The sequence below is a fragment of the Podarcis erhardii genome (genome assembly GCF_964252035.2).
Source record: "Podarcis erhardii genome assembly, chromosome: 6".
NCBI classification, from domain to species: domain Eukaryota; kingdom Metazoa; phylum Chordata; class Lepidosauria; order Squamata; family Lacertidae; genus Podarcis; species Podarcis erhardii.
In genome coordinates this window covers 45,136,257-45,207,177 of record NC_138510.1, presented here as the reverse complement: position 1 = coordinate 45,207,177, position 70,921 = coordinate 45,136,257, and the positions used below count along the sequence as shown (strand labels likewise).

The 70,921-nt window shown below is 42.4% G+C and overlaps 3 protein-coding genes and 1 long non-coding RNA gene across 12 annotated transcripts in view; 1 reads left to right on the top strand and 3 right to left on the bottom strand.

Annotated features, from left to right (window-relative positions):
- The window catches only part of FANCE (FA complementation group E), a 15,010-nt gene extending 6,285 nt beyond the window's left edge, over positions 1-8,725 (top strand). For all 3 annotated transcript variants that reach the window (XM_081865393.1, XM_081865392.1, XM_081865394.1), the window contains 5 exons: positions 2,399-2,522; positions 3,057-3,132; positions 5,661-5,727; positions 6,131-6,256; positions 7,244-8,725. In XM_081865393.1, coding sequence (XP_081721519.1) covers positions 2,399-2,522; positions 3,057-3,132; positions 5,661-5,727; positions 6,131-6,256; positions 7,244-7,360 — 510 coding nt within the window. In that variant the 3' untranslated portion in view covers positions 7,361-8,725. The remainder of the gene's footprint in view (positions 1-2,398; positions 2,523-3,056; positions 3,133-5,660; positions 5,728-6,130; positions 6,257-7,243) is intronic.
- On the bottom strand, positions 6,777-18,088 carry LOC309343660 (uncharacterized protein). 4 transcript variants are annotated; one of them, XM_081865410.1, is made up of 8 exons: positions 16,956-18,088; positions 14,720-15,115; positions 14,030-14,440; positions 13,334-13,382; positions 12,066-12,169; positions 10,829-10,884; positions 9,653-9,771; positions 6,777-7,167 (listed from the first exon to the last, which is right to left on the bottom strand). In XM_081865410.1, exons 1-8 carry the CDS (start codon positions 17,011-17,013, stop codon positions 7,149-7,151), a joined length of 1,212 nt encoding a protein of 403 aa, XP_081721536.1. In that variant the 5' UTR covers positions 17,014-18,088; the 3' UTR covers positions 6,777-7,148. The 4 variants fall into 4 exon arrangements, with proteins under 4 accessions (XP_081721536.1, XP_081721535.1, XP_081721534.1 ...); XM_081865409.1 differs by lacking the exon at positions 6,777-7,167 and having other exon boundaries at positions 9,414-9,771; positions 10,829-10,881; positions 16,956-18,081; XM_081865408.1 differs by lacking the exon at positions 6,777-7,167 and having other exon boundaries at positions 9,414-9,771; positions 16,956-18,078.
- Positions 18,089-19,662: 1,574 nt separating this feature from the next.
- LOC309344209 (triggering receptor expressed on myeloid cells 2-like) lies at positions 19,663-30,929 on the bottom strand. 3 transcript variants are annotated; one of them, XM_081866460.1, is made up of 5 exons: positions 30,805-30,929; positions 27,918-28,262; positions 26,287-26,341; positions 20,920-21,086; positions 19,663-19,976 (listed from the first exon to the last, which is right to left on the bottom strand). In XM_081866460.1, the coding sequence occupies exons 1-5, from the start codon at positions 30,845-30,847 to the stop codon at positions 19,972-19,974; spliced, it is 615 nt and encodes a 204-aa protein (XP_081722586.1). In that variant the 5' UTR covers positions 30,848-30,929; the 3' UTR covers positions 19,663-19,971. The 3 variants fall into 3 exon arrangements, with proteins under 3 accessions (XP_081722586.1, XP_081722587.1, XP_081722585.1); XM_081866461.1 differs by having other exon boundaries at positions 27,918-28,259; XM_081866459.1 differs by lacking the exon at positions 19,663-19,976 and having other exon boundaries at positions 19,983-21,086.
- A 6,739-nt stretch (positions 30,930-37,668) lies between these two features.
- On the bottom strand, positions 37,669-68,064 carry LOC309344211. 2 transcript variants are annotated; one of them, XR_014157654.1, is made up of 5 exons: positions 67,055-68,064; positions 63,390-64,517; positions 58,213-58,297; positions 39,654-39,787; positions 37,669-38,263 (listed from the first exon to the last, which is right to left on the bottom strand). It is a non-coding gene; the product is annotated as an uncharacterized lncRNA (long non-coding RNA). The 2 variants fall into 2 exon arrangements; XR_014157655.1 differs by lacking the exon at positions 39,654-39,787.
- Between the last annotated feature and the right edge of the window lie 2,857 nt (positions 68,065-70,921).

Below are 70,921 nucleotides of genomic sequence, written 5' to 3'. Positions count from 1 at the left end.
AGGCCTACTACCCTGAAAAATGGTTTAAAAAAAAACAACAAAAACTTTCTTGCTCATATATATTTATATATATATATATATATATATATATATAATAGCAACTTTGTATTAATGTAATATTTTTATATGTAACTGTATTTTTGTAAAATTTTAAGTTGTCTGTTGTTGCTTTAGTTTTCTGTGCGTTGCTTAGAGATATTTTTAATATCTTAAGTGGCATAGAAAGTAAACAATCCATCAGACACAGAATTATGGGGTTGGAAATGACCTTTATCCAATCGTCTGCTCAATGTAGGATCTGCAGTGTAGGATGCATAATAAAACATCGCCTAGTTTTATCTTCTCCTTTAACGGGGGCTATGGATTTTAATGGAGTAGTACTATATAAAGCACATACATTTCCTGCCCCGTCCTAAGTCAAAGCAGTAAGGTATATAACAGTCTCAAGTTTTTTATATTCTCTGGCAGATTTGCATGTGGGGGAGGAATTGAGTGGGGAAAAATCTGGAAGAAAGAGCTGAGCAGCCACCACCCCAATTCCTTTTTTCTTCTTGATTGCAGCCTTTCACAGCTACCTTTCATGGTTTTAAAAGAAATAAATAAACCAGGAGACTGCTACACTTGTGTCTCCTGTGGAAATATCTTAGCTTGGTGCTAAAGAATATTGCATTCCTCTCTCGGCAGCCTATTATCCCTGCTCCACATACGTGTTGTTTCTTGTCCTAAATATGCACCTATGAGTTTAAATGTAAGCATTCATGCTCATTTTTTTGAGAAATTAAATTAGCCAGTTAATTCAAGTGTTTACAGCAGATTAAGTCAGGAATAGGCAACAGAGATCTGTGCATCAGGATTGAAATGCTGGAGAAATGTGAGGACTAGGGGAGCCAACCACTGAACCTAACAGAAGTGGTTTGAGGAGCAGAAAAAGGTCAGGTTGGGTGGGTGGAGGGAAGCCAGCTAATCCGATGATGGATGCAGGCAGCCTTTTATACAGACAGTTTTCCTAGGATGCTGATATGGGCTGTGAAACCTGTGTGTCTCTGTTTAGGTAAGTTTTTAATGTCTGATGTTTTATTGTCTTTTTAATTCGGTTGGGAGCTGCCCAGAGTGGCTGGGGAAACCCAGTCAGATGGGCAGGTTGTAAATAATAAATTATTATTACAGTCATACCCTGGAAGTTGAACAGAATCTGTTCCAGAAGTCTGTTCAACTTCTGAAACATTCGACTTCCAAAGCATGGCTTCAGATTGGCTGGAGGAAGCTCTTGCAGCCAACTGGAAGCCCTGTCAGACCTCGGCTTCCAAAAGAACATTCGAAAACCAAAACACTCACTTCTGGTTATTGATTGTTCAGGAGCCGGAATGTTCCACTCCCAAGGTGTTCAGGAGCCAAGGTATGACTGTGTTGTTGTTGTTGCTGCCATATTCTGTGTTTTAAAAAGAGCAGTTCATTTAGTAAGTAAGGCGCAAAGCAAACCTACCCTACAGTTGGGAGAAGCAGGATGGAGTGGCATGGCAGATTCACTGTTACGATCACATTAGAAGCCTACTGCTTGTGTTGTCTAGAGCTGGCACAGCTCTGCAGGGACCTGCATCCTGTGGATACAAAGCTGTCAGTGCTCCATGCTGAAAAGTCCCCTTTGGGGGCTTTTTGTTGACAGTAGCCTTTTACCCACTAGCACAGAGCCCTCAGAGTGGCCTGTAGAAAGGTGACTATGTGCCATCCTAACTCCTTCCCCCAGCCTTTAACTTTGGGGAGCTAGGACTGCACTCCCAAGTGAAATTTTTTGGCAAAAAACCATAACAATATTATTCCAAAATTGGGGCTTACAAACATAGTTTTCATTTTTTAATGAGTGGCAACCACCCTGAAATTTTATGCTACTCCGAATGCAGATGCCATAGTTTCCTATGAGGATATGAACGTTACTGAAACTACTTTGAGCTGAGTGCAGTACTGGAGATTGCTATAGACCAGTTAGGCATTCTATTCGCAAATATCAATAGCTAGAGGATTGCAATTATTTTTGGTGCTACCAGGGCTGGCCCACCCTTGTGGCAAGGCATGGTGACTGCCTGGGTGCTATTGATCGGTAGATGATGGGACAATGATCACTAGTTATACCTATTATCCATAACTTGAGTTCTCTATCCTTCAGTGGAATAGCGGAAACACAGCTCCTGTAGATGTGTTTTGCATTTTGAGTTTCTCATCTCATATGACACGTTGCCATCCAATTTTAAATGCAAAACAACCTGAAGAAGGTTGTCTGTTTTCCCCATCAGCCTTTTTCACTCTTTGTTAAAACAGAATTATAGCTGCCTCTGTATCCCCAAAGTATGCAAGGTTGCTGCTGATCCAACAGTATTATCTCCCTGCTGCTTCTGGTCTGTAGGTTCTCTCCTTGACTCAGCCACCTTCCTGGCCTCTCACAACTGCCCTGATGATGTTCTGCTCCAAATATTCTCGCCCAGTCTGTTGTACCTTGATTTCTTCAGTTATACAGGCTCCAGCGAAAGGTGAGCTTATTTTACCTGAGCTTCTGTTTGTAGAGGTAGCATAAATCCTTCTCTCTAATAGAAATCTCGAGTGGTTGAGCGGTGGCATGATTAGAGAGGAAAATGGGACCTCTAAGAAACAGGGTGGTACTGACATGTTCTGGTAAGCAGAACATGAAAAGGGGTGCAGGGCTCAAGAGCCTATTGAGGGCTGAGCAGGCTCCAGGAGATACAGAATGTTGAGTATCAGATGGAAAGGGCTGGAGGGAGAGAATTGACCTGCTTTTACATCTTACTGCTTGCGACAGGAGTGGGGAACCCATAGCCCACAGGTTCTAGGCAGGCTGGCACTACATTTATTTTACTTTTTTAAGAATCAGAACTACTGGCAGTAAAGTACAAGACACTTGTGAATCACCAGCCTCTGGCATTTAAGAAATGAGCAGATAAGAATGTCCACAATTTAGCTAAATCATCAGATTTCTGAAAACAAAGTTCTCATTAGCCCCTTAAAAATATATAAAATGCAAATTTTTGGTATCTTTGCTTTTGAAGGCCTTGAGCAGATGAAGCTGGTGTGCAAACTAATTGAAGAGTGTTTGGAGCCTGAGTATGTGAGGCTGGTATTCAGGTAAATTCTCCTAGTGTAAAATGAAATGTAATATAGGAATTGCATGAAAGAGGATTTGATTTCCAATGACGGGAATGAGTGTCAAGGTGTTCTAGAATTCTCAGTTGCTACCTTCCGATATATGAAACTATATACTGGGGAAGTTTCTGTGTCTCCCTAATGAACATAAGTTGCAGAGCAACATTGCAAACCTAAGCACTTGCTGCATGTCACACGATCTCTTTTTTTATTTCTGCTTTTTCATTATAAAGTCCCTCCATACTATCACACATATGACAATGAATAAATAAGTCACAAGTTTTCTTACTCCTATTCAAAAGAATTGACTAAAACAGAGGAATTTGTTGGACTCCAACTCCCATCAGCCCCAGCTAGCATGGCCAGCAGCCACAAATGATGGGAGTTGTAGTCCAACATCTGGTGGGCCATCCTGTGTCTTCCCTGTGGACCTTTTACTTTTATATGTTTTCTAGGACTAAGATTAAAGAAACCTGAGTTGATTAATAAGATGTTTTAAAATCAATGAATAGTCATAAATTTGCATATGACTAAAATAATAGTTGAGCAGGGGAGAAGTATACAGTGGTACCTCGGGTTAAGAACTTAATTCGTTCCAGAGGTCCATTCTTAACCTGAAACTGTTCTTAACCTGAGATACCACTTTAGCTAATGGGGCCTCCCACTGCCGCCGCTGTGTGATTTCTGTTCTCATCCTGAAGCAAAGTTCTTAACTCAAGGTACTATTTCTGGGTTAGCGGAGTCTGTAACCCGAGGAGCACTGTACTTTTGTTTGTTAGATGGTACATGCATGTCACAGTAGGAGCAATCTTAGAGGCATTTCTGTCCTTTGCGAAAGTTAAGGTGTTGCACCTAAGATGCTGCCTGCCATCTGCAGTTTTCATTACTTACATTAAAAATAACTTTTATTAAAAGTTTGTTCAAAACAAAACAAATTCCTTCCAGTAGCACCTTAAAGACCAACTAAGTCAGTTCTTGGTATGAGCTTTCGTGTGCATGCACACTTCTTCAGATATCTTCAGATATTCTTCTTGGTATCTGAAGAAGTGTGCATGCACACGAAAGCTCATACCAAGAACTGACTTAGTTGGTCTTTAAGGTGCTACTGGAAGGAATTTGTTTTGTTTTGACTATGGCAGACCAACACGGCTACCTATCTGTAACTAAAAGTTTGTTGTTCATTTAATTAGAGATGCCCTTGGAGCTGTTTTTTATCCATTAATCAAAGGTTGCAGCCCTAATGTTACACATCTTCTCTAACCACTGCTCCATAGAAGAGACTTGAAATCTTTGGTTACATTATGCTCAGATTAAAGAAGTTTTTAAAAAATGACAAAAAGTTAGGGTTCCAGGTGGAGAAATCGAAGTTAGAAACAGAATTGTTAGAACCAAAGACCAAGGTACTATCTAGAATGTATAACTTGCTGCTAAAATGGAATACACAAGACGAAATGGTTAAATCGGCTATGATAAAATGGGCACAGGACATTGGGCATAACATTATGTTTGAGGACTGGGAAAGGTTGTGGACCACTGGGCTGAACTTCACTGCATGTAATGCTCTGAAGGAAAATGTAATGAAAATGATATATAGATGGTACATGACCCCAGTTAAACTTGCCAAAATATACCATTCGTCTGACAATAAATGTTGGAAATGTAAAGAAAATGAAGGAACATTCTTTCACCTCTGGTGGACATGCCCTAAGGTGAAGGCCTTCTGGGAAATGATATATAATGAGTTGAAAAAGGTATTTAAGTATACCTTCACTAAGAAACCAGAGGCCTTCCTTCTGGGTATTGTCGGCCAGAGGGTGATAAAGAAGGACAGAACTTTTTTCCTGTATGCAACAACGGCAGCAAGGATTCTCATCGCAAAAAATTGGAAAACTCAAGATTTACCCACACTGGAAGAGTGGCAGATGCAGCTGATGGACTATATGCAACTGGCCGAGATGACTGGCAGAATCCGAGATCTGGGAGAAGAAAAGATGGAGGAAGACTGGGAGAAATTCAAGATGTATCTACAAAAACATTGTAATTTGTTTGAATGTTAAGAAGGATGCTAGATTATAAAAAATTGGCCACCACTAAACTAGATTTAAATTTGATGCTAAGTGAGATTAAAGAAAATATAAAAATTTTATTGGAAAAAGTGCTAGATTATATTTGAATGTGTGGACATGTCACTGTAAACAAGTTGATAATTTGTTTGGAAAATTTTTTTTTTTTTAACGACGTAAATGGGAGAGGGGGACGTGAGGGAGTCCAAAGAAGCGAAGAATTTGTTGTGATAGAAGCAAGATTGTTTTATGTGTGCATTTTATATCTAAAAAAACCTTAATAAATATTTATAAAAAAAAATGAAATCTTTTCAGTACTGCAATATTGTTATTAACCACATGACAATTAACACTTTCTTTAGTCAGGGAATAGCCTTAGTGAGTGGCATAAAGACTACCCCTCATATAATTTTGTTATCTTTCTCCCTCCTCTGCCTTTCTTTGCAGCCATATTATAGAAATGCCGTGGTCAGAAGATCTCCTCGTAGCTGTGCATTCTTTGCTGGGAAGACAGGTGACTATGAATATAAGTCTTCCTGTGCTTCCATATAGAGTTTACTAGCTAGGTAGCAATAGAGACTAGAATCTGTTCTCTCCAAACTAGCATTTTGCCATTTCTCTGCTGCCTGCACTTTTGTCCTTTGTCTTGACAGCATGGTGTGCACCTTTGCTGAATATGATTGAAGTAAATGCCAGCATCTCAAACTGTAGTGCAAAGCTAGTTGTGATACTAGTTTCTTTTAGTGTCTAAGGAAGCCTCTGTCTGAGCAACATTTTACTGTCCTAGTGCTAATTCATTCTTGTCCAGTATGGCTTGCACCGAGTCTATCTGAACAACTAAAATGTACGCAAGGGCAATTAAAATTTAGGCTGCCTCTCTCACCCCTTCCCCCTTGTTTATCTTCTTCACTTTTCAGGTAGTGTTGTCCACTGAGCTCTTCAACATGTTGGTCTTGAATCTTTGCCAGATGGCTCAAGAATTTGCCACATCAATGCATTATGCAAATCTGGTTCTGACAGTGTTGACGAAATACCAAAGCAGTGTGAGTTACTTGCAACAGGCGCTTGAAAAGAAATGAAAAATGGCAGCTTGCTTTCTTAAATATTTCTATGGAGCTTTCCTATTCTATTGCGATAGTGTGTACTGTAGTGTTTCTTTCACTTACCTTCCAGCATACATTTGAATTTCCTCTTGAGATTGTGAACCTAATTATTAGAAGTGCTGAGCAGCCTCTGTTCCTATAGCAGAACACAGATGCTCCTTCAGCCTGATAATGAAGTTTGGGCATTTGGCTGAGTTTACAAGAATTAGTCTTACAGTATTATTATATGTTTCTCTGCGTGAAAAGTATGGTTATTTTACTGTATGTGGACAGGGTGGTGACGGGGGTTGGGGCAGAGAGAGAAGGGTGGGCGATCCTCCATATGTTTTCTTTGCTGAGTAGAAAACCTGGTTGAAAAAGCTGGTAAGACAGAACCGACATAGATAATTTTGGTGCTAAGATATAGTAGCAAAATAGCAATCCCCACTCCCAGGTTCTTAGAGAGTATGGCACCACAAGGTGTGACTTTCTTTTTATTAATGCATGATGGGAATATCCATGTTGGGTTTGGTCAATTAACATGCTTTGAGTTCAATGATATGCAAATAATCATAGACCACAGTCAGTATACCAATCTGAAATTAAAGGTACAAGTTTATATAAACCCTCCAGATGTACAGTAGCTATCCACATGAAATCGATGCCTATATGAAATATGTTTGAATGTTGCCAGAGTAGTGAGGTCCTCAGACCATTGTGGAATAGATAGTGATTGTCCATTCTTCCATGCTCAAAGTCTAAGTCTCTTAAGCCACCATAAGGGCTTGCAAAATCCTCTTTTGTCCTTCCAACTTGTGTGTTTACTGTAGACAATCTAGGCAACTGGGGCAGGTCATGAGAGTGGGATCAACCTGCATAAATGTAGCAAAAGGGTTATGAGTTTTTACCAGCATGCGCTAAGCAGCTACATTTTGTCCTCCTTTTTAGATTACATTGGCCCATCAGCATCGCTTATCCTGTGCCTTGGACCTCAACAGAACAATCTTGAAGAAGTCTCTTCAGGCTGCACTGAAGCGAGTGCCTTCAAATAAAGAGGAAAGCTGAATTCCTTTCCTATGTGGAATAATGCTAGAAGGCGACCTTTCTTTAGTATTGGTAACCATAAGATGGAGAAGACTAAAGACCCATTGAGAGGCTGGGGAATCAAAGAGGACCTGTGTCTTTTCAAATGTTAACTCTTTCTCTTGTCTTTCAATAAGAGCCAGCTGGATTTGTCTGAACAAACGGTGTGCACATTGTCTGGAGTATATCTGGAGTGCACCTGATTGTCAAGCAATTTTGCATCATTAGTTGTGAGAAGTGAAACTTCTTTCATTGCCATTAACACTGGAAGCTCATGCAAATAGGGAGCTTTATATATCTTTGTCACTTTCCTGTGGCAAGGATGTGCCTCCTGAGAACAACAACTGCTGGAACTGCCGGGGTTGGAGATAAAGATGCCTCTAGGGTAGCCGTAGTATGAAATAACTACCCCCCCCCCAATAAAAAATAAACACTCCATAATCTGGCTATTTGTGTGAATTCTGCAGTGACAGATAAAAATCAGTTAACTAATTTGTTATCTTTCAGCATGAAAAGCCCACAAGGAGTTGGTCCATGGTATAGTCAGTGCAGCTGTAGTCGTCTAAGTAGCAACTTAAATTGCCTGGTTAAAAAAACTGAACACACCTGAAAGCTGGTATTTATGAACTACATCACTTTTCCAACAAGTTCTGTTGGTTCATGAACCGTTTCACACCACTCAGGGGGGAAAACCATGTCTGGAGGCAAAGGCTGGCTGATGCTCTAACTGCAGCATGGATTTTAGATGTGACCCATGCAACCATTTCCCTCATTCTATGGGGCACCAGCCCACCCAAAAATCAGCTGTGACCAAAAAAGAGGAGTAGAAAAGTATATGAGGAGACCTTAATGCCTTTGTATGTTTTCTCATGTAATTCAATCAACATAAAGCACTAGACTACTATATTTACTACAGTTTTAAGTATAAGATAAAAGGTTATTTGGGCATTTGCCCAACAGTTATTGCTTAGGGCCAAAGTAGTTGCAGCAGAGGTAAGTTCTGTATTGTTAAGCACAAAGCTTCCTTTGTCATGTTCAAAGGGCATGATGGGGATGCAACTTGAGCTTAGCAAGACAATTAACAACAGCAGCAACAACAACAACAATAATGATATTAGGGTACAGGGTACTAAACCTCCCTGCCATGGGTCTCCCCATGGCTCTTCACAAGTGCCGTTAACATCTTCAAATACTTCCAGTGTTGGAGATAAAACTGGACCTGTTTACTCTTCTTCCCCCAAGTGAAAAAAAGGATGCTTGTGTGTTTAAATATACAGAATGTGCTTCGATTAGGTTTGACCTTAGATGTTCACAACTTAAAAGCTAAGTACAAACATTTAACTAGAATATCTCCTGTCCCTTCCCAGGTTTGTAAGCTGTTGTCCAATTGTTGAGAAAAAATGGTCCAATGCTTTCTTATACAAAGAGCACTTATTCATATATGCACTACATGCTATAACTCCTGTTACATTTTTAACAACAGGATTTTAAACCATCCATAACATGAATGAGAACTGGACTTGGGAGCCTGGTATGATGGGAAAGCAAAAGCACATTACAGTGGTACCTCGGGTTACGAACTTAATTCATTCCGGAGGTCCATTCTTAACCCGAAATTGTTCTTAAACTGAAACTGTTTTTAACCTTAGGCGTGCTTTCGCTAATGGCGCCATGCCGCTGCTGTGTGATTTCCGTTCTCATCCTGGGGCAAAGTTTGCAACCCGGAGCAACTGCTTCCGGGTTAGCAGAGTTTGTAACCTGAAGTGTTTGTAACCCGAGGTACTACTGTAGCTTGATTTTTGCATCCATGCTATTCACTGCTAGAGATGGTGGCTGCTTTCCTGTGCACAGACTGGTTCAAGCAAATGTGTCTCCATCTCATAGGGTCAAAGCTACTTTCATGGGAGTACCTGCCCATGTGAACTGACATGCATACAAGTTCCGGATAGGCTGATCTAAAAGCTGGTAGCAGGTCCACTATCAGGTCTTACAATAATGAATATTAGTTCAACATTCCTAAGAAGTTAAAGGGGCATTTGGAAAATAGCTTTTAATTTTAATTCTCAGACAAATGCAACTTCCACCTTTGTTTCAGAATTGAATTTCACAATTGGAGATCTAGAATTTATACATCTAGTTTGTCTTTAGTCCTTGGTATGTGGAACCTGTGAACCAAAGATGATATTTGCATACTTCACAGATCCTGAAGAGATCACACCAGGAGAGCACTCTCCTGGAGAGGAAAGTTCACTGGGGTTTTTGTTGAAACTTGACCTTAATGGGAACTTCATGTTGACATATGTCACATCCTCTGTCATTGGCTTCTTCAATATGGCGTATACCGCGTTTGTTTCTTTGTCCAAAGGATTGTCGGTAGCAGTGCTTTCATGTATCTGAGCATGGATAAGAAACAAAAAGGCTTGTTTTTTTTGGAAATAGACTCTTAAATGCCAGCCTTATTTCACCTCCAAGACCAGATTCCCATTTTTGGTATTGTGTCTGCATCTGTTAAGGGTTTCTATCTTTTTTAAAATGTGTAAATACAATCTGGCTCTGACAGACTTCTTTCAAATAAGACAAACTGAACTACTGCTAGGATAAATAGTAATTTTTGTAGTAATACGTTTATAGCCCAGCAGTATAGGCATTTAAGCAGAAAATGGTTAATAGAATAATCCTATAATCACATTTCCACTAAGTGGGAGGGGGACATAGTTAAATCTGTAGAATACCCATGGCATCTCTGCCCTGGTCTAGAGTCATGCTATATCTGTGAGTGTAACTGAACTGGGAGTGAGGGTGGGTGGGAATAGGAATTGGCTTGGTGTCTGGGTGGTGAACAATGCAATTTAAAAGCAAATAAAACCTTTAAGGAAAGCAAAAACACATAATTGCATTTAAAAATAGTCCCACCAGCAGCAAACCATATATAAAAGTATCAAAAATCACCTAAATGCCTGGAAAAACAAATGCATCTTTACTTGGTAAAAAAACATAATGTTGGTGCCAAGGGAGCCTGAATTAAATGCATTTCCCATAGACCATATAAAATACCCAGTACTGAGAATGAATTATAGTTGTATATTACTAAAGTTTTTAACATGGCATTCACAGCCAAGGTTACTGCCTGGTTTGCAACTTAGTGCTGGGTCTAGAGTCATGCTATATTTGGGCAATTGTATATTTTCAGGAAATGGAATGACAACATGGATTCTTTCTTATCCCCCAGAAAGAGGTGGAAGCTGTAGTCCAGATGCCAAATGTGGCCCAGGATCCCTATAGATCTGATTGCAAAACCTGAGTTGAATGTGATAATCTAGCAAAGCAAAGCATATTTGAAGGTGGTTTTTTTTTCTATGGGAAATGATAATGCTCATGATTACTATATTTCCACAGTGGAGAAACTGCCCATGGTCAGATTTTCTCCTAACTTGTGAAATGGTCTCTTACCTGGAATGTTATTATTCTACAGTTTGGGTTATCACCAAAATTCAGGTCATCTGCTGCTATTAAGAAGAGAGTCTCATTTTAGTATATAAATGTGCCTGTCTGTGCGCCACTTCACATGTTAAATTTTTAACTGAACACTAAGACGTAAGTGTACACCTTAAAAATGTGAAGATGGCGAAATGTAGGGATACATTCATCAGACAACTGACTAGTTGCATCTCTTTGTTGAATGTACATTCATTGGCTGCCTCTGCATAATATGTGAGATGGTTCTGTTTATACAGTCATCCCTCGTGTTGTGTTCCTCTCTGGTTATGGACTTTCAGCTTACAAATGCAGGAAACCTAGAAGTGTTTACTTCCGGGTTCACCACATGCACAGAAGCGATCTGCGTGCTTCACGCACATGCAGAAGTGCTCAATCACGCCGCGCACATGCGCAGAAGAGGTGCTCTAGTTGTGGACTTTTCAGGGTGCGAACAGCACCCCGAAATGGATTAAGTCCGCAACTAGAGGTACCACTGTATTTACTGATTGCCAACAGTGTGACATGGATTCAGTGCATTGGCTTTCTCTGAGCTATGAAGAAATGGCATCGTTGAAAGTCGTTTTGTCAAACCTTTTTGCTTAAAAGGTGACTGTGGGAAGTGTAAAAGCTATTGAGTCACATGAAGTAAGGTGTTGTACTGGATGAACATAGCTGTCAACTTTTCCCTTTTCTTGCGAGGAATCCTATTCGGAATAAGAGAATTTCCCTTAAAAGAAGGAAAACGTTGACAGCTATGTGGATGAATGGTTTGAGATGGGTGGTGATGTGCATCCCCCATGCATCCAAAGCCCATCATGCCACAGAGTGGGATAATGTCAGATGTTTTGCCACTTGGTGCATTTATGCATTGCACAAGCACGTAACTCATAGAGGGAGTGATGAGATGTAGTCAGTTGATGTTTGCGAATTTCTGTTGAGCAGAGCCTCAGATTCGCTTACTGTTTTGTATATTGTAGAGACTTTTCAGCCTTCATTTAGAAAGGCAAATATTGACATGAAAGCACAAAGTCTGTTCAGATGAAGCCATTTAGGTGTGCAATCTTGACCATCTTCGATGCTACAATACTGTACAATACTGTATTCAAATCCAATCCATCCATTTAGATGCCTGTCAGGTGCTATTACAGTTATGCATGTAATGAAATCTTTAAAATGGCTGGGCTACATGAAAAACAAAAGAAAATCATACCTCTTGTTTTCTTCTTGATGAGCATTGTGACAACTAATATGAGGGCTGCAATAATTGTTATGCCAACCGCAATGGAAACCAGGACTAAGACAATGTGATAAAGTCTGAAACAATCCATAGTGCATTAGTTAAACCTGCTTATTAATTACTTACATTTTAAACCCCACCTTTCCTCAAGATGGTGAAAATTGTCCCCTGCCCCTATTTAATCCTCACAATAGCATTGTGAGTTACGGTAAGTTAGACTGAGGGATAATAATAATAATAATAATAATAATAATAATAATAATAATTTATTTGTACCCCGCCCATCTGGCTGGGTTTCCCCAGCCACTCTTGGCAGCTTCCATAGAAATCAAAAATACATCACAGATTAAAAACTTCCCTGAACAGGGCTGCCTTAAGATGTCTTCTGAATGTCAGGTAGTTATTTATCGCTTTGACATCTGATGGGAGGGCGTTCCACAGGGCAGGCGCCACTACCGAGAAGGCCCTCTGCCTGGTTCCCTGTAGCTTTGCTTCTCGCAATGAGGGAACCGCCAGAAGGCCCTCGGCGCTGGACCTCAGCGTCCGGGCAGAACGATGGGGGTGGAGACGCTCCTTCAGGTATACTGGGCCGAGGCCGTTTAGGGCTTTAAAGGTCAACACCAGCACTTTGAATTGTGCTCGGAAACGTATTGGGAGCCAATGTAGGTCTTTCAAGACCGGTGTTATGTGGTCTCGGCGGCCGCCCCCAGTCACCAGTCTAGCTGCCGCATTCTGGATTAGTTGTAGTTTGCGAGTCACCTTCAAAGGTAGCCCCACGTAGAGTGCATTGCAGTCGTCCAAGCGGGAGATAACTAGAGCATATACTGACTGGCCTAAGGTCATCCTATGGGCTTTGCTAACAGGTACCTAATATATTTGTTAGACTGTCATTTACATATACTGTACACAATAAAGTTTGTTTAGCTTTCAAAGTCAGACAGAAGTATGCAAAGAGCTCAAGGTTTTGTAGCACAGTTGTGCAGCAGAGAAAAGGCACATGCAGACTGCATGTTAGATGCAGATAATCATACCATGGTTTTTTGTAGAGGATATAAAATTCTGGAAGTGCCATAATATAATTATTTGAATGGAAAAGTCAAATCCTGTAATTGCCTCTGTTCACATAATTTTTTTGGACCCAACTGCAATACAGTATAGAGCAGTGGGAGGAATAGATACTGTAGCAAACACAAATCCCTAATCCAGTTGCCTTTAAATTAAAAATAATATAATGTTGGTACCTTTGTTCATTTTCACTGGTTTCTGTCACAGTCCCATAATTTTGCTGCCCTGAAAATAAAGGAAGAGAAATAAAACTTTTGTCTTTATTGTAACTCTTCCAAGGTGCATTCAGGTTTTGCTAACTTGCCTTCTTTTGCCCCTTATTCTCTTTAGTAAAATGTGAACGATTTATACGATCTGAAGAGAAGCCAGAGTATTGTCCCTTATTATCATGATAATTAATACGTTAACAAACGACACAGGCCTCCTATATTGATCTTTGAAACACTGTCTTTGCAGCTTCCTTTTACAAACACTGATGCTGTTACCATTTGTCTCAACTAAAGAGCCATTGCTTTCTTATTCCAGTTGTGGATGTGTTGCTGTGGTGGTGTATCTCAAACTCTATGCAGCTCTTACTGATGGGGAACCTGCACGTGCAGATCCAAACTAGATGGGATGATCACATATTTGGGTGCTTCCACAGATAAAAAAACAATCTACTTGGAGATTTAAAAAAGTGTCAAGTAAGGGCAAAGGCTATGCTAGAATGCATTTTTCCTTGACAGGCATTTTTTATTTCTGGAAGAATAATCAAATGTGAACTCAGTTATATGCAAACTAAACTGCTACATTCCAAGGAGGACTATACCATGTGATCTAGATCAGTCCTGAACTACCACAGGAACTAGATCCAGTTACCTCCATGTGCTCACCTTTTTGAACAATGACTTTGATTTTTCTTAAAGGGGTGATGTTCAGGCCATCAAGAACCCCAAACCAGTATATCCCCGAATCTTCTACTTGGAGAGCTGTTGTGAAAAAAGCAGCGCAGCCATTTCCCAGATCCTGTAGTGCAAATTTCTGGCTTGGTTCAGAAGTGAGATACTGCCATCCTCGGCCTGAGAGGCTAGAAGGCTCTGTAGGGTTACATTCTTTCAGCAGATCTCCTTTGCACCAGACTCCCTCTTGTTGCAAATATTGCGGTGAGCAGAAGCCCTCTATGCTGAGGGACTCTCCTTGCACCTTCATCACCACTTCTAGTCTCTTTCCTGGCTTACTAGAGCTTTTGAGGAATGGAACATCGGGTGTTGGAGGTGAGAAAGTATTGGTAGGTGCAAGAAGGCCTAGGAGAATAACAGTGAAAGTACGTCTTGTAAAACAGTGTTGACTTTCCACGTGCCCATTATCCCAGTACTGTAATGTCCACCCTTGCTGTCAGTGGCTCTCTTGAGGTCATTCTCAGCACTGCAACCTACCTTCTTAAATGGTCAATGCTGGGGATTAAATTTGACACTATGGTACAATCCCAGAAAAGCTATATCACGTGATCCCCGCACCCTCGTGTGTCTTGATCATCCTTGATCTACCACAGGAACTAGTTCTAGTTACCTACATGTGCTTACCTTTTCGAACATTGACTTTGATTTTTCTTAATGGGGCAATATTTAAGCCATCAGTGATCCCAAACAAGTATATCCCTGAATCTTCTACTTGGAGAGCTGACATGAGAAAAGAAAAACAGCCATTTTTCAGATCCTGTAGTAAAACCCTCTGGTTTGGCTCAGTAGTCAGATATTTCCACCCTGGGCCTGAGAGGCTAGGAGACTCTGTAGGGTTACATTCCTTCAGCAGATCTCCTTTGCACCAGACTTTCTTTTGTTGTGAACAGAAGCCCTTTATGCTGAGGGACTCTCCTTGCACCTTCATCTCTTCTTCCAGTCTTCCGGGCTTGCTAGACTTTTTGAAGAATGGAATTCCATGTGTTGAAGGTGAGAAAGTATTGGCAGACACCAGAAGACCTAGGAGAATAACAGTAAAAATGCACTTTGTAAAATAATGTTGATCTTTCATTTGTCTATTTAGTTCAATGCTGTGCTGCCTACAATGGCTCTCGGCCCAGTATATCTGAAGGAGCATCTCCACCCCCATTGTTTAGCCTGGACACTGAGATCCAGCTCCGATGGCCTTCTAGTGGTTCCCTCACTGCAAGAAGTGAAGCTACAGAGAACCAGGCAGAGGGCCTTCTAAGTAGTGGTGCCTGCCCTGTGGAATGCCCTCCCATCAGATGTCAAGGAAATAAACAACTATCTGACTTCTAGAAGACATCTGAAGGCAGCCCTGTTTAGGCAAGTTTTTAAGGTTTGTTGTTTTATTGTAATTTTAATATTTTGTTGGAAGCCGCCCAGAATGGTTGGGGAAACCCAGCCAGATGGGTGGGGTATGAATGAATGAATAAATAAATAAATAAATTATTATTATTATTATTATTATTATTATTATTATTATTATTATTATCCCACCACTGCAGCCTAACTTTTTAAAACAAACTGGAAATATTGGGGATTGAACTGGAGACTATCTTCATGCAAAGTATGCTGTGCTACATAGCTGGTTCTCAGGTGAGTCAATTAAATTCATCTGGAGATGCAGATTCTGCCTACAAATTATGCTCTACCACAGAGTTAAGGACTTACTCTCTTAGGTAAGTAGATTAGAAAAAACCCTGTAGTTGGTGATCATGTGGAGACACCAGAGCTTGATCCTGAGACTGCATGCAAAGCATGTATTCTAGCACTGAGGTACCAGCAACCCTTCATCATGTTAATCTGTTGCAGAAAGCAACAATGGAGTCTTGTGGTACCAGAAGACCCTTTGCCTTTGTTTTCCTTGAAGCACCACTACAGCCTTCCTTTCAATCACATTACATGTCCAGACTCTTTCGCTGACATTATAGTATGAACTGAAATAGATAATCGGGATTATTTTGGTTCATAAAGGAAGGATTTATGTATAAGCTATAGTTTAGGGCCCCACTCTCTTGGGCCCTCAAAAAATTTTTAAAGAAAAAAAACCTAGATGTGCATTTCCAAAATATAAGATAAAAAACAAATAAAACCTACATACAGTTAGAGCTTAATAATTATTTCACTATTAATATACTTCTTAATTGTATTTTATTTCAACAATTTGTTGTTGTTATTGTTGTTTAGTTGTTTAGTTGTGTCCGACTCTTCGTGACCCCATGGACCAGAGCACGCCAGGCACTTCTGTTTTCCACATTTCAACAATTACTTTTATAAAATACCTATTTTGTTATGTGCAAATGGCTTTAGAGACCTATTAGGTCCATAAATTACCATATAGCATATATTCAACACAAAAAACTGTGACAATTTGTTGTTGATAAAGGACAGCTGTTGATATAATAATAATAATAATAATAATAATAATAATAATAATAATAATAATTTATTTATACCCCGTCCATCTGGCTGAGTTTCCCCAGCCACTCCGGGCGGCTTCCAATCAAGTGTTAAAAACAATACAGCATTAAATATTAAAAACTTCCCTAAAGGGCCCCATTACCTTCAGTAGCTTAGGGCCTCATCAAACCTAAATCCAGCCCTGCCCACAAGAGAATTATGATCTGGCTAACATTCATAGTCTTTCATTTTGTGAATCACTGGGACTGTATAAATGACAATGAATGTTTTCTCTATTTAAAAAATGGGAACAAAACTTGTTTCTTGCTTTCAAACAGTAACTACAAAAACAAACAACATATTACTTTTAATTCAACACCATACTAGTGTGTTCTGTACTGATGGCCATGAAAGGCTGTCTCCCTCTGTGGCTTACCTGTCAGCATCAGCCTTAGCAGAAGACCTGGAAGTCCCTCCATCTTGTAGCCGAACATAGTTTAGGTTGCTGAGCAGTGAATGAGTCAATTTGCACTTGCAGGAAGGAAGCAAATGCCCTTTGTCATTGCCTGTTCCTTTTCTTGTCCCAGATCAGCAGAGTTGGTTTGGCGCTGTGGGAAGATCTTCTAAACATGTTTTAATTTTAGTGCTGAAGAGTTGCCCAACTTGGGTTGTGGGCAGTTGCTGTCCAGATGCATCGCACCAGACAAGACAGTGGACTAAGCAGCGACTGATAAAGCCAGTTCTGCTTTCTGCAGCTTCCCATCTCAATATGATGTGACCGCATCTCAATTTGCATGCATGTGGAGGCTTAGATGTAGGAGTTGTAGTAACAGAGCTCCTCATTTGGATTCCCTTAAATGGGGCATGAACCACAACATTAAGAAAAGAGTAATTTTGTGGCATGTTATGTTAGAATAAAGCCTTAAGAAAAATTGTTGTGCTGGCTATTTTGTAATGATTTATTAAAGCTGTGTTTTATCCCCACAACCATTCTTTATCTGTATTTATTTATGGATCCAAGAATATTACAGGCCTGTGTAGGTTGCGGCATTTTAAAAGTATGTTGATTGTTGGATGTTCTTTCATCACTTCACCAAGTTTTGAAGTGAGCAAAACAACAGCATCTATGAACATTGTTGGTGCCCAGCATGATTTTTTAAAATTAGCTTTTATTGGGGGTTTTTTGTGTTACAAGAGGACAGATAAACAGGGAACAGTATATCTATTGTCTCCACTTTCAATTCATAGTCTTTTTCACAGTTTGTTTACATTTGGTGAGAGACATTTTTGTCATAGATATATTGCAGTTGGGGAAAAGGGGAGTGTGGAGAGAGATGGGGATATTGTTATTTTGTTCTATTGTAGGGGGGTTTGTGTCAGCATCACATGGGTAGGTTCATTATGTATTTATTTGTGTTTATTGATATTGTGAGAGGTTAGGGGTTCTGGGTGGCCCTGTGGGTTAAACCACAGAGCCTAGGGCTTGCCGATCAGAAGGTTGGCGGTTCGAATCCCCACAACGACGTGAGCTCCCGTTGCTCGGTCCCAGCTCCTGCCAACCTAGCAGTTTGAAAGCATGTCAAAGTGCAAGTATATAAATAGGTACCACTCCAGTGGAAAGGTAAATGGCGTTTCTCTGCGCTGCTCTGGTTCGCCAGAAGCGGCTTAGCCATGCTGGCCACATGACCCGGAAGCTGAACGCCAGCTCCCTCGGCCAATAAAGCGAGATGAGCGCCGCAACCCCAGAATTGGTCACAACTGGACCTAATGGTCAGGGGTCCCTTTACCTTTACCTAGGGGTTCTCGAGCTTGGTTGGTTGTGTTTAGTTGATTGCAGTGTGGCTTATTTGTGTGAGGGAGGCGGACTAGGGTGTTGGGTCAGTTTAGCCATATTGATTTGTATGCTGTTGTGGTGGGGGAGATGTCATTGGCTTGTTGTCCTGTGTATATAAAAAAGGGGAACGACACTGGGGTGAAGGCATCCTCCGTATCTTGTCCCCTTGCTAGTTTGAGTTTGTTGGTTAAATTTTCTAGTACGGCAGTTTCTCATACGTTTTGGTACCAATGGTCTAGGTTGGTGCCCAGCATGATATTTGTGGATATCTGTGTCAACTTTTGATTTGGTTGAAGTGTTCCTCACCCAGGTATCAAAAAGACCTAAGCTGACCATGAGAAGTGGAAATCTTTAGTGCTGCTGCTGATTTACTCAATTAATGACCTGCCCTTCCAACCTAATAACAGGGTGGTCATATGCTAGGTGTCAAAGGCCAGGATAAAGTTTCTCTCCCCCAGCTTCTTCCTAAGGTGGCTGCCTGACTCTATCTAATGGTAGGGCTGCCCTGTTCACCACATTCAATGGACCTGACCTTTCAGACTCCTTGCCCTGAAGACTTTGAAAGGGGTTTGAACCTGAGTTCCCAAGGTTGTGACCAAGACCTGTATATTTTATAACATGCATCAATAAGCTTCCAAGATTCTACCAAATCATGACAAAGGACTTCATTCTTCCCAAGTTACCAGGGATATCTCTGTTTGTCTGTCCCTGTCCCTGGCAGCTCACCATCCCTGGTCCTGTCTCTTGGGGAGGCCTTGTTAAAGATTTGTGACAGTGCTTTCCTATTCATGTTTGCTCAGGAGCAAGTTTTATTGTGTTCACTGTGACTTACTCTCAGATTACTGTGTGACAGGATTGCACTGTAAACATGATTTGCTAGAGTAAGTGTTCTTCAGAGTTCATCTCCCTCCCCAAAGTCTCTAGAAGTTAAATTTCTAGGTTTGGAATTCTGAGTAAAGAAGAACAGGATTCCATTGTGAGTCTGGGGTGGCAGGATACACCTTGTCTCTGGGCATGTGTGCGTAAATGGCCCATGAACATGAGGGTCTGATGTAGTGTACAACCTAACCCCAATGCCATCTCTAATGCAGCAGTTACCTTTGAGGTAATTTTTTACATACGCTCATAATTTTCATACTTAAGTTTCAAATTAACTCAAGGAACTATTATGTGTTCATACTACAATTTGTTTTTATTATCTTTGTTTTGAGTTCTTGCAGTTTATATTGTGTGAGCCATTCTTTTCTTTTTCTGCATGTAATTATTGTTATGGTCCCTTTGCAACAGAAAGAACTTAAAGAAAGAGATGTACATTCTTACATTTATTCTTACACTATACAGATTGTTCTCAAGATAATATTAAAAGTGCTTCTGGGTGGAGCATCCATCTGATACTCTTTATTGTCTACAGCAAAGCTGTTTAGTTTGACTTGCTGGCAACATCTGGCTTTATAAATGGAACCACCACAGTCCTTGCATTGGTCATGGGGCACAGGCCACAGGATAAAGCAAGCATGTCCTTCACATCTTGTCTATTGGAGCAATTTCTATGCACCTAGCTTTGAATTCTTACTCATTCGTCTTTCCATCACATCCCATTTATGCCAAGCTTTCCCTTTTAGCCTGGAAACGAGAAAAGACATATGTGCTATGAAATTAAATGAAACAAGCATCCAAATATAACCCAAGGTCACTACTACCACATGAAGTTATCTTCTCTATTTAATATACAGCACACCAAGCTTTCATTTTAAAGAAATGAATTTGCAGTTGGAATATTGGGGTGGCGGAGTAGGAGAATGAAACAGCAATTCATTCTAAAAGCTTGTGAACAAACAGCAATGCCTCAAATGTGTCACTTAGAAAACTCGTGATCTACAAGCCCATTGCATCACAGTAAATTCCTGACTCATTATTTCCATTTTGGGGTTAGCAATGCCATGGGTTTTTCCAGAAGGCACAACAGGGCTTGATTGCTGGATGTCTCTCAACAAATTTATAGCATTTTCACAGAACTTGTCATCAGGATTCATTGTGGAAAGTCATGAATTTGTATTGTGAATGTACCCATCGGCTGTGGGAGGGGGCAACTGAAAAACACGGCTAGAATAGACAGCCACCAGGAGAGCCACGATTCAAGGAAGCAATGCAGAAATCCAAGATTGTGTGCTGTTTGCATTGTGGGTAGCTCTGCACACTAACTGAAAACAGGCCCCAGAATTCTGTGATGTCACAGGTGATTCTGGGCTGCATTAAGTTCAGGCCTAGACTAGACGTAGGCAACTCAGCTCAAGGAGGCACTCACCTTCCTGGAAACAACATACACATTTGGGCTCCCATCTTAGCATTTTTGGCTCCTTGTGTAAGCTGGTTGTATGCCCCCGAAATGCTCTGCAAGGTGGTCTAGGGTACAGAACAGTGAGGCACTCACCTTGACATTCCCTATTCTACTAGGTTGGTACAAGATATGGCCAGCCCCATTCATGTTCTGAGGGAGTCATTTAAAAAGGACCTCTGCAGCAGCCCTGCTCTCAGTAGTCTCTTGCACTCGGAGTACTGACATCACCTGTGATTGGGAAGAGCTGGTGCTCATTTTCTCCATGGCTCTCATCCTTTGTCTGTCTGCTGCACGGGCTCTTAGCAGCAATCAAGATGACTACAGCAACCAGGAGCTTGAAACCCAAGAATCCAGCCACAAGGAAGTGAAGATTGACTTCAGCATCTGACAGGGTGCTTTGGAAAGATACAAATGCGACAGGGCATGAAGCAGGTAATTTATTGTGAAAAGAATTATAATAAAGAAAAGGAGGGGAAACAATTTCTCCATTGAGCCACTCGAGGTTGCTTGGCATGGCTGTTGCTGTTTTACATTGCAGCCATTTCACTCGGGGTAGCTAGCGACTGCCAGATCTAATTAATATGTCCAGGTCTCATTTCCAGTATTTATGTATTTTTTTCATCAAATTTATATACCACTTGTTCCTAAGTCCTTCAGATTTACTCAGGGAACTATTCATTGTACACAGTGGGACTTGCTTCTGAATAGAATTGCACTGCAAATTCAGAAATAGTGAAGTAACGAAACTGCAGCGGTTTTATTGGTCTTTAAGCAGTGAGGACTCAGGTGCAATGTTTCAAAATTATTTTTGAGCTTAACTGGTTAACTTTGTATGCAGTAACACAGGGAGGAGGGGACTCGTGGACCTGCAGATGATGTTGGATGACTACTCCTGCCCGTGGACCATGCTGGGTGGGGCTGCTGGGAGTTGGAGTTCAGCAACATTTGGTGAGCAGAGTTTCCCCGTTGATGTACTAACAGAAAAGCTCAGAGTGCCAAACTCTGCAGTGCAAGGCTTATTTCCTTTTGCTTGATGCCCCAACTCACATTCAAAGTTGCTTAGAGTTGCAGGGCTCATAGACGTTGCAAGAGCCTAATGGAATGTATGGTATCAGAAGCTGCCCTTAGATGGTTTGGCTCTACCTCAAAGATCCCTCCTCCAACTCTTGTCAATATTTACATGCAGCAATAGCAGCTGTGTACGAATAACCAAAGTTCAGTATCTCCTATATATGAAGAAGTCCCCAGTTCTGCTTGTTGTATGCCACTTTTAGGAGACCTTGAATAGTTCCCTAGATGATGGATAACAAATGGATAGTGAGCCTGACAATGAATGAATGAATGAATCTTTATTTGCATCAGCCACCAGCCATAGCCTGACAAGATGGAGGTGCTGAGGGGTAGGTCTTGGGGTTTGTCCTGTCCTTGATGGACTCACACTTTCCCTTAAGGACTGAATACTTATTCAGTCTTGGGTGCTCCTTGATGCCACTCGATCTCATTGAGCTTCAGGGGAGGGCAGTGGGAGTGCTTTTTACAGATTTTAGCTGCTGAGTTGCCTTCCCCTGTAGCCCAGGACATGGGCTGTGTGCACATTCCCATTCACTCAGCATTCAGTGGGGTACCCTTGCTGGGCTGGGAAATGGAGTACACATGGCATTAGCCACAATCCGTATATATTCTGTCCTTTCTTATGAAATACAGTGTATGATGTATTACTCCATCCCTCCCAACAGGATTTAGTTCTTGCATTGAGAAAAAGAATGACCCGGCTGTGCTTTAAGATGGCAATGTGTACACAGCCACAGTCTGAAGGAATGTGACGCAGCCGTGCTGCTGAAGCAAAGCTGGTCTGAGCCTGGATGGAACATGGAGCTCCGTGGAAAAAGAAGAAGTGGGATATGGAACTGAGGGTCTTAATATTCACATGGAAGAGGAAAGTTAAGTTTTTTTAGCTTGGCTAGATTTATGAGGTGCTTTTGCCTTCCTTCACAGTTCATTGTGTTTTGAAAATGTTCCTCCTGTCGAGTTCCATTTGTTTAACATAGCTTTTGGCAAGTATAAAATTCATTTTGCTGCCAAGAGTTTGCATTCCACATGGAAGCCTAATGAAGGGTGGAAACTCTTCCTACAGAGACTGGAAATATTCTGTTCTCTAAGGGCCAAAGTACACATGATGGCATCAATCCCGAGTGTCAAGACTGGGTTCCTGACAAATCCCTATAAAGCAGGGGAGCATGGATTGGGTGTGGGGGACGAACCTTTCCCCTACCAGTACCCCAGCAGTTCTTTTAAAAGCTAACTTTTCTGACTTTAGGGGCGGAGGGTATAACAGGAAAGAATTCCCACCAGTATGGAAATAGTTAAAAAGCACTTAATTTACAGCGTTTTCATACCATCCATTAACAGTAATTTCTTTGGATGGTGTACATTTAAAACACCCACACCTAATAAAATATAAAAATATTATAAAAATATGAAATCAAACAGCAGTTAAAACAACTTTAAACTAAAACCAATAGGTCCGAAGGTCTAAAAAAGTACCCAAAACATGCTTTTAAAACTGAAAAGCCTGGGGAAATAAAGAGGCCTTATCCAGATGCAGTAAAAACCACAATGTAGGTGTCAAGTGAGCCCTGCTGAGGAGGGCTTTCCACAAGTAGGGGGCTACCACTGAAAGGGTCCTGTCTTCAGTAGTCTTCTGCCTGGCCTAATGGGGTTGGGGTGGGCAGGTGGAGAAGGGCCTCTGAATATTATTTTAGCATGCAGACAGGTATATGAGAGTTGTTCCCTCAGGTACCCTGGCTGCAAGCTATTCAAAAGTCATACCAGACCTTTGAGCTGAGCCTTGAAATAGGCTGGAAGTCAGTGCAGATAGCAAAGCACTGGCATAATGTCACCATTTCAGCCTGTTAACAATAATCTTGCTGCCCTATTTTGGACCAGCTGAAGTTTCCAGATCATTTTTCAATGCTGGGGTAGCCAATATGGTGCTCTGTTGGACTACAATTCCCACCATCCTGGCTGGGGCTGATGGGAGTTGTAGTCCAACAACAAGCCTTAGGAACGGTTGAGGGAATTGGGTATGTTTAGAGGAGACTAATAGGAGATATGATGGCCACCTTCAACTATCTAAAAGGGCAGACACATTGGAAGACGGAGAAAGCTTGTCTTCTCCTGTTCTTCAGGGTAGGACTCAAACCAATGGATGCAAGTTACAAGAAAGGAGATTCTGACTAAACATTAGGAAGAACTTTTTGATGGTAAGAGCTGTGGAACACATTTATCCAGAAAGTGGTGGACTCCCCTTCCTTGGCGTTTTTAAGCAGAGGTTGGATGGCTATCTGTCAGGTGTGATTAATAGAGATTCCTGCATTGCAGGGGGTTGGACTAGATGACCCTTGGGGGTCCCTTCCAACTCTATGATTCCATGACATTTGGAGGGCAGCATATTGGCTACCCCTAGTATGAAGCATTGCAGTAATTCAAGTTTCATCAGGAAAGCATAGGAGAGGGATGGAGTTAGCTTTCTCCTCCTGCCTCCTCATACTGTGCTTTAAATCTCCCCCACTGCCTTGCTTTATAGGCCTGGCTTGGAATCTGCTACCAGCATGTCTGTTTGTGCCTTACATGGGCAAATAACAGCTGAATCACCCCTGAGATGTCACAGCTGAAGAGTCCCAGTGAATTATGTTCAAGGTAATCACATTTAGCAGATTTCTTTGAGCCCACCCTTTGTCACTTGCTAGCAACACAAGTGTAGGAGCTGTAATGAGAATGGGTAATTTCTATGTCAGAATCATCTTGCATATGTCAAGAAGAGGGGAGGATGCAGAGAATCGGAAATCTCCAAGGAAATACAAGGTTCAATAGGGCCTCGAATACATTTTCCCTTCTGCAACACAGGGGGGAGACGATGATTAGGGTAATTTTTTAAGAGATGGTCAGGCAAATCTAATTCTAAGAATTGGAAACACACCTGAGTCCTTTGAATCCCCTGCAGTTTAGTTGGATGGGGTGCTTTGCTCCATGACATGATGATGATGATGATGATGATGATGATGATGATGATGATGATGATTTGCAGCCTACATGTTGAACTTTATTTTTTTTGCAGCCTACATGTTGAACCTGGCTCAGTGAGATGAGGTGTGGCATCTACTCTACTAACTTCCTATAGTCCATGTGCTTGTATGCCCTCACCTTTCCTTGGAGACATGTTTGACACTCAAGATTGTGAAGGAAGCTATTGTCTTCCTACAGTGAAACCAACAGGGCAGGAGTCTGGTGCCTCTTACTCACCAGAACGAGCAGAGAGGTCTCCAAAATGCAGCAAGGTTAGACCACCACTAATTGATTTATACACATTGCCACCTAAAAACTTGCTGGACCAAAAAGCGATTAAATCCCAAGGAAGGATGCAAATCTATTAAAGCCATTATATCTGTCTCTCATCTCTGCCATCAAGCTTCATCACTAACCGGCTGTGTGCATATTGCCAACTTAAAATGCAGCGAGGTTGCTTACCTCCTCCACCCCTTGCCTGAAAAAGTACCTGCATGTTATTGTACACCTCAATATGGCTGGATGTGCTTCCGAGTCACTCACTGTCTATCCACACCAGTGTGTGGGGATGTCTTAATACGTCTTAACATTTTCAGATCAGATTTAAGCTGGTTTGGAGGGGAAACACACCAAAATGCAGCACTTCTCATTAATCTGCAGGATAGACATGGATTGTGGCTAATGCCATGCACACATGGCTTCACAAACTATCTGTGGGAAAGAGCCTAAATTTCCTTAATGAAAAACCAGGCTTCAACTTTGACTGTATTTGTATCCTATCTATAGTAAGAACTGCTGATCTTGCTACTTAAAAACCTGTTGTGTACTCCCCATACCAGAGTAGCTTGGCATGGGATTTATTCATTCCAGCTCCCCGCCCCCCAGCCTCGAGCTGATGAAGTTTAAGTGTGTGCTGAGATGTTTCCTGTGCTGCTATTTTTGTGTTCAAATGGTTATTATTCATTTCAACTTGTTTTTTATTCAGATTTTGCCATGTAAGCTACCTTGGCTGAATCCACACAGATATAAAAAAACACTGTGAAAATGTTTTTTTTTTAATGTTTTAAAATATATATGGAGCTTGCCATTATCCCATCAGCCCCATCTAGCATCACATTTGTATAATGCACTTAAAACGTTATATTTGCAGCTGTATAGCTGAGTCCCTTGAGAATACTTCTCACAGAAGGAGGGGGTAAATATGCATATAGGCAAAATACATGCATATGCGTATATTTACAGTGGTACCTCGGGTTACATACGCTTCAGGTTACAGACTCTGCTAACCCAGAAATAGTACCTCGGGTTAAGAACTTTGCTTCAGGATGAGAACAGAAATCGTGCTTCGGTGGCGTGGCAGCAGCAGGAGGCCCCATCCCCATTAGCTAAAATGGTGCTTCAGGTTAAGAACAGTTTCAGGTTAAGAACGGACCTCCGGAACGAATTAAGTACTTAACCCGAGGTACCACTGTATTTGCATATATGACAATATGCCTGAGGCTTACCAATAAAACGAATGTATAGATTTACCTGGAGATGCTGTGCACTGCTCTGGGCTCCTCAGGTGCCTCAGTCTCCCATAGACCTGGTGGCAGAAACAGAGTAATTTAGTTGGCAAAATAAGAACATCTTAAGGCAGGGGTGGGCATATTTTTTTACCAGAATCCTGAGGTCCACCAATCTCAGCTGGTGCAGAATAGTGGCCCAGGCAAGTGGACATATGTTAAGAATTAAGGAGCAAGGTACATCTGAGCATAAGCTCTGCCCAGGGATTTGGGATTGGTGCTAAATTTATATATATATATATATATATATATATATATATATATATATGCAGGTTTTGGTGAAAATCTACGAAAGCAAATATATATATATATATATATATATATATATATATTAGTCCTTTCACACAATAAATCTCTTGGTTTTCTCCCAAGACTTGTTTTCCCAGCAACTTTGTACAGAGGAGGAAAGCTTTTTCTAGTTCTTGTTGTTGCTTCTGCTGCTGCTGTTGGGCAAAGATTTCTGACTCCAGTTGTCTATCAACTGCAAATCAGTCAGAGATTGATCAGAGTAAACCCCTATTTACCTTCCGCTCCTTTACCCAAGGCAATGATTAAGAGCAGGCCGCTGTCGCAACCAGGAATAAACACATGATGGGCTCATCCATACTGTTGCTCATTGTGGATAGCAAGTTTCCTTGTACCTCCATCAATTCACTGTTGGGCATGGGATGTTCTCCAAGCCACTGCTTTCCTCTCTTTCTCAGTCTGGATTTTTGCATGCCATGGATACTCCAAAAAGGAGAAGGTATTAGAAAATCCAGACTGAGGAAGAGAGAAAGATGAGAAGACAGTAATTTGGAGAAGAATGGCATTCAGACAACACAGAATCAATGGAAGCCCAGGAAGCTAACTATCCCCATTAAGCAACAGTATAGATGAGCCCAAAGACCACTTGTAGGTTTTGGACTAGCAGTGGAATCCTATACATCTCTACTTGGAAGTTCTCAATGGAACTTACTCCCAGGTAAGTACCATAAGTGTGTAGACTGCAGCCTTAAGGACATTGCTCTGTAGCTGAAGTCTTCCATCTTTGTTCAATCAATCAATCAATCAATCAATCAAACAAACCTTTATTGCATTAGCATACAGCCATAGCAGGATAAAAAAATAAAATAAAAAATAAAAATAAAAATGCTAGAGACAAACAACCAAACAAAATTCAAAGCGATATTACTGCGAATGTATATAAAGCATATAATGGCCCCAAAATAGGCTCGGGACATCTTTGTTGAAACAGGGAAGGCCAGTGCTTTTTTTCTTAAAAAGAAAGTTCAGAGGTACTCTCATTTTCCCACTCATATTGAAATATAGCCCCTCAATGAGACCAAACTTAGATTCACAAAATGTTTAGGGGGTATGTGTACCCCTGCATCCCCCCAGAAAAAAAGCACTGGGGGAAGCTATACAAGAAGAGCGAGAAAAAAGCTCTTCCTCGCCCTCCTTTGTGCTGAGCAAGAAGTTTACGCCTGTGCCTGCTTTAATCATGTCTTTGTACAGTGGGTCTAATATCTTATTTGGGGTCATAATTTTGTATCATAGACATGACTATTTAGAAGGCAAGGCTTACAGCTGATTAAAGACCCTGGTGGGACTTACCTGTCAGAACTTCCACCTTCACTTTCTGCAGGATATTCGTAATCCCCAAGAATTCTGCCTTGCACTGATACAAACCAGCATCCTCTTTCTGGAATGGGTCAATGGTCACTGTGAGAATCCCCTTCTGGATGTTGTCAGCAATGGCGGTGGTGCCATTCTTTCTTTTGAGGAACGGCATCCAAAAACGCCGGGCGCTGACAACATGCTGACATGACATCTCACTGATGAGCTTGCACCAACTCTTCTCTCTCCACTGGTACTCCTGGGGGTTGTAAGTGCAATTGATGGTGATGGGCTCTCCTTCGACACCGTACACCGTTGGAACATCCTCAGTTGCGTATGCTTCTAGGAAGGAGAGAAGGGTTGTATTCCATACTTCCATTTTTGTAATGGGAGGTGACCATATTACAACACTGGGGCCAAATCACCTAGAGCCCCACCCACATTGCTCAGATATATATAGTTTACAATATACATGACCTGCATAAATGGGGAGGAGATCCCTCGATGTAAGAAGGCAAATCCACCCACCCACCCACCCACACCCCAGCTGATTTGCTTGCAAATTGCTTTAGTCAACAACTTTTCAAAATTCAGTTTGTGCCAAACCTTGAGGTCTCTGAAGTCTCTACATCACTGGTGGGAAGATTACTGGGCTGTTTTAATAGATGCGAGACCTTGGAGCCAGGTCTAAGGCCTATTAAAAACATTGTTATATTCATGCTTTTTTTACATTTTTTTTAAAAAAATCTTGCTTAAGCTGGGCATTTTTGTGTGAAGGAGCAGCAGCTGTGGGGGGCCTTAATCCAGAACATGCTCCTGATCTAGGTCAGGCCCCATACTGATTTCCAGCTGAAAATTCTCCTTCTCCTGTGGCTGTTTATCCCCCCCCCAAGTGCTGTTAACTTTACTTACGGTGGCACAAAGCAGCTGGTGGGAGCAATATGCAGCAGGCTGTCAATTTGGACCAGGAATAAATGCAGGATCAGAAGCCCACAAATCTGCTTCTTGTTCAAAATAAAAATGGCTAGCTTAAGCACATTTTTAAAAAGCATGAGTAATGTAAAGTATGATTTGGTCAGATGTGACTCACGCATGCTGCCTCTGCCTTAAGTCCTGCTCCAGAGTGGTGCAATATGGGGATTGCGGAAGACCAGCCTGAGGCTGCTTTCAGACTGTCACTATTTTGTGGGTATGATTCAGTCATACGGTGGGAAAGTTAGGTTGAGCAATCAAAGTCTGGCAGAACAAACCCTCTCCCCAAAACCCGCAGATTTGGGGGAGTTAGAAAAATAATGGGGAAATGTAATGCAAAGTGTGGAATAATGGTGATGTTTGGTGATGTCATATAACCTCCACGCAAACAAATCAGGATGCATGCTCAATATAACCTCGTACAACCTCTGTGCAAATTTGTGCAACAAATTGGGATGAATGCTCAACAAACAGGTCTTTTGGAAGAGCTCCCTGCCTGCATTGCAAGGGGTTGGATTATCCAACCCTTGGGGTCCCTTTCAGCTCCACAGTTCTATGATTCTATGATTTAGCGACCAATTTTGAGAGAAGGAAATCTATTGATATAGACAGAGGAGCTCTCTCTAGTGCATCTTTTCTTGACACGGGCGATTCCACTGCATAAGGGAATTACTTAGAGATTTTTGCACTTGAAGTCAGAATCGCCTTCAACCCCTCTTCTGAGCTGGGACAGGGGAAAATGGAATCTGCTGCCTGAAGAAACAGTTTCATGTTGCTTCATGGTCCAGAATGCCTCTTGTTGCAGCTTTGTAAGGTTGTGTTCACACCAGTGCAACTCCCTTGCAATCTATAACATTCTGTACATGTGTCGGTCCTTTTCATTCCCTTGCAGAATGATGTATATTTTGCACATTGGTAACCTTTAATAGTGTGTGTGTTATGTTCTCCTTAGAGGTGAAAAATAGTGGAGGGGAGGATTGGGAAGAAGAGAAATGGCTGGATGAGAAAGGGTTTAGCATCCCCTCCACATCACCATCCCTTAAACTCACAGCCTCCAATGACTGTTTTTAACTACTGCTTCTGATCAACGCAAAGATTTTTGCTAAACACATCCTGTCATGATTCAAATATTTCTTATCTCATCGCTACTCCATTCCTTGCCCATTTTCACCCCTCCCCTGTGGCAAAGAGGAGGGTACAAACTCCTCTGCACCCACCGAATATAGTGGGATGTGAAACAAGCATGCAAGCAAGCGGAGCAAACGGATAAATAAATAAAAGTAAGCATAAATATCATGGAGGATAAGGCTATCAGTGGCTAATAGCCATGATGGCTTTCTTCAGCTTCCACTGTTGTTGCATTAGCATAGGAATCTGGTTTGCCATTGTGAGAACAAGACGCTGGACTAGTTGGCCTCTGGCTTGATATAGCCGGGTTTTCCTTATGTTCTCCTCTAGCACAGAGTGCTTCTGCTTTGCCCTTTGGCTGATCACAGTTTGAGGTTCTCGTAATTTGTATCTGCTGTACAGAATGATAGAATGTTATGTCTATACAGCCAGAGGACAGACCCAACAGACTCCTTTAGCTCAGTCTCTTGCACTGTGGACATAACTTTCCATATACACTATCCCTAGCCCATTATCCCATTCAATGCAATTTGCAAAGCGTGCCACATGGAGACAGCAGAAGCAAGCCAGATGTACCACTGGTGCTTGGCAAATTAAGAATGACATTTTAGTAAAAAGTTTCTTAGTCCAGATAGCTTGTTTTCAGCAGGATCAATTGTGCCTTGCCTTCAGCATCATGCATGCATATCAACCCAGTCCTTATCTGACCCATTCATACTAATCTGTTCCTATAGCCTGCTTATCACCCACTTATCCAACCAGCATAGGATTCTAAATCTCATACCTGACAAGGAGACCAAGAAGATGAGATGCACAAAGTTCTCCATCTCACTCCAGCAGATAAAGAGAGAAGATTCGCAAGTAAAGATGAAAACAGAGTCTTGCACAATGGCAATTTTTTTGGCCTTACTAGACACAAAAGACACAGAAGAGGAACATCTGTCACTCTCTGTTGTGGATTAAGCAATATACCAGCAAAATGTACTGAAATGTAGGGATCAGCAGTGCTATGCCAGGGAGAGGGATCTAGAACCTCACAGTTTTCTTTCTCCAAACCTTTATTAGGCATTACAGATATACACCATCTTAAAACATCCATATACAAAAATTTAAACAAAGAAGCAGCCATAGAAGATATATAGTAACAGAAATTTTTATTGGAGTGTCTTCCTGCTAAACTGCGTCATTTACTAAGAGATACTATTGACAGTAACTCAGTCACCCTTGCAGTTACCTCCAGGTTAATATCATACAGGTAGAATCTGATATTTTCATTGTGCCATGATGTTTAACTACCCAAAAAGGGGGATAACGTGTTTATGTACCTGGTTGTGCAGTGGGCAGTAGAAAAGAATATGTTCTACAGTGTCTGGCACATTCAAATAACATCCTCAATGTCTATCATTTCTAGGGATGTTTAAATATCTGCCCTTAACAAAATCTGAGGGGGAAATGGGCTGGAATTATTAACTTTGAGATATAAGTGATCCTGTTATCAGTTGTATTTAAACCATAGAACTTGGGGGGAGCAGATTTTATCTACAGCTGACTCAATGTTTTGTTTTTCAATATCCCTTAATCTAATTTGGATATTGCGATAAATATATTGCTCACTAGAATTATGCAATAATAGAATTATGCAATAATTCCAAGTCAATATCAATACAGTAGATCTAATTCTGCTATGTATGAGTTGGAGCCATCTGGATTTATAGGAGTCCTTAAGTAAATTGGAAAGCATACTTGAAGGTTGGGAACGAAAATGGCAATGTGGCGAGTATTTTATAGTGCTAGTCCACGCCCAATATTCCATCATGTGTATACCTAATTCTGCACACATTGTCTCATACTTGATTGAATTTGGGAGCCCAAAGAAACTTGAGCATATCTTATTTAAATCACTATTATATGCTTGTATCCATATTGGAATCCCAAAAAGTAGCTGGTATGACACTTTAGCTTGAAAAATCTGAATGGCAGCTGGTATAAATTGGTTACCTAGAACCTGAAAGCAGGAGAGGGACAGCTGTCTCAGAAGAGGAAGTCATGATGATAGGCATTGACCCCCAGCCACAACCCATGCCTGCTTATCATTGCTGATCCCCACCGAAGTCCCATTGACTTCCCTGGCAATTTGCAAAGATTTGTGCAAGTTTTTGAAATCTGCAACTGATAGCTAGGTTCACAGATTATTTAAGTGAACCTGATTCAGTGTGTGTCATACTTATTGCACTGGGTTCACTTGTTAGGTACACAGTCTGTGCACATATAATTGGACAGAGACTACTACAGATATGAGATCCTGAGAGCAATTTCTTACACACATGAGGGTGACAGAAGTGCACTCCATATCTTTAAAGAAGTGAACAGGCTTGAGTACATGCCATCAATAATGATTGGTAAGGTTTTGTGGAAACCTGTAGATCATATTTTTCTGTGTTGGGCATAGTCTCTGTGTTCCTGATATGTAGCAATGCCACACAAAGTTGGCACCATAGCATCATATCCTAAAACGAGACTGGCATTAAGAGGGCCCTCTTTAGTTTTGTCATCATTGAATTTAGCATCTCAGTTCCTCGGGAAAATAAGGGGCTCCTGGAGAGTTTTCTAGCATTTTGCGTTAACCTTTGATGGTGCTTTCTGGGAGCTGGGTATTAACAAACTTGGGAACTGTAGTTCCTGTTCCTCTTTTGTCCCCCATGATCCTTGCCTGATCTTTGCTTTGTTTAGCAGTTCCTCTTGTCTGCTTGCATCTGCAAATACCCTACGTATTCCTACCACTTCTCCTTGGCTGCCTCTCTCCACAGCTGTACTCTGTGGGTGTGCTTGTGTAAGAAGGTTTAATGACTCACACCTCACAGCAACTGTGTACAGTGTGTGTTGCTTTTGTGCCTCCATCACCCAGTGCCCCCCTGCTTGGGTTTAGAGCATCACTGCTCAGAGGGTCTCTAGACAGATGAACCAGGCTGGTGCATTTTATTTCTGCAAATTAGCTGCACTTGTTTCCACAGAGCTCCAGGCCAGTTGCACATCTTACATTCTGTCTGGGGGATCACTTCTGGAAGGTCTGTGGCAAAGTTGTCATCAGTGCTGCATTCACCTGTCATATGGCTGCCCTAGCACAAGTAGGAGCAAAAACCCACCTTCCTTGGCTTAGAGTCATGTCTGCACTAGGAATAATGGTTTGTTTCATCCCCAAACAAACCACAATGTGAAGCTAAGGTTTGTTCTTGGCTTGAGTGAAATAAACTGCAATCTTTGTTTCAGCCATAATGCTGAGTGTGGTTTGTTGCCTCCACTTGCTCTAGGGGAGGAGCTAAGTGGGAGAAATTCCTGTGTTTGCAGTAAATCATTCATTATGGCATGGGTGGGCAAGCTCAGACTTGGAGGACAAATGCAGCCCTCCAGATATCTTGAAATGGCCCTTGGGACAGACCTGGGAAGCTCTGCGTGCAACCCCTCCCCCTCACTCTCTGACCCACTCTGTGCCCACACAAAAACTCTCTCTCCTGAGACTTAATGGGACCAGGCCCATGCAACCCCCCTCTCTCCACCTCCTACCAACCCTGTGTCCGCGCAAACTCTTACACCACTCTCCACCACAGCAGGCCTGCGCAAACTCTCTTTCTTACTCTCTGCATCCCACCCTCTGCCCACACTAAATCTCTCTCTCTCAAACGCCTCCTCCCAGACCCACTGCACTCTCTGCCTGTGTCCTGTGATCACTGTCACTCTGCTTCTCCCATGGACCAACCCTCTCCCTGCACAAACTCCTGCTCAGCCTCTCTCGCTTCCTTCCACCCACCCACCAGTGCCTGGACCCATCCCCTGGCTGCACAGTTTTGAGGAAGATGAGGTCCAAGTTCAAAAACAGAACATTAATGTGTGTGTGTGTGTGTGTGTGTGTGTATAGATTAATTTTTTTTTAAGGGCAGTCCCATTTTTCAAAGGGATGGGTGGCAAGCCTATCAAAGGTAAAAATTACATTCTTTGCTTCACCCACTTTTGCCTCTGGCTCTGCCCCCAAAAGACCATTGGATGGGTTGCCCAGAAGGGAATGAGCCAGGGTGTGTGAACTGGGGAATTGTGTTATCCCAGATACAGGATTATGTACTCAAGGGACATATCAGTGGAACCAAAGCTAAGCAAAGGAAGAGCAACTGCTTCCTCCTCCTCCTCCTCTGGTTCCTGCTAGTTCTACCACGATAAGGTAAGCTTCCTCAGGGGAAACGTAGGCTGAGGCCACCCAGCTCCTAAGAATCTAGCTGTGGGTTGAGGCCTAGCCTGGGACAATTGAAAACACCTGCTTTCCTGAAGAGATGGGTTTCTGTGGGTATCCTTCTGCAGTGACCACAGGCCCTCCAGCCACTGTAGGAACAGCCAGAGCTCAAGGAAAGAGACAGAACACGGCCCCCACCACCCCTGTGTTTTTGCTGTTGAAGTTTTTAAGACCTGCGCCAGAACATAGTGAGAGATCACTTGGTAGACTGCGCAAGAAATCAGCTTGCTATTTCCTGCCCTTGGCACTTTTGAGGAACTGGCTGCTGCTGGTTATGGTTTTGTTTTTGTTTTTTTAATGCCTGGCTGCTCTGGAAAGTTTTCACAACAGACTCTGCTTCCTAAATTTGAGCAATTGACAAATAATACTGATAACAGTGGGACGCGGGTGGCACTGTGGGTTAAACGACAGAGCCTAGGACTTGCCGATCAGAAGGTCGGCGGTTCAAATCCCCGCGACGGGGTGAGCTCCCGTTGCTCAGTCCCTGCTTCTGCCAATCTAGCAGTTTGAAAGCACATCAAAGTGCAAGTAGATAAATAGGTACCACTCCAACAGGAAGGTAAACAGCGTTTCCGTGCACTGCTCTGGTTCGCCAGAAGCAGCTTAGTCATCCTGGCCACATGACCTGGAAGCTGTACACCGGCTCCCTCGGCCAATAAAGCGAGATGAGGACCGCAACCCCAGAGTCGGGCACGACTGGACCTTTATTATTATTATTATTATTTATTTTAAAAAAATATTTATTTATACAACAAGAAAAAACAAGAAAACACACACACACAAAAACCACAAGTACCAAATTACACACAAATTACAAAAATAACCATAGACACATAATTTTCTTGGCAAACAATAAAACATCTATTGGTCTTAACACTAAAGACCTAATGGTCAGGGGTCCCTTTACCTTTACTGATAACAGTGGTTTTTAATATATAGAATGAATTTAAATTGTTATGATGCTTGTGTTATCAAAATTACTTGGCTTGCTCCATTATGTTTCAGAATGACTTGGTATTTAGACTGTTTACTGGAAGGAAGGTCCATAGCTCAGTGGCAGAGATCTGCTCTGCATGCAGAAGGTCCCAGGTCCCTGGCATGCTCATGTAGGGGATGTGAATGCCCCTGTCTGGAATCCTGGAGAGCCCCTGCCCCTCTGTGTAGCCAACCCTGAGCTAGATGGACCAATGGTCTGGCTCAATATAATGCAACTTCTTATGTTACTTATGTCTTGACATTTCCCATTGTGTTGTGAGCTTCTTCGCGGGACATTTATGTGGACAGCAGCACACATCAAATTGCAGTAATAATCATAGAACTGTCTTGCTTTGGCAGGCCAAAGGTCTGTTTCATCCATCATCCTGTCTGTCAAAGTGGCCCGGTTTCCTTGATGCACAAAAAGGATTTGGGAAATGTGTGTTTTCAGTGGGGGAGCTGATGATGTCCGTGCTCATTGGAGTGAAGGTTGCCTTCCTGTGACTGAGGCTTTTCAGCCATTAGAGGGCAGACAAGGATCAGAAATAAAAACAATTCACACAACCCGTAAGCAGTCCCTACTGATGAGAGGCTTGTAATGCAACCAACGACCACTAGATGGAATTCTGTGACCACACTGCTGGTAATGACCAAGGCTTGATCGTTCATTGAGGACTCAGAAGCGTACCTGGCAGTTTTTTCCATAGCTAGCTGCACTTTGCTGACTTATGAGAAATAGAAGCAGCTACCACTGCTCAACTTGAGCCAGTCATTTTGGGCTTGGTGTGACTGGACAAACTTGGAACAGAGATTATTTCAAACTATGTTGCCAGTGACTTCTTCTCTCTCATAGGTACTATAGTATGGATGGGGAACCTGCAGCCCTCCAGGTGTTACTGGACCACAACTTCCATCATCTCTGGCCATTGGCCTTGCTGGCTAGGGTTGGTGGGAGTTGAAGTCCGGCAACATTGTGGGCCACAGGTTCCCCATCCCCAAATGACAGACGGCAAAGTGCTAGAGATGAAAGGTATGTCTAGAGTAAGCACAGGAACCTCCCAACTGAGGAGCGTGCAAGGAAAACACACTTTGGACAGAAGGAAGAAGAGACTATTTTGTTTTATAGCTAGTGCTAGATTATATTTGAATGAATGGACATGAGATTGAAAACAAGTTGATAATTTGTGTGGAAAAATTTTTAACAATGCAAATGGGAGCGGGAGACGTGAGGGAGTCCAAAGAAGTGATGAAATTGTTATGACAGAAATAAGATTGTTTATTATGTGTGCATTTATATTTTAAAATCTTAATAAATATTTATTTAAAAAAAATATTTTGTTTTATAGCTAATGTCATTATAAGCATTACAGAGAGGTTGCAGACTTCGAGAGAACTGGGAGAATTTGTAGACATTTAAGCGCTGTTTTAGCTAGAGATGGGTAATAGTTGTATGTAGGGATGGGTAAGAAATTTGATTCAGTTCACATTTAAAGGCAAACCTAGTGTGGTCACACTTTTTGAAACAGTATGCAAACAGAAACACAGGCATTCTTTGACTTTGCACTTACCCAGATTTTGCAATGCATCTCTCCAGCCAAGTAACTCGTACAAAAATGCACATGCTAAGGTCAAATGTGTGTATAAATGCATAGATTGGTGAAAATAACATACCAAAAAGCATTATATTAGGGGAAATGGACTTTTTTTAAAAAAAGCAAACTGATGTGGAAATGTGGAGAACTTGTGATTGGGAAAATGAGAACAGAGAAACTAAATTGACAGATTTTCCCATCTTTGGTTGTGAGTGCGGATCTGAATTCTAGCCATAGCTTAGTGGTAGTGTACAAGAAGGTCACAAGTTCAATCCATGGGTGTCTCGGGGGGGGGGGAGGCGAGGCTAGGGGTGCAATTGCCCCCTGAAGAACCACAATCCCCAGATTGCCAGCATTCTTTTTTCCCAAAAGAATAAAGTTCTAGCATATATAAATATAAATATAAATATAAATATAAATATAAATATAAATATAAATATAAATATAAATATAAATATAAATATAAATATAAATATAAATATAAATATAAATAACCTGATATATGATGCAAAATGTGCAGGCATTATTCTCCTCATTTGTTTTGTGAGAAACTAACCAGCTCACACTTTTCAGTATTTTTAGTCAATGAATGAAGTCATAGCAATGACAGACATTTAGGAAAGCTGATTTAGCCAATTAGACAAAGAGAAGGCTAGAGTGAAACACGAATTATGTGCTAGATTCTTAGTTTGCTTTTAAGCCTTTTCTGATGGTCTTCCCTGGTGGATTGCTGCCACATAGAAAACAATTGAGGTGCCCAGGATTTTAGTGTAACTTCGATTGGGGAGAACAGTATCAGCAGCAAAAATAGGCACGCACGACCTTTCAAACTCTTATTACCCCCAAAATATCATTTCCTTCTGGTTGTGAAAACATTAAAAAAATTACCTCCTTCACCCAGACATGAAAAACACAGAAATGGAACCAGCTGCAACGCGTGTGCCCCTACACCTCTTGGTTCAAACATTTAGAGGGTAGGGATTTTAGCACAAAATTGGTTGCTCAGTCAGTAAGCACAAGACAAGGGAAAGAATTTGAGGTACAATGTTGTTAAGGAAAAGCACTCCTGCTTTTAGAGTTGAGACTTCAGTAACATACAGGAGCACAGATGCAGGGAGGCTATAGCTGGGGGGTGGGGGAAGGTTTTGGATGGACCGATCTGAATTGGGGGCTGGAGGACAAGCTGTGTTTGTTCAGGGGTTACAGATGGAGGAGGCCACGGCGCAGGCTGAATGTATGGCTGAGCTCTGGGTATACAGGGCTGCGAGCTTGCAGAGATATGAGAACAGTGGCCTTGGCTGTATTGTAAAGCAGAGAGGCCCCACAGCAGCCAGCAGCAGCTTAGTGAGAGGCCTGGTGTTTGGTCTGTTCCACATCAATGGGGCGTCCAGCTGTGGCTGAGGATGAAAGAGAAAGAGAGGATTAAAGGATCCCAGGGTCGTCTCTAACCCGCCTAAGACTCACCGGCAGGGCAGTGCGCAGCTTCAGGAAGGTTTCTTCATATGGAAAATATTAGGAGACAGGAGAAAGAGAAGCTTCTCCCCAAAGTGCGGGGGGGGGCACATTTATTCTGACGGAGCCCTAGAATCTTAGAACCAATGAGATCCAAGTCAAAAAAAGCCAGTTCCCACTGCCAAGGGAGGGAGGGAAAATTCAACGAGTTTACATTCCAGTGGTCATGTTTACTGGGCTAGATTCATGTCTGAGGCTGAAATCAGTGTTTGCTTAGGAAGATCAGTTCATGCAAATGTAAAACACTAACTGAATCTATATACATTTTGTTTCTGCTACCCCAAACGCACCGCGATTGTCACCTGTAGCACAAATCTTGCCAGACAGGTTCAAAGCTGCCCTGTAGTTTCTCTTGCAAGAAAGAAAAGAAAAAAAGAGGGGGATATTCGCCTGGCTGGTTTTGATGGGACTTCTTTCCAAAGAAGTGTGCTTGGGAAATGCTGTGTGTTTGTGACATGATTTGGGAAAAGATAGCTCAGGCAATATTTGGGGTGGGAAGTAGAAAGATCCAAATCCCCTTTGATAATGAAAGACGGAGGGGGGACACGCAGAGAGTAAAATAAGATATAAGCAGAGAAGGAGAGGGGGGCGGAGGTGGTGGTGAAAGGGAGAGAATGAGAAGAGGAATCGGTGGTGAAATCGGACTGGCCGCTCGCTCCCTCGTGCTGTTCCGCAGATCACCAGGTGGGGGCGCCGTGTCTGCAGGAACCAGGCGCCTCTTTCGGCCGGTCCACTTCGCTGCAGGATGTTTGTTATTGGCAACAAATTGCTAACAGAAGTGAGAATTGTTGTGCTCTAATCAAGTGAGGGTGAAGTTGGCTGCAGCGGGCCGAGCCTAAAGGGTGTGGAGCAGTCTTCCCCAGCTAGGGAGCCAGCGTGTGGCCCATAGGTTAGAGTTTAGGATAAATAATCTAAAAAGCGAGCGTTTCCTGTCTCCTGTTTTGGCTGCAGGAATCTGGCTGGTTTCATTTACAGCTATTTTCTTTCCCTCTCTTTTTTTTGGGGGGGGGGTCTTCACGTGGCTATTTCCATCTCATCAGCCCTTCTCCACCCCACCCCCACCTCCTCCACATCCCCATCCCTTTCTGGCTACTGACTGGTGAGATCTCCGGAGGATTCTTCACCCCAGCGCGCTCCTCCCGAGCTTGATGGATATCATTGAACGGAGTGAACTTTCTTGACCTCGCTTTTATGACAGAGAGAACACACGCCCCTACAATGGTGCGGAGGATGCACACGCCTCACACACACACACACACACACACACACACACACACGTCGGAATGTGCGTATGTCTCTGGATTGACGCCTCCCGATATTGTCTGCTCAGTCCAGGTAACTCTGGCAAACAGCCCCAAATCCTCTCCTGCAGCACTTCAGACGTGATGTCCTATGTGTGTGTGCTTTTCCTGTAAGGAAAAAAATATCATTTACGAGCAAACCAGCCACTAGGTGTTAGTGCAGATGTAGGAAGTGAAAGCAAACAAGCATTACTTATAAGCTATGTGTACCCTGATACTGGCACACTACAGGAGAGAAATGACTGATCGGCATATAGAAACATCTGGGAGAAACTCTGGAAAGAAAGGTGCTTTGGGGAGATGCCATTTGTTGGAAATAAAGAGTGCCATAGTTTAATGGTAGGAAAGGAAACGGCATGTCACAATATGCATAGCTTAGGGGCTAAGAGACTGCAGTCTGAACAAGGATTCCCTGGCTCACAGTGGCCTTAGGTAAGCTTTCATTTCTCAAGCCTCAGTCTTCCAGCTGTAAAATGGGGATAGCAACACTGACCTGCCTTTTCAAGATTGTTGCAAGGGTTCCTGTTATAATGGGCATATTTGTTCAGAAGTAAATGCCATTGGGTTCAATGTGATTTAGGCTGCACGCTGATACCCATTTACCTTGGAGTAAGCTCCACTGATCTCAATGGGAGTTACTATCTACAGGACTTTGGCATTAATTCCAGGGTGTGCTTAGGACCGCAGCTTGAAATGAGTAAATACTAAGCATATTGTTATTTGTGAGGTGGGTGAATATTTGTGTGTGCAGACATCACGTGCATGTTGGCCAGTGGAATAAGCCAATAAGGAATTTAAGAGGAGTGCCCAAGGACCAGAGTGATTTCAAGAGCAAAAGAACACTGATGAAGCCAAATGCTGCATGCTGAGTGCTAGCAGTGGGGTTATATTTGGTTAACCAGTGGAACTCCTTGCTGTGAAGTGTTAAAAGAAAGCTTTCCGGAGGTTTTCCCCAAAACAGATGTCCTAAATGCATTAGCACATGCCTTCTCTCATGATCTTGGGCTGTAAACCTTCCTTTCACCCACCTTTTCTGCCCCCTCCTCAGCCATACAACAATCTCTTTGTGCCCCGGGTTTGGAAAGCTGCACCTCCTCTGATCCCCTCCCTGGGAAGTCCATGTGGATGTGGGGCTGCCAGGCTGCCTGTCTGAGCCGCTTAGTTAAGAACAATAAACAAACTCCTAAATGGAAGGATATTCTTTTAAACCTGACTTCTTCTGCCTGCCAGGGAAATGCAAACAGCCCAGCAGAGCCCACCTCCTGTCCCCCTGCAGCCCCTGGCTCCGCATCTTTCTTGAAACCCGATCTCCTTCACTTTGGAGCAGCCGAGCCGTGTGGCCTCTGAGTGCACCTTAGCCCCTGACCCTGTCTGGGCCCTCCTGTCCTTTTCCTGACACATGCCAGTGCAGCATACTCACCCAAGCGCACTTACCACTTGTACATCCGCCGATCAGCTTGCTTAGTCACACGGCTAACCACCCGCACCTACAAACTGGACATGCATGCACTCATGAACGCGAATCGCTTATAAAGGCAAAGGGCACCCTGGCTCCTCTCAGTCATACTCTATACCATTTGCACGTGCGTACACACACACACACACACACACACACACACACACACACACACTCATCTAGTGACTTCTTACCCTTTCCACAGACTGGTACATGAGGCTGTGTAAAAAGGCATCATAACTACTCGTGGCCAATAACTCCATGTGCTATATACATGGCATAAATGTTCATGCAGGGCACACATGTGATCATCACCCTGTTGAGCCGCATGGGTTAGCAGCAACCAGAATGGGAATTGCCTCCTCTCAGGTGCGGACAGCCAATCTATTCACATCAGCTTATTCAAGTTGACTCATAGTTTAGGTTTTGAGGGACAAGGGTTCGATTCTTGTGGCCCAGATGTTTTGCTTTGTTGAAGAAAGTTTAGCTGGAGTGCTAGACCAGAATGAATAATAAATTAGTCGTCAGCCAGAAAGCCAGCCTGGGATGGAGAGCTGATGTACATTTATTTTGATGTATTCAATTTCTATCCCGCCCTTCCTCCCAAAGGAGCCCAGGGCGGCAAACATCAAAACGTTCAAACAATGTTACATTGAAGATGGAGTCCAACATTTCCACCACAGGTTGACAGCTCATAAGATTTGAAGGATATTTGTGGATCTGAAAACACAAGGTACACATGGCACGAGGAACTGTGATCTTCTGGTGCTCCTACAGCCTTGCTTGCCATATGTTTTGAGAAAATGTACATGCATATGTTGCAGAAAAGACATGGCTGGCCTGAATAGGGAACTTTCTTTTCCTGGAATGTGAAAAATAGCCCTTAGGAGGAGCTGTGACTTTCATGATAGCTTCACCCATTGCAAGCAAAAGACAATATATTCTCTCTCTCTCTAGTAGGTTATTTGCATGTTTGAAAACCCATGTATGGTAAACGCAGTGCCTCCCCCCCCCCCAGCTGGAGCACGGTTCTGGCACCTCTCAGGTGGGCACCATAGTAGGCTGGTGACTTACTGTTAAGAACTTCTTGGTGAGCTGCGACACCTATTTTTCCTGAAATAAAGCACTGGGTAAACATATGTCTGGTCATACCAGTCAACCATATCTCCCAGGCACTTCAATGCTTTTCAAAAGCTACAGAAAAATACACCCATTCTACCTATGATGGAAACATGGAAGGTCATATTTTCTATAATTTGTGAAGTCTTAGACAGTTGACCCATCTGCTTCTCAGGAATTGTGTCACCCAACTCTACTAGTATAGTGGGATAAAGGCTTCAGGATATATGTGGCAAGCTCTGAATGAAGCAGAAATTCACCACATACCCAGTTATTTTTCCCATATCCACACCTGTACAGGGGTGGGGGGCAGCTGGGTACATTTGCCCTGAGCATCAGAGGACTAAGCTGGTTGGGGCCCCCTGCCAGGCTTGTACATTGTCCGGCTCAGACAAGACTCCCATCCCAGACTTCACACAAACTCTGCACAGCCCTGGCCATATCCATGATTAGCTCATGTGGCATATGATGTGCTAAATATTGATGTGCAAAACCAGAGGGTTACACAGAGAACCATGAATTATGTATGGCTGTTAAATGAATTCAAATGTATCCATTTACTTTGAATTGTTCCTGATTTCATTGAAAATAATATAGAGATTGTATTTTCTTATTCATACAGTTGGAGGGGAGGGATCATGTCTTTGACTTGTGGCACTGTACCCTATTTTCAGGAAAACCAAGCCCATATAAACAAGATCAATTCTGGGCTTGTAGCTAATGTAGGTCCAATGTAGGTCGAGGGAAAAATTATGATGGCCTACTTTTGCCTTTGAAATCATCTTAAGTGCGCAGTTTGATATATATGTGGACAAGGAAGTTTGTGGAGATGTTTATGTTTTCAGGATTTGGAGTTGGCGTGAGAAATGTCTTCCAGCACTTTCCCCCAAACTCTGCAAATCCACTGACCCCTTTCTCTTGGCTTTCTGAAGAAAATTACCCTCCATACAGCATGGAAGTGTTACATAAAACTGTTTGCCACATGCCACTGCCAAATATAAGGCAACCATTTCATCTCAGTCCCTGATGGGCAGTAATAGTTTTATGAATGGCTTGATTGGAATAATAAAAGAAAGTCCAACTCTTCACTGAAGACTAAGCAGTGTACGCCTGATAAGTGTATTTAGAGCACAAAGCTGTGCAAGATTAACCTATTAATAATAATAATAATAATAATAATAATAATAATAATAGTATGTCATGCTTTATTTTAGGAAGATCAGTTACTCAAAGGTCATAAGGGCCATAAGGGTGTTAAGGCCATTGACCATGGCCAGGTGTGAGCTGTGGGCTTTGGGGAGCTGAGCTGGAGCCCTTATCCCCCGAGATGCTGCATCTTTGTGGAAAACCATCAGCCTCTGGGGGTCCAAGGAGCTTTGCCTCTCTCAGTGAAGCTCTAGATCCCTCTGTTGTCCCGGAGAGACTCTGAATTCACTCCCTGAAGGGGAGAAGGATTCCTCCAGCGCATCACACAGAAGTCTAACAACCAGACTGTGCCTGGAAAGTGAGGAGGAAAGGTAAGTGTGGATAAGCCCATAGTTTGTTATATTTTCAGGCCTAACCCAATTTTGTGAATTCTGAACCTGAAAACTGGAAGCTGTCAGTCTCCAAAATGTCAGTACGTTTTACATGAAGAATCCAAATCTGTCAACAAAATTCACCTGTAAATTTATTCAGAAGGATTCTGGATGACGTTTGCATTTTGAATGTGTGTGTTTTTAAAAGTCTATCTGGTACAACTCTGTTGGAGGCCAGTACGGTCAAGCACACAGCAGTGGGGCGTGGGGAAGTATTAGTGGTAAATTAAGGCATCGCACCTGGCTTGAAAGAGAAAACTCACACAATTTCAAATTTAGTGCTTCCTCCAATGCAACTAGAAGAAGCATGTATGTCTACTCAATTTGCATTTATTCCAGTATGGCTGAAGATTTTTGCAGCCTGTTTTGCTACTCTGATAAGGTGGGACTAAGGACCAGTTCCCACTATGACAGCCTCCCACTGCACAGAATGAATGCATGTGCGATGAATCACAATCATGTCAAGTGACCTGGCCACTATGAACACTGATCGCCACTTCGCATGCCATGAGGTGAGGCAAGCGGGGGGTGGGGGTGGGGAGGAGGAATCTACGCAGGCTGTTTGAATTTGTTCTCCTGGTGGCCATTTGCCACACACATGCCGTTGTCCATTGAAGGAGAAAAACCTGTGTCAGCTAAAAGGCGAAAGGCCAGCTGATCCCAAGAGGGACTGAGCTTGTTTGCTTGCTCGAACCCTTCACGTATCGTTCTTCTTTGCTGCTTCTTTGCTGGGTACCTCACAATCAAAATAAAACCGACACATTCATAAAATGGTAAAATTGAGGCTTGGTACATGTTACTGGCTTAAAAAGCAGCTAGGTCATGCTTTTTCTCAATTCGGATCGAAGCCAGTTTAGGGATAAACGCATCAAAATGCAGTGTTTCCTAAGAAATGACAGGATAGATATGGATTGTGCCTAATGTCATGTGTACACTGCTTCCTCAACCACACTAGATGCAGAATAAAATGGGTGGGTGGGTATATACAGCCATAGACCCTATCATCCTGAATATGTGGGAGAATACATAGCATCCTATTCCAAGCCAAAAACATTCTCTTGGTTAGCAGAGGGGCTGTGAGGATGGAGACAGTGCAGAATTCCCTGACAGCTCGGGATGGATTTAGTGTTGCTCTTAGCATCATCGTTCGTTCTTTGCTTTCATTCCTATTGATCAGTTTTCACAGGCCTTCATTCATATACCTCTGCTCTCTCCCAAGTAGTATCATTTGTCCTTATCTGTCTCTCAGATTTATTTTTCTTTCTTTTTTCTTAACAAAAATGGCTTAACTATTTGCAAAAGCTAAAGAAGGGAATCACATTCTTTTCGAGCAAAGTTGGCAAAGAACATATCATTCTCTCTTCCTTTCTGCTCTTCGAAATGTATGTTTTTTTTAAAAAAGAAAAGCAGAAGAAAACGTTGGGGTGGGGGAAAGAAATAGTGAGTTTGAAGCTGCCTCACATGCCGTAGTCGACATGTCAAAGCTCTCGTCTCCATCCCATTCTTTGCCTCTGCACTGCTTGCAGAGATTCTTCTCTCCCCGACACTCAGCTCCACCTTGTTGTAAATTGACAACGAAAACATTATTAAATGTTCTTAAAGTTCTTCTTCCATTGAAAAAGGGAATATATATATATATATATATATATATATATATATATATATAAAATATCTGAATTAATGTGATTCTAATGTGTTTCTTTTTTATCTTTAGAGGATTGTACGTGGATGATCCCTAATTCTGAGATGATTTTTTTTTAATTGTTTTAAAATGCTTTTGTGAAAGGAAGGGGGTGGGGGAATTGTCCTACTTCTTTGGCACATCTTTAACCTTTAAGTACCTCCTGAAAAAATATTAAAAATATATTATACATTTTTAAACAGGGTGCTTTTGACAGGTCAGTTTCAATCCTCTCTCTCTCTCTCTTTCTTTTTCTTATGCTGTGTTGGAATAAGACAATTTTGCAGCTTGGATTTTTTTGACAGTTAAATTGCAATGTAGGCAGAGAGTGGAATAGGGATCCTGTCTCTTTAACTCTGTAACTAGACAAAGACTTTTTCCCCTTTGAGAGCTGAGCCCGGGATCAGAACTGTCAGATGATCTTCCAGCACTTGGGAGAGTTTGCAAAGTCATAATTATATCTTTTAACCTGTCTTGCTCTTTGCAAAAGAAAGGTCCTATTATATTGAAATGAGATTATTAGCCATCAAATACTTTCTTTCTTGGGATTCTTCCCTATTTTTTTAAAATTCAAATACCTTAGCTACTTTGCAATTGAATTTTTATAAGATTTACTTTATACTAAATAAATGTTCTGTTGCAGCTATTTTGTAAAGTTTTTTTTTTTTGTTAAATGGGTGTTTTCAATATGGGGGGGGGGGGGAGGAAGCTGAATGCCTGAAATGTCATCCATATAATTAAAGGTAGGTAAAGTTTTCAGAGCACAAGCCTTTGTAAAGCTTATTGGGTGAGTTTTTGTCCATAAAATCTTGTTACTTTGTGATTTTTGCTGCCAAAAGTCTCTTTTAAAAATCCTCTCCTTTTCCATATTGCACTCGCTCACCCACCCACCCCTTTCTGTTTCTGTTTTAGCCAACATAAGACATTATTAAAGCAAAGCCAAGATAACCTGGGGTGACGGAAAAAAGGAAAATCCACACAATTAAAATAAATACACAGTGCAGATTAAATGTGTGCTTTGTGAGGGTGACACCTGAAAGGGGAATGTACAAGAAGAAATAATAAAAAAAGGATTCAGATTACTGAAAATAACGGCCAACTCGGGCCAGTTTATCTGAACCCTGAACACTTAACCACTTGTTCATCTTGAACACAAACTGAATAGTCCTGAATTGTCTGATGAACTTAGACAAACCCTCAAGCTTCTTAAAGAGCCCAAATTCTATACAACTGCCATCTCCAACCAGATGTCCCTCAAGATGTTTCTGGATGCAACCCCCCATCCTTCTTGACGGTTGGCTATGCTGGCTGGGGCTGATGGGAGTTGGAGTCAAACAACGTTCAGAGGGCACCAATTCAGAAAATGCTCCTGGAGAATGCTCCTTTGGTGGGGGGGGGGTATGGAGAAATGCTTAAATACCATTCAAGGGGAACAAAGTGCATTCTAACCACCATGGGGAATGGTTTTGTACTGAGGCTAGTTGGGCTGGATCACAGAGTTCTAGGACGATCCATTCTAGAGCTCCAGGGTTCATGTTTCCTTCAGGAAATGAGATTGTGGTGTCATTATGATATATGGTTTATTTACACATATCACAGAATCAAAGAAATGTAGAGTTTGAAAGGGACCACAAGGATCATTTGGGCAAAACAGCCTGTGATGCATATAGAACCTGAGCCTGAGATGGAGAGCTTCACAGCATTAATACTCCAAATCCATAGCCACAGAGATCAAACATTACTCTCAAAGTTTGCTTTGGCCATGTGCAGCTTGCTGCTTTACTTCTAGGTCACATCACTGCAATGAAACTCTAAACTCAGGCTTTTTCCTTCTAACTATGAGTTGAGGGCTATGGTTAAAGCTATAGTTAAAGCTATGGTTTTCCCAGTAGTGGTGTATGGAAGTGAGAGCTCGACCATAAAGAAGGCTGATCGCCGAAGAATTGATGCTTTTGAATTATGGTGCTGGAGGAGACTCTTGAGAGTCCCATGGACTGCAAGAAGATCAAACCTCTCCATTCTTAAGGAAATCAGCCCTGAGTGCTCACTGGAAGGACAGATCGTGAAGCTGAGACTCCAATACTTTGGCCACCTCATGAGAAGAGAAGACTCCCTGGAAAAGACCCTGATGTTGGGAAAGATGGAGGGCATAAGGAGAAGGGGACGACAGAGGACGAGATGGTTGGACAGTATTTTTTTTTTTTAAACGTTTTTATTGCATTTTCAGTTTACAGAAGAAAAAAGAAGAAAAATAAATAATACTCCAACTTTCAAAATACATTTTTAAATTGTTAGCTGGACTTCCCCACACCTCCCTCACCCTGCATTCTTTACAATAAAACATATCAGCAAATTATTACCTTGTTTCGTATCTTATTTATATCTTTCAAAATATTTCACTTCTAATTTTAAGGTGCCTTCTATCTAATATTTATGCCTTAAAATAAAAAATATAATAACCTTAAATTTCAACTTTTTCTTAAGTGTAACTTATCTTCCCATTTTCTCGATCTAGTTGCAGGAGCTAAGTTCCAAAACATGCAGATTCTTAACATTCATATAGCTTGTATTGTTTTCGCAAATAGTCCTTAAATTTTTTCCAATCTTCTTCCGTTGTCTCTTCATCCAAATCCCGGATTCTGCCAGTCAGGTTGGACAGTATTCTTGAAGCTACCAGCATGAGTTTGACTAAACTGCGGGAGGCAGTGGAAGACAGAAGTGCCTGGCATGCTCTGGTCCATGGGGTCACGAAGAGTCGGACACGACTAAACAACAACAACATGAGTTGAGGGAGCGGTCCCATTCCTTTGCCATCTTACCCAGAGCCCCTTTCCTTTGTTTCCCTTAACGGCCCATCACCCAGGCAATCACCTCAACACAGGAAGCTAGCCTGGCTTATATTTTAACACTTGCTAGATCCAGGGGTTAGAAGGATCTCACATACAGCCAGCTTCCTCTCCCCAAAGCTGGATCCTGAGTCCAAAAGGGCTGGAGCTTAATCTAGGTATAGCTTTCTCATAAAGTTCTTCTGGTCCTAGGCATTTCGCTTCCCCCTTTTATTCCATCTTGTTTCCCCTCTCCTTTCGTGGTACAGTGGTACCTCGGTACATTTCAGGTTACATATTCTTCAGGTTACAGACTCCCCTAACCCAGAAATAGTACCTCGGGTTAAGAACTTTGCTTCAGGATGAGAACAGAAATTGTGCTCCGGTGGCGCAGCAGCGGCAGGAGGCCCCATTAGCTAAAGTGGTGCTTCAGGTTAAGAACAGCTTCAGGTTAAGAACGGATCTCCGGAACGAATTAAATAGGTAACCAGAGGTACCACCGTATTCAGTTGCCTACTTTAATGACATAATTTGCATGCTTTGCTTGCTTATCCAGTTAGATGTTTGTCCAGTACTAAAAAACCACCACCTCACACACACCCACACCCACCCACACCCATCTTGAAACGTTGCTCCAGGCAAGGTATTGTGGGTAGTGGTGGTGTGTAGGGTGGGTGGATGTTGTGACTGCCACAAGTGTCAACCAATCAGTACTCTGTGCAGCTTGTTTCTCATAGAAATAGGCAGTACTGTACTGATTGCTCCTTAATTTTATTCACCAAGGTTGTATATCTTTCAAAATGGGCATGAATATAGATCCATAGTGGATTCCTCGCCCTGGCTATGTATGTCTTTAAGCAGCCTACTTCTCTGTGTGTCAATGCAGCCTTTCTTCTTTTCAGGCTTAGAGGATGTGTGAGTTCGCCACAAAATCTACCATAATGACATTTATCAAAAGGATCATCTCTGTCCCTCTCCTCCCCACAGACACTGGGGCTTCAGAATCTTAGTGTTTCATCAATTAAATTTCAAAGGCGTGAAATACAGTACAGTACAAGTTACAGTCTGATTTATCTGAATGGCTTGGAGGAATTTTGGAAAAGCGTAAGTACTATTTTCATAGTTATGTCGACTTGGGAGCACATATACAATAAACCAGAATAACCAACATGTGGTTCAGTCAATGGTTATTTAGACTGTAACAGTATATAGAGGGCAAAGGCTCTCTCTCTCTCGCTCGCTCTCTCTCTCTCTCTCTCTCTCTCTCTCTCACACACACACACACACACACACACAACTATATTTGCAGAGCCAAGTAATGTAATTCTAGGCAGTAAAACAGCCTTCACCAACCTGGTGCCCTCCATATGTTTTGGACTACAACTCCCATCGGCTGCCACTAGCAACATAAGTGAAGCTGCCCATATCAGAATCAGGTCTATGGTCTAAAATCAAAGATGTCTGCACTTAATTGCACTTCTATATTTTCAGCTGGAGATGTATATACCTTTTATTCCAAAGCTTAAGACTTAAAAGCCATTGTTTAACACATATACATCACTGCCTGCCAGGGCTCCCAAAGATGCATTGCAGTCACAACAAACCTCAGGAAATGGATTAAGAAAAGTCATTTTTTGCTAAGTAAAGTCTGGAGTTTGATCCATTACGAAGGACAGAGGAAGAGGGAGAAAGGAGGAACGTACTACTTGTTTTCTCCATGTACATCCTTGCTGACTCCCACATGGTTCTAAAATAGCTTGAAAAACATCCATTTTTTTTTAAAAAAAGCACAATACATGATATCAGAACGTTCTAGTTACACCGCTGCCCTTACTGTACAGATCTGATCTTGTACTCCCAACGTTAGGGGTAGTTTTTCTAAGCTTTTTCTTTCTTTCCAAAAACCTAACATATGATTTTAGGTTGAGCAGATAATTGGAGTTGGGCTAAGCAGGCAACAGGTCCAGCATCAAAATGTGGGATCCTGGTCAGCTGCCAGGACTCTATTGCCCCAGCAGTGACCAATTCTGAACTGAGGCCTTCCCTCTCCTGGACTTTTAATGCCTCCCACATAGAATCATTCAAGGAGCATTATGGGAATTAAAATGGCTCCAAGTTGCCAAGCAGGGTTGTGTTCTGCAGGGCCTGGTTAGTCTGCCAAGGCCCACCAATATATGAGGGGCCACCCTTGATGGAACTTTCCTCAGGGGTCAAACCTAGAGACCACCTTAGTAAGCAGGGAAAGTGGTTGAACAGAGAGAACTATGGATGGGGAGAGTCTGCTTAACACCTCCCCCCCCCCACAAACACACATACATACACCATTTGTTTACTCAAATTCACTCTCCCCAAACTGCCTTTTTCCATCCACAGAGGATAAGATACAGTGACTCTGTAGAATCATAGAATCATAGAGTTGGAAGAGACCCAAGGGCCATCGAGTCCAACCCCCTGCCAAGCAGGAAACACCATCAGAGCACTCCTGACATATGGTTGTCAAGCCTCTGCTTAAAGACCTCCAAAGAAGGAGACTCCACCACACTCCTTGGCAGCAAATTCCACTGTCGAACAGCTCTTACTGTCAGGAAGTTCTTCCTAATGTTTAGGTGGAATCTTTTTTCTTGTAGTTTGGAACTATTGCTCCGTGTCCGCTTCTCTGGAGCAGCAGAAAACAACCTTTCTCCCTCCTCTATGTGACATCCTTTTATATATTTGAACATGGCTATCATATCACCCCTCCTCTTCTCCAGGCTAAACATGCCCAGCTCCCTTAGCCGTTCTTCATAAGGCATCGTTTCCAGGCCTTTGACCGTTTTGGTTGCCCTCCTCTGGACACGTTCCAGTTTGTCAGTGTCCTTCTTGAACTGTGGTGCCCACAGACCTCCAGGTGAGGTCTGACCAGAGCAGAATACAGTGGCACTATTACTTCCCTTGATCTAGATGCAATACTCCTATTGATGCAGCCCAGAATTGCATTGGCTTTTTTAGCTGCCGCGTCACACTGTTGGCTCATGTCAAGTTTGTGGTCAACCAAGACTCCTAGATCCTTTTCACATGTACTGCTCTCAAGCCAGGTGTCACCCATCTTGTATTTGTGCCTCTCAATTTTTTTGCCCAAGTGCAATACTTTACATTTCTCCCTATTAAAATTCATCTTGTTTGTTTTGGCCCAGTTCTCTAATCTGTCAAGGTCGTTTTGAAGTGTGATCATGTCCTCTGGGGTGTTAGCCACCCCTCCCAGTTTGGTGTCATCTGCAAATTTGATCAGGATGCCCTTGAGTCCATCATCCAAGTCGTTGATAAAGATGTTGAATAAGACCGGGCCCAAGACAGAACCCTGTGGCACCCCACTAGTCACTCTTCTCCAGGATGAAGAGGAACCATTGATGAGTACCCTTTGCGTTCGGTCAGTCAGCCAGTTACAAATCCACTGAGTGGTAGCATAGTCAAGACCGCATTTTACCAGCTTCTTTACAAGAATATCATGGGGCACCTTGTCAAATGCCTTGCTGAAATCAAGGTAGGCTACATCCACTGCGTTTCCTTCATCTACCAGGCTTGTAATTCTGTCAAAAAACGAGATCAGGTTAGTCTGACATGACTTATTTTTCAGAAATCCATGCTGACTATTGGTGATCACAGCATTCCTTTCTAGGTGCTCACAGACTGTTTGCTTAATGATCTGCTCCAGAATCTTCCCTGGTATTGATGTCAGACTGACTGGGCGGTAATTATTTGGGTCCTCTCTTTTCCCCTTTTTGAAAATAGGGACAACATTTGCCCTCCTCCAGTCTGCCGGGACTTCGCCTGTTCTCCAGGAATTCTCAAAGATGACTGCCAGTGGTTCTGAGATCACATCTGCCAGTTCTTTTAATACTCTTGGATGCAGCTCATCTGGCCCTGGAGACTTGAATACATCTAAACTAGCCAAGTATTCTTGTACTATCTCCTTAGTTATTCTGGGCTGTGTTTCCTCTGCTGAATCATTTGCTCCAAATTCTTCAGGTCGGGCATTGTTTTCTTTATCGGAGAAGACTGAGGCAAAGAAGGCATTGAGGAGTTCAGCCCTTTCTGTGTCCCCTGTTTGCATTACACCATCTTCTCCTCTGAGTGACCCCACTGTTTCTTTGTTCTTCCTTTTGCTACGAACATACCCATAAAAGCCTTTTTTGTTGCTTTTAACCTCTCTAGCAAGCCTGAGTTCATTCTGTGCTTTAGCTTTTCTGACTTTGTGTCTACTGTACTGCAGGGGTCACCAACCATTTTGGACACAGCTGGAATTTTGAGAAAGTGCCATGGGTGCTGGTCACAAAAAGGCAGCCATGGGGTGTGTGGCATAACACAAAATGTCTGCCAGATCTAAAAAGACAGAAAAGTAGACACAACCACAAAATGGTGCTGGCATTCTGCACATCAGTCATCTCCATCAACTGGGGTGGGGTGGGGGGCCAAGGCACCTACATCAGCCACTGCCACACTCACTCACGGAGAGAAACCCTTTGCACCTCTCCTCTGCTGCTAACAATCCAGGCATCCAATGAAATGTGGGCATGTTTCAATGTAGGAGAGGCATAAGCTAACAGGAACTGTGGAGGAAAAGCAAACAGTCTCTTGGAAGTTGAACATTTTTGAGAGAATTTATGCTGAAACCTTTAGAATGCACCATGGGAGGTACTGGTAGGTACACTTGTGCCCATTGGTGCTGCATCCGTGACCCATGTGTCTCCCCCCCCCCCACACACTGGGGGTGGGGGCAATTTTGACTGGGCTAAAGGTGGAAGGTAGAGGGTAAAGCAGCCTTTTCCCCTTGCCAATCCTACACTCATCCAAAAACTACCTGTGACTGCCTTGCATTAATAATAAAAACGTCAGGGGAAAACAAGCAAGTAACATGCAGCTTGTGCCTTTGTTGTAGTGGACTGACAGGAAGTGTGGACCAACCTGAGTATTCTTAGCAAGTGATTTGCATGTCCACAGGGGACCTCACTAAGGCTGGCGCTGTGACTTTACCGGCTTAAAATACAGCAAGGTTATTCCCCCTTGCTGCATTTCAAGTCCTTTTTTACATTGCTGTGCCTACCAGAGAGAGAGTGGGGATGTCTTCACCCAAAGCACATTTATCTGGCTTGTTTCCCTGCGCTGAACTCCAATTCACTGAAGCTGTCATCCGCACATGCGCAACGGCTGTCTCAAATGTACACACCTCAGCTTAGCCACAGCTTCTGTTTTCAAACTGAATGGAAGCTGGTTTGACCGGGGGGGGGGGGGGGGGGAGGAATCATACAGAAGTCTTTCTCAAGAGAATACAGGATACATAAGGATTGTGGCAACATGTGTCCCCAGCTACAAACATCAGCAGAGGGAGCACATTGGAGCTGGAGTAAACGATAATGTGTACACAGCTTCGTTTCAAATGCACTTTGAACTACTTGCTTGAAACTTTGAAAGCACTGGGTGTCTTGCCATGTTTATGCCTTATTCGCAAAAGTGCCATTGCAGTATTATTGCTACAGAATCATACTATGTTAAATAACTCAGAAATAAAGACAAACCCTGCATTGCAGGGGGGCTGGACTAGATGACCCTTGGGGTCCCTTCCAACTCTACAATTCTGTGATTCCAATTTAATTGCATGTGGAACATGGTTGAAGTCAGTGTACATCAGCCTAGGTTGCCAACTTTTAAACCAAGAACTGTACACATGTCAATAGCAGCTCTGTGATCTGCTGATGCCAGCAAGTCAGTGTCATTCTCTTTGCTGTGAAAAGTGTCACCTGCTAATTTCTGCATATCAAGCTGCTGTTAAAAGAACAAAAACAGACCTGGCCACTTTATTTTTATTCCCCCCACCCTCTTGGTCAATTGGTAACTCTACGCCAGCTACAGATGTGGCGTGTTATTGTTAAGATATTCTTTGGGCAGATGTCAATTGTAATTGTGACCCGAGATGGTTTTCACTAAATTAAGAATCAATTTTGACTTTCTCTTGGATGGTTACTCATCTGAAGACAGTTAAGAGATGCATTGATGCTGACAGCTTGCTTGGTTACTTTGGCAGCAGCATGGAGCAGAGGGACACCTGGAGCTATTCCTTGAAGTCAGAGAGACTTGCAGGTGTTTACACCATCTATTGAAGAAAGGAAAGAGGGAGGGAGGGACTGGGAGGGAGTCCTAAGGAAACAGCCCCTCTCCCGTGATTAAAAGGAGCAAACTTTGTCTTGACAGATTCCGGCTATAACCTTGCACGCTTCCCTTTTATAGCTGTAGCCAACTTGAGTCAGATCCTTGGAATATTAAGCATGATAAAGTTTACTCCAACTCTAACTTTCAGGTTGCAAATGGAATGAAATTCTGGCTTGGGGCGGGGGGGGGGGGACTGAAACGCTTCTGCTCTTGTATTTATGCTGAGCTAAAAATAACACATGGACCCCACCTATTCTGAAGGCTTGCTTTCATATCCGTAGTCAGAGCTGCACTCAAAAACTCATATTGTGCTAGTCTTTCTGACTTGTCATACTGTGGGAATCAGCTTGAGCTGAGGATCTGGCCCAGAAGGTTTGGGAATCCTCCCTTGTTTGATGTGGCATCCCTTTGTTGCCATTGGCTTAGGTTGGCTACAGCATTAGATAGAAAAATAAAACATTTTCAGTGTCTTCATTGTTTCATTTTATAATAAAACATGGATACACCATGTAATACAATATTATTTTAAAAGTTAACAAAACCATGTATGTTTTTTTTAAGGTTGACCAAATCTCCAACCAGCGTAAATAAACTTTAACTACAATCCTCTGCATGTCTGCAGAAGTAAATCTCATTGAGTTCAGTGGGACTGACTCCCAGGATAGAGTTCATCATAGGATTGCAGCCTTAATTTCATGAGGATGAATGGAAGGGATGGCAGCTTCCAGATCTGAAAACTTGGTGATGGCAACCTTACCACAAAGTGAAATTGCAGTTGTAGTACAAACCCCGTCATAATTGTGCTGCCTCCATTTCAGATACTAGCTCCACCCTGAGTTTTTCTTTAATTTAGCAGAAAGAAAGAAAGAAAGAAAGAAAGAAAGAAAGAAAGAAAGAAAGAAAGAAAGAAAGAAAGAAAGAAAGAAGGAAGGAAGGAAGGAAGGAAAAAGTCTCCCCCTCATTTCTTTCAATAGCAGATGGGATATTTCATGTGGGATAAATATTTGGAATGTGCCTATGTGTTTATAACGTTTGCTGATAGTGTAACTAGAGCCCGGCTGGTCTCGACAGCGGCACCTGATGCTGATGAAACAGTTTTCCATCACCTCATATGGGCCAAGCAACCACAGCACAACAATTACACCAGGCATGTGAGATCAGTAGCAATGTCTGCCTTGCATCTGCTTGAATTTTTTAAAATAATAACGGGGAGGAAAATAGAAGCAACAAAAATTTGGCTTCATTGTCCCTCAGGAACCTGTTATTCCAGCAGAAGATGGAAAAAACTATGGCACTGACTGAGTCAAGCTGAGCCAGGTTGTATGGCTTTTCAATCTGCAAGTTGTGGGGTCACTCTGTGTACATGGAGGGTGGAAGGGGGATGACTGCCAAACAAACCTTTAGTACCATGTCTTCCAGAGAAACTAGGCCTCTGTGGCATGTTTCTCCACTGCAGAGGGACCATTCATGGACCCTGCGTTCTCTTAATCACTTTGCTGTTCCCTGCCTCCACTTCAATTTTAATAAATGTGCATCTTTAGGGGGAAGTATATTTCTCTTCTTTCCCTCTTTAGAATCCTTTTGAAGCAAGCCCAGCTAGGAATACCATCTTTAATGTATTTCATGCTAAACTGGGGGCAGTGAGAGATTAGTTTTTCTCTCTTCCCTTGGACACATTCTGCACTTCCTCTCCAATGTTAGGAAAATAGGAAGCTACCTTCTGCTTATTGAGTCAAACCATTGGTCTATCCAGCTCAAATATCATCTATACTGACTGATAGCAGCTCTCCAGGCATTCAGACACGGGTGTCTCCCATCGTTACCTGGAAAAATCAGAGATTGGACATGGGACCTTCTGCATGCAAAGCAGGTGTTCTTTCACTGAGATGTGGCCTGTCCTGACCTCTGATCTACGTATGATCCCTATAAACAGATTGCGCAACCACAGGAATTTATAACTTCAAATGTGCCACCCCTGCCACCTTCATTTTATGCACATTTAACATTTGAAACCATCTGATGCTCAGAAGCTAAACGAGTGAACAGCCGCCACCGAAAACGATCTCCTCTTGAAAACAAATACTGTAAAATAATTAGTGGAGTGGCACTAGTAGATACGGAATTGCTTTCCATGATGTTATATACGTGATGGCCCATTTGCAGGTAGGCATAAGATATATCGCAGAGGAAGGGCGACAGAATTGTTGGTAGGAGGGAACTGGCTTTGCCTTTTGCACCTCTGACAAATGACCTGAAAGCAAAAACATCAGCCAGAATCTCTCCAGTTGGTAACTATATAGTCAAATATATCACTTGTTCTTAGAGTTTTACCTTCCAAAAACTGAAGTTAAAAAACTAATAATACGAGGAGCTTAGATACAGATAGCCCTACCTTTTCTTATTTAGGGGTGGGATATGAAAAGGAAACACTAACTCAGTTGTATGTGGATTATAATGCAACTAAAAAGAGGGAATCATATAAACTGAGACAGTTGGCTTTGTTACCTTAATGATACCTACAGTGCAATATGTGAAATCTATTACTGTCCTGGACACTGGGTCATGCATTCATAACTGTGATTTTAATCTGCTTTATTATTATTATTGTACACCGCCCAGAGAGAGTGCGCATCATTATTGGACAACTGATAAATAGAACAAACAAACACAGACATGCACACACACTATTGTAGGTCTTTTGTTTTTACTGGCTTCTGTAAAGCATAGTTGTTGTTGGAGGTAAGGAAACATTTCACTTACCGTATTTTTCGCTCTATAACACGCACCAGACCATAACACACACGTAGTTTTTAGAGGAGGAAAACAAGAAAAAAAATATTCTAAACGAAATAGTGGATACATGATTTTTGTGGTTCATGCTGTGGCCACAGACATGTGATCTGACAGTGAGTTTGGAGTAGCCCAATGCAAAAATTCTGAGGATCCATGTGGATCCATGCTTTGTAACCACGGAGGAGGGAAGGAAGGGGAACCATGGATCCTCTGCTCACGACTGCAGCAGATCCCCACCACCACCCGCAGGCATTCGCTCCATAACACGCACAGACATTTCCCCTTACTTTCTAGGAGGAAAAAAATGAGTGTTATGGTGCAAAAAATACGGTAATTATAAGGGGCATGCTTTAAATAAAAGAATCTCACAACTGAGTGAGGCAAATAGCAGAAAGCAGAGGACACAGAGTCCAGCAAACTTTTGTAACTGCAGTTGCACTGTACACCCCCCCCCCCGGACAGTAGGGACTATCAGTGATCCCTTTGACTTAAGCATATGTTAGGGTTGCCATACGCCCAGAATTTCCCAGACATAGACGATATTAAGCTGTTGAAAACAGTGTGCAGGCAGAAATCACTACGCTAATGTCCGGGAAAATCCGGACATATGGCAACCCATGTCGGAAGTGTAGGTTTTGGCATTTCCCCTTAAAAATAGCTCAGAAATTTATTTATTTTTTAAAGATTTTGCTCAACAACTTTGCCAAAAAAGCTCAAAGCTCAACAACTTTTGTGTCCGGATTTTCACCTTTTCACTCTTTCCTGCACAGTGACATCACCCTACCCATTCATTACTATGGATGGCTGCTGGAGCACATCAGAATGGATATATTTATTCATGTTAACATATGAAAGACCAGCTACTTCCCTACAAACCTTTTCGGGTGTTAAGTACTTACAGTACTGCAGAACAATATGCATGACCACCAGAATCAAATTCCCAATCCACAGCTTTGCTGCCTTAGCAGCATGCTGGAATGTACCCTAGAATAAGATGCTTCAGTTAAAACAATGATTAAAATTTTGTTTCGACTACAGCAGACCAACACGGCTACCTACCTGTATCTAGAACCATGTTAATTTGCTCACAAGCACCCTTCCAAAAAGAAACAAGGAGCAGGCTGCTCCAAAACACATGGTCCAGGTTTTTTTTGTGACCTACAATACCTATAAGCAAATATTATTAGTTATCAGTCTCTTTGCTGGAGTCCAATGAACCCAAAACATAATCTTCTACTAAATCAGTGAAGAGCTACCAAGGCAGATCAATGGGACTTAAACACAGTTTAACATTGCAACTGGCAATACAAATCACACTATCTGGTGCTCTCACAGACTTTTAACTGTGCTTTTAACTGAATGGAAATCAGGTAGATGCTGAGATGTTGCTATAGTGTCAGTAATGGCATGATTTTGTTGCTGATGCTGGTTTGATGATAACATGATTAGAAGATGCATCGTATAGGCCACTTACTGCCTGAATCCTAATTGATTACATATATATCAGAGACCCGGATCTTTCCGTCTAGCTTATCACAGGAGCAGACATTTTTAATGAAGGTGTGATCGCACAGGAAACATATTTTTCTACCTTAAGCAAAAATTATCAGAGCCAACAAATCAGGCAGCTGTTCAGACAAAGGTGACCCCACGAGCTGCTGAAAAATCCCAGCACTCGTATGTGAAGAGCCATTGTTTCATCTCCGCAAATGAGAAAGGCACCTAAGTTTTGGTCAGACCATTTCAGTATGGGAAGGCTGACTGTTCATGGTGGCGGTGGCTCCCTTTGGTTACCTGACAGCTGGCTTGCCTGCATGTGCAGGAATGGGAACAGATGGTCATTGGCTGTGGATATAGATACATATGCTATATTTTTTGTTTCCATTTCTAGAATGGCCATCAACCGAAGTCCTGCCAGAGTCTTGCAAAGATCAATAAAATACTTTTATGGTGGGGTGGCTGGCTGGCTGACCACTTCAGTTTAGCATACAGTATTAGTGTGGATGTTCTTTAGTTATACATGTATGTGCAGCACAAAGGCTGTAGGTTTCAATTTGGGGTTATAAGTGTAAGATGGAATGATGCTCGTTTGTGCTGTGAGTATGTATATTATGGGACTTCTGGTTCAGCTATGGAGTTAGGACCAAACCGGACATAATAAGGAAGATGTGGAATTGAATCTGCCCACCCCTTTTATTACTTTAAAGCAGCTGTGGAGGCAGGGCTCCATTTGGCAGGTGGAGTGCTTAACCTTTCCCATCTCCCATTCTTAATAGCAACCCCCACTCTCTGAAGCCCAGTTTGTGGGTAGGAGAGAGAGAGCACACAACACCTATATCTTCCTTCTTCTTCTCCTCTAGCCAGGCTAATAGTTGCTTTGAGGGGTGAGGCTAAACTATTCCCTCCCTGCTGCATTACTGCTCTCATCAGAAGCACATTGTCAGGCTTGGCTTCCTCTCCCCCTTTAGCACTAGATAAGCAGAACAAAGAGAAAGGAGTCTCTTACCAGTTAGAAAATTTTAATTATCACAGTGGGAGAACAAAGAATCCATTCCTAGGAATTAAGGTGCTCCCAATTAAGGGTTCCACCCACTTCCTTCATAGTCATCCACGTCACTACCATGTCCTGCAGCCTGATCTTACAACCACTGTGCTTTCTGTGCTGCCACCTTATCTGCTCCTCTTGACCTTGGGCTGAGTGGATGGACACTTTCCAGCAACAGTGAGTCGGCTACTCTCTCTCACAGTTCTTCTCCTCCTAGCTGTTCCCCACCCAGTACTTCCCAGCTTTTGCCTTCTGAACTATGTCCCTCTGCAAACCACTGTTCCAAATCTATACTGTTCTCCTGCTCCTGGGAAGATTCAGGATCCTGATCCAGGGGAAGGGGAGGCTCCCACCATTCCTCCTTAGTGCAGCCCTCCTCAACACGGTCCCTGACACACATGCACCATATGGTTGCCTCTTTTTAAATTGCTTATTCTTACTTTGCTTTATTTGCTTATTTTTGATCTGTGGGATAACCAGCCTCGTATAACTAACATGTTTAATAATAATAATAATAATAATAATTTATTATTTATACCCCACCCATCTGGCTGGGCTTCCCCAGCCACTCTGGGCGGCTTCCAAAAGAATATTAAAATACTGTGATACATCAAACATTAAAAGCTTCCCTAAACAGGGATGCCTTCAGATGTCTTCTAAAAGTCTGGTAGTTGTTGTTCTCTTTGACATCTGGTGGGAGGGCATTCCACAGGGAGGGCGCCACTACTGAAAAGGCCCTCTGCCTGGTTCCCTGTAACTTGGCTTCTCGCAGTGAGGGAACCACCAGAAGGCCCTCGGTGCTGGACCTCAGTGTCCGGGTAGAACGATGGGGGTGGAGTCAAATTAATGTGTGAAGGGGTTAATGCCATAGAGTAAGCTGTCCTACTAGGCTTAGCTAGTCACTCCCTCACACCTTGGGAGGAAGGTAGTCAAGCCTATTGTACCTCAGTCTAGGCACAAAGCTCATCGTGAGGAGGTCTGAGCAGGTTGCTGCAGCTCAGACTGCGTGGCTCTCACAAGCCACTCTTGAGTCCCTATACCAATAGTATTTCACCACTGTAACTAAGCCAAATTTCACTGCCTGTACAACTTTTTCAGAATGCTGTATGAAAAAGCACATAAATCTGACCTTTAGAGAGTTTGTAAGTAAACCATTTTTAACTTGCTAAATGTGTGGTCTTTTTCTCTATGCTAGAGGAAGAGGGACGTTTTGGAACTCACAAGAGCATATTTTAAAAGTCTAACAGCCTATATTTCCATGCTGCATATTTTGTGATTTTAAATCTCTGCTAGCGTTCTCTCACCAAAGAGTATTTGCCCCAAACTTGGATCCTGGCATCCAGGGTATTTATATACCTATTGTTTTCCTTGCACCAACATGATCATGGATCGCCCACATCATATCTTGTTTAGCCCTTAGAATTTGTGTAGACGGGCAGTTTTTGTGTAGCACATATAAAGGAGTATGGACAGCTCTTAGGCGCAGCTGCATGTGTAAATGATTTTTGTGTGGGAAGGCGAGACGGGCCATGGCATACGTTGGCTGCTGTCGTTCAAAGGCCACATAAAGGGGTTGTGGTAGATGAAGACATTTTTCTTTGGTTGTGTGAGTAAGGCTGTGTGTGTGTGTGTGTGTATGTTGTTTCATTAGTGGGGTGGTCTTGGAAGGTGCTGTTGGCACGTGTAATCCTGCATAGACTTCTCTCTATTAGTCTCCAAAGGAGCTAAAATCTGGAGGGATAAGATGCCGGAGTCGCAGCCAAAGGCTGTAAAATCTGAGGTTGAAATGTAAAGGAAAAAGTGACAAGGGGAAAGGGCGGTCTGCTCCACCTTGCAGAGGCTGTACTGGAATGTGTTTGCATGCCAGGGTATGCAGTGCCTGAGTGTGTGTTAGCAGCAGTGTTGAGTTAGTAATATGAACCCTATACAAATACCTCCAGGGCAGACAGGTCCATTTCAGGCTGTGTTTATTTAATAAAGAGCCAGTGAAGTAACTGCAATTTCATTGTCAATTTACTAATGCGTTACAGTTATGTTTCTTAACCTCATTGTTTGGGCTCAGAAGCCAGCGCTACCCAGCCAATTGCCCCCCCACCATTCCCCCTTTGAGTGTAAAACACATTTTATTATGACTAGAATGTCTTCTATTTATTAAAAGCGGGGATTAAAGACCCTCACCAACTCCCCTCGACACATATACCCAACTAGGTGATGGGTTGGTTTATTAAGCTAATGAAAGCATCTCACTTATATACATTTACTTAGGCACCTTCATATATGAAAAGTTTATCTGGGCAGAACGCAACTGCCCAGTGGTTTGAGGAAGTTAGTCACACTCTTTTGGATGGGAATTCTGGATTGAAACAATGTCCAGGTATATTCGTACATTAGCGCAACACACAGCGTCTCTCCACAAATCCTACCCCACCCACAACAAATTTGTTGCTTGGCAGAGCCATCCCATGGCCCTTGGTATGCTGCCGGAACACCAACATCTTGTACAACTTCCAGAAAGTGATAGCATCTAATAATTTTACAAAACAAACAAAAATTGGCATAATGTCAGCATAGCATAACTGGGATCCTCTGTGCTCCCAGAAGCAAAGCTGAAAAGAAAACAGTATCACTTTGCTTAGACTATAATGCATCAGACACCCCTCTAGCATCCATGGTAATGTAACCAAGACCCATACATAAAAGGTGACATACCACCCTTTCAAAATCTTGTGGTTCATTTACTTCTAGGCCGCTTTTCAGGGTTGCCCCTTTCAAGGTGGCCCCAAAAATGTTAATAACAAACAATAACACAAACCCTAATGTACAATCTAAAATGAGGGTTCTTAAGCTTTCTGTCTCCAGGGCCTACTTGAGATGACTGAAACTTCGTGAGGCCCACCAGTCACAAAATGGTGCAGCTGGAGCCATGTCAAGTTACAAAATGGTGACAGCGTTTAGCATAATCAGCTGGCAATTACTAGCATCATTTTCTACTGGAAATCACAAAATTCTTTGCTACAGAATTTTCCTTGTGGTAAAGAGTTCCGTAGTCATCTTTCCTCGTGGAAAGATTAGGCATTAGCTTTGGAAGGATTTTAATACTGCTAGTTTCTTCTAGCCTTCCTTTTGCTTGCACTTCCTTCTGTAACACCTCCTCTATCTTATGCCGTTCATTTCTACTCCCGGTTTACTATTTTAAAAATAATTAACTTTTATCTGTTTGTGGTTTTGTTCTATGCCTTCTTGGGCGGCTTCCCCTCAGAGAAGGGAGTCCTCTTTTCCCTCTCCAATTTTTCTTCTCAGCCACCTTTACTCGCCATGCCGGGAGTTGCTGGTGCTGACATCAGTCCAACTAAAAGGCGACAGTACGGCCAGAAATCTGGGTGGGTTGAGGCACCGAGTGGTCCTTGGCCCACCATTTGAGAGACAGTGATCTAAAACACAATAACACCTCTAAAAAACATCACCACAGCAGATAAAAACAACACCAGCAGACTGAAACAAAACAAACATAAAGAAATTTGGAATACTGACTGGAGTCTAGAGAAGGGGACACGAAAGGAAGAAAATATTGATGGTTTGAAGAGTTCTTTGGCAGCTGTGGCTGTGGATATATTACTGTTTATACTCTGGCTCCAGTGTGCTCCCACTGCTGGGTTGTTTTTTTGAATCCGTGTATTCACACTGCATTACCTACGATCAAGATGTAGCCCATAGTTTCTTGCTAAATACTGCCGTTTCATGAGATCTACCCCAAACCAGCTTCAATCTGACTTGAAAACAGTAGCTATATTCCATTCAGGTTCCCTGTGGGCAGGTGGTCCTACATGTCTGACATCAGCATGGGTGGAGGAGCACCTCACTTCCCACCCACCTTTCTCAAAACCAGGGGTGTATGAGGAGATGATCACAGCAATAATGGCAACCCGGTTTCTGCCTCTGCACTGGGCTCCTGCCACTCAAACAGGGCAGTGATGCTCTTGGCTTGCACCCCAGGCTTGGTGAGGGGGAAGAAGGGATCTGGGAATAGCCAGAGCCCTACTGAACTCAATGAGACTTGTTTCTGGGTAGTCATGAACAGGTTTGCTCTGACAGGCTGAGATCTTATGCTTTTACATTTGTTTAGAAGTAAGATGACAGCTGCACAGAGTTGGGGGTGGGCAGAGAGGTGGGAAAGCACCCAGGCAATTCACATCAGGTGAGGCCATCTCTGCCCCTTTTCCACCCACTGGTGTGGCCAGACAACATCAAAGAGCAGTGTAACAATGTGCAAAATTGAACTGAAACACAGGAGGGGCAATCTTGCTGCATTTTAAGCTGGTAGTGTTTACATAGCCTTAATCTTAGGGTATGAGCGCTTCTTTTTTAACAACTTAATTTTTCAGTTAGGGTACAGACATTTCTCATCCCTTAAAAGCAAGGGAAATAGTATGATTTACAGCATAGGGTGGCGGGGGGAGCAAAGACCTCTTATTTCCTCAAAATTTCAAATAAGACTCCTATTACCAGGTAGAGGTATGTGGATTTAAATTTGTATTTGTTCTGCTGATGTCAGTGGAAGAATGCCATTTGCCCCGTCTCAAAATGGAGGACATTTTCAGCCCTCTTTGGCCATCCCAACGAAAAGGGGAGTTGTCCAGGTCCCTGATTTTTAAGTTCTTCCTGTGGAAAATATTGGAAATAGCATGAAGAAAAAGCAAAATAAAAAATAATTCTCATTTGAACCAACTGGAAAGAATACCAGGAAAATATCCTTAAGGCTGCAATTCTTTATCTGGAGCATTGAATTCAGTGGGACCTACATCTAAGTAGACATACATAGGATTGTACTGTAAGGCTGCAATCCTAAACACGTGTTCCATTCTGCACTTTTTCCTGAGTAAAGCACCCACTGGAATACAGTGTTAATTACACTGGCCTTTCCCTCAATTGGCTCAATAAAATTCAGTCCATGTGCCTTTCTTGATTGTGCGATTGTGGTGCTCAGCACCACTTCCCTGAACCCATGCCATGGTGCAACACTATATAGGATCTGATTATGCTGTTGGAAATACTGATTAAAAGGAACAGGGCCGCTGGAAAAGTGATCAAGAAGAGATGAGCCGAAAGACATGCTTAATTTACGAAGACTTGAGGAGCTCCATCTTTTAAGAGTGACTTGATCAGAGCAGGAAAAAGGTTGGTTGAGAAATGAGCCTACCATCTTTGAAACAATGATTGTTTTCTCCCCATTCTCAGTTTTTAAAAAATGGACAAAAATTTAGTTGTGGTTGGCATTCACCATTCCGATGCCTTTAAATCTTTGCACACAAGATTGCTCACCTCACTAACAAAAATAACACCAAGAAAATAAAAAAAAGTTTTCAATTGTATAATATTTAAAATTTTCAGGCTTGTTTGTTTTTTGTTTTTTAGCAACTCTTCCAATATAGATTTTTCTAGTGGTAAAATGATGAATATAATTTTTTTTCTACAAAGTTGGAAACTATTTTCTGACAAAAAAGGGGAAAATAAAGTGTTCATCTGTGCATCTTTTGCTTTGGAATTTCTGCCTATAAAACTGCTGCCAAATTCACTTTTGGAAGACTTTACAAAGAGGTACCCTTTTCAGTACTATCCTATGCATGAGTATTCTGAAGCAAGTCCCACGGAATTTAATGAGACTCCCTTCCAGTACATGTAAGGGCATACAAGTTTTCAATCTGAAGGGGAGGGGATCTCAAATCAGATTCTGAAATCTATACATTAGATTGTCCATTTGTTCTGAGTTCCAGCTAACTGTTTAAACTAATGGCTTACAATTGCAATGTCACACTCAGACAATGTAGCAGGGTCTTTCTGTATTTATATCATACTTGCTTCGTATATTAATTCCTTCATCTTGGTTTTAAATAGCAATCTTCCTTAGGATATGTAGCAGAATAATTCCACCAGAGGAAAAAAAAAAAGGCTTTTATCTCTGTTCTCCTCTGTGAATGTACCAGAGGCCATATATAGTGCGGACAGCTGCCCTGCCCTGCCTTGTGCTTGCCCTAACCTCTCCTCTGACCCAGTCTCTTTCCTATGAAAAGCTTTAATTCAGGCTTTGAACTGAAGTCAGCAGCCGGGCAACCCTGCGATATCAACTGGCAGCTGGGAAAATTACACGGGGAGTCTGCAGAGGGAGCTGAGAACTGGTGCAGCATCGCTCAGCTCCGGGCCTTAAAACTGGACTTGAACCAGACCTCTCTGGCAGGACGGAGGCTGCGCTGTCTCTTTGTGCAGTCATCCAAAGGGAGCAAAGCTGGGATCTCGGTGATTGCATGAGCCAGGCTTGTTCTGCAATTAGAGGGGAGATCCTAGCTAATCCCTCTCTAAATGAGGGCTAATTCCTAGTGTAAAAAACCTGTCAGCTGCTTGTTAACAGTTGCTTGGACCCTTGGTCAATTGCAGAAGGGAACTGCAGCTGGACCCTCTTTTGCAAAATGGGAACATAAATGTAAAACTTTACTAAGGCCATGTCTGCTGTGTTAATAACACAAAGCTTAAATAAGATGGTTGGGGGTGGGGGAAATACAGCAGTAGTGCTGGTGGCAGGGGGATATTTAATATTGAATTTGCTGGAGGTTTTTTGTTTTTTTTAAGCAAACGTGGAAACTTTTAGACACAATCCCGGCTCTGTGTTTAAGTCATTAAAACATCTTTAAACATTTTCTGGTTTTAGTTTTCTTAGCAGCAGTCCTTTTCCTGGAATGTATTTTATTTTTCTTTTAAGTCTGTGATTATATATATATATATATATATAGCAAAGCCCTTTGCATTTCCAACAGTTTTTTTTTTTTAAAGGGCGGGGGAAAGTAGCACAGGATGGGGAAAGCAAGAGAACAGGGCCCTTTCTGTGTTTTATTTCTAATCCACAGGAATCCATTTTAGCCTTTTATGGCCGCTGCACTTGCTGAGAGGATTTACATTCTCCGTACGTTATCTGCAACATCGCAAGCCGTGGCTGAGGAATTGTTTCATACCTGGGCTCAAAAACACACCAGTGCTTCTGGGAGGATTTTTTTTGGGGGGGGGGGACAGGGAAGCAGAAAAAGAGAAAAAAAGCAAGCCTGTGAAGAAGAGGGGGGGGCGGGGGGAGAGAGAAGCTAAAGAAAGAGCTAGGCAGGAACTGCGGTGTGTAGAGTTCATGCCCCAGACAAACTGATGTTTAAACGTACCGGAGAGGGTATTAGAGGAACCTTTGATTCCAGCAGTGTAGCGCAGGCCTAGTCTAGAGAACAATCTGTGTGAAGAAAAAGAAGAATGCCGCATTCTTTCCATGGCGATTCCTTGCTTTTGGCTTTTGCTCGCACACAGATGGAACTTGGGTTCCACAGACGTTATGTGCACTTTGTTTTAACGGGAACCACCTCATACGCTACATAGATCTGGTCCATGTTAATTTTGCATGTGCTCATTCATAAATTATATTCCGTCCCATTTCCATGATGTTTTCTCCATCCATATGAAAAAGTATACAGTATTTACAATTTTTATCACAAAATAACATTTCTTTTGACACCCATATTTTATTTTGAAGTACATAAAAAAACATTTTGGATCATGTATATAATAACACTGTGGTCTGAGAACAATCTTGTAGAATTTGTAAAAGTGCAAAAACCAAGAAATAATTATGTTCTGCTCTGTGTATCAGACTAGGAGGTGCAAATTAGGTCAGTTTGAGAAAACAAATTCTCCTCCAACACAGCTTGATTAGAACGGAATTGATATTCATTACTTTACACTTCCCTAGAACATAATGGGTGTTCCTTATTTTAGGCAACAGACTTCTACAGTGTCCTTGATTTTGGAAACTATTAATCAGACAATCACAAAATAGAGCTCTTAGATGCTGAAGAGGACAAGCTTCACTGTCCTCTAAAATAAATAAACGAACCTAGATTGTTGCTGCTAGGCAAATTTCTTTGCCAACGTATTTTGTTTGATGAAAGTTATCATTATGGGAAAGAAAACTAATGATGATTTATTTAAAACATTTATACTCCACCTTTCCACAAACACAGGTCTCTGAGGCAGTTTACAAACAGAATCAAACAGTCCATTCTAACAAAAACAAGCCAAGAAACTACACCATTAGAAACAAAAGCAGCAGCCAACGAACAGCTTGTATATAGAAAACTAATTAAATGCCACCTAAATATTGAGCAGGACGGAGGTGGTCCTGTGGTTTAAACCACTGCGCCTCTTGGACTTGCCGATCGGAAGGTTAGCTTCCGTTGTTCGGTCCCAGCTCCTGCCAACCTAGCAGTTCGAAAGCACACAGTGCAAGCAGATAAATAGGTACCGCTCCGGTGGGAAGGTAAACGGCGTTTCTGTACGCTGCTCTGGCTTCGCCAGAAGCGACTTAGTCATGCTGGGCACATGACCCGGAAAAACTGTCTGCGGAAGCGGACAAACGGCGGCTCTCTCGGCCCTTAAAGTGAGATGAGTGCCGCAACCCCAGAGTCGTTCGCGACTGGACTTAACTGTCAGGGGTACCTTTACCTTTTTAAATATTGAGCAAATAAAAATGTCCTTCTAGTGGCCAGCAGTGTGGGGCAGTGTTGTTTATGGGGCTTCCCAAAGTGGAGGTTGCTGCTGGTAACCAAAAGGAGATGGAGAGGAAAGAGGTCAGTGCTGTGCAAGCATAAATGGACACTCCCACCACACCTGCCAGGAAGTCCCTGGCTTAAATCTTGCCTCTTTTATGAGCTTACTAAGTGGCATTAAGCAAACCACTCTTTGCTATGCCATCAGCAATGTAGGGCTCGTAATACCAATCTCCTTTACAGCATTGATGTGCTGATAATATAATGTATGGGGAGTGCTTTAAACGCTGCAAAAACAGCATATAACAGTAAATATTTTTATAACTAAATTGAGCAAGCCAGTTGGAACTACATTTTATAACTTTTTTTTTCAATTTTCAACAATTAAAGAACTAATTATTGAGGATCAGTAACTGATGAAGCATATAAAAGTATAATTCTTCAGATAATTAAAAAAAATGCATCTAGATTTTAATTTTGGAAACTATTGAAGATGTTCTCAGACCTATACAATTAAAAATATTTTCATTCATAAATCACCCTGGTGACCAATATATCTGATAATAAATATATCTTTTTAATAGAAAATCAAATTCTGGTATCTGCGTGACATCCAAGGATAGAGTGAGTTTGGAGACCCCACCCAGCAGTTTTTGCTGGATCTGGGAGTGGATCCCAGCTGTACTGGACCCCATGGAGGAGTCTGAGGGGAAAACTGCATGTACAGCTTCATCTTGAAACACACACACACAAAATTGGCCAGCCTGTTTTTCTGGCTGACTGGCAATCCCACCAGTCCAAAAAAGGGACGCAGTCCTTGCCAGGAAGATGTACAGTTTATGTTAGACAGATGAAACCTAAATAAAGATAAGAGTTTAGTATAGTATTAAAGTAGAGGAGAATCAACAGCCCATTGTGACAGCAAATCACCCTTCTATTCAAAGGCCCACAAACATTAAAAAACCACCTTGACTGATTATATGTAATGTGCCAAAGGCTGATAAGTGGAGGTGCTAAGTGGCAATGAATCTACAGTAAGAGATTTGAGTATGAGCCCCTGATGTACATTCATGCCCATATCTTTAGCGTGAATGCTATGTCCCCTCTGGGTCCAGTGTGCAGGATTCTGTTATCTGTATTCTTTTTTTGTGTGTACTGGAATTTAAGAGTGTACAAATATGTTCTGTGCATGGTCGTGATGTGAGAATAAACTGTGTGGTGTACCCCGTGAAATTTTTCAGGGCTCCCAGAATTTAGCTTGTGTTTGGCTTCCTTGGAACCAAGGTTATTGGAGATTAGTGGTGTTTTCTGTGATACACGGCCCATCTATGAATGTTCACAGGCTGAGTTTAAGATGGAAGGGGTCACAGCATTGACATTCCAACAAATTCTGCTACTTCACTGAGGTTTTGGGTGGGTGGGTGGGGTCTTGAGCACGCATATGCACCCAAACCATAGCTCTTGGATTCTTCAGAGAGCAAGACAGACCTTGCTGGTCCATTTGTTCTCTCTCACACAACCCAGGGACATCACTTCCAGGCAGTGGGAAAGCGGAAAAAATAATTGCCCCCTTCTGCACACCTTCCAGAAGAATCTCTGACCAGCAGCTCTGATGGCAATGAAACACCTGTAAACTGCCACCTTGTATGTAGAGGCCCATTCTCCCAGCAAAAAGGGTATGTGCCAACAAAAGAAATGGCCTTGACCATTTTGTTTTTTTTTACAGTCCCCTGTTCTGAAGAAATTGCCCCTTCCAGCTATAAAATCACAGGGCTGGATGGAGGGAGGACCTAGCTTCAAGACATTGCAATACTGTACATTCTTTGTGCGCATGGCGATCTTTTGGAGGCATCGTGGCTGAAGTGTGAAAACCTGAGCAGTGAGCTATGAATGCTGAGCGCATATACATGTTCCACAAAGCCTCCAGGCCATACATTTCTTTTCCTGCTGCATGCATTTGTCCCATCGATTTAATTTCCCCCCTTTCCTTTCCTTCTCAAGGCTTTTAGCCCCGCCAAAACCTCACTGGAACCTCGTTTCTGCACCTACCTCTGCCTTGCATTTTCTTGACAATGGAGGCAGAGGAGATAGCACATTGGATACCACATGCCCCACCGAAGTCTTTGTTTGAAGGCCTCCTAATAAATCAGCTGGGATGCAGGCAGACCCACCACACCCTGTTTGCACAGTGTAAATTCTGGCCCGGTTTCTGCCTCCTGTCATCTCCTCTCGCTGGTGTCAGGTTACTCCCTCCCTCCCTGTGAGTGAAACAACCCACCTGTGCCTGAGGGGCCTGTTTTTGATTCCTGGGAAACTTTAACCTCTATTAATACCACTAAATTATTTGTTCATATGGTAAAGCACTTATGTAAACTGATCTTCCATGCCCTCCCCCTCCCCCCCCGCCTGCTTGGAGGAGGTAGAGGCCTTGCACAGATGGCTCTACCTGTTCTCAAGAGGCTTTCAAACCCTCTACATTCTTCTGTGCTGCTG

Coding starts and splice junctions, on each gene's coding strand:
- LOC309343660 (XM_081865408.1), bottom strand. CDS start 17,013: ATGTTCGGCTACAAGATGGAGGGACTTCCAGGTCTTCTGCTAAGGCTG. Junction 13,383..14,029: donor CAAAGTCATTGTTCAAAAAG/GTGAGCACATGG, acceptor CTTTATTTTCAG/GGCAGCAAAATTATGGGACT. Junction 10,885..12,065: donor CATCAAGAAGAAAACAAGAG/GTATGATTTTCT, acceptor TCTTCTTAATAG/CAGCAGATGACCTGAATTTT.
- LOC309344209 (XM_081866459.1), bottom strand. CDS start 30,847: ATGGAGAACTTTGTGCATCTCATCTTCTTGGTCTCCTTGTCAG. Junction 26,342..27,917: donor GAAGGTGGAAGTTCTGACAG/GTAAGTCCCACC, acceptor TTCTGCCACCAG/GTCTATGGGAGACTGAGGCA. Junction 21,087..26,286: donor GCAGTGCACAGCATCTCCAG/GTAAATCTATAC, acceptor ATCTTTCCAAAG/CACCCTGTCAGATGCTGAAG.